Raw genomic sequence first — 67,131 nt, 5'->3', positions numbered from 1 at the left:
GAAGTTATCTGTCCAACATAACAGCTGTTTGAAAAGGCAAAATGTTCTTTTCTGCTGGAGTGAGGTTCTTCTCAATTTGTTAACTTGTTCCTATTAAGAAACTTGAACTAGGTGTGATGGCTCACATCTGTGATCCCAATGTTTAAGAAGCTGAAGTAGGAGGTGGTGATGGGTGTGAAGTTTGAAGTCATCCTGCACTAAGAGCTCTAGGCCAGCTTTGGCTATAGAGTGAATATGTCCAAAAGAAAAAACCAAAAACAGAATTGACAGTGGGCCATTGTTTGGGTTTTTTTTTTTTCTTTCTGACAGACTCAGTCTTAGAAACAAACAAAGAAGTAAGCAAACAAAGGAAAACCCACCATTAAAAAGCATTTTTGGATGGAAGGTCCTGGGAACAGACGTCACCGAGTGGAATCCTGGCTTCAGCCTCAGCTTGTCTCCCTGTCATGTCAGTTGTGGGAAATCAGTCTTGTTACCAAAATACTCTGTAAGTGGAAGGGCTTTTAAATCTGCTAAGTAATGGTGTCCAAGTAAATGATTAGCCAGGGGTGAGACCTACAGCCTTTCCTCAGCTGAAGATTTAACCTGGAATTCCATGTAGGGTCTACCAGTACAAATGCCCACAATGGCAAAAGTCTCATGTGAGGAACTGAGCAGAGCAGGGGGAACATGTTCTATGCTGTTCCTCTTTAGTAGTTCCTCTTCCTTTGGACAGCTGCAGGGTCAAACAACCAAACCTCTTCTTGTTTGACTCTTTGTCTAAAACCACTTAAAATTACTAGTTAGCATTTTGAGCTGTTTTTTGATTATGTTTTAAAAACCATTTCTTATTCATTTGTTTTGCTATGTAGCCCTAGCTTTCCCCCTGCCACACTCAGATTCCAGAGTGCTGAGATTTACAGGCATGTACCATCATGCCTGGCTTGAATGCTTGTTTTGTTTTTTCTTTCTTCTCCCCTAATGTTTTAATTAAATTAATTTAGCTGTTCATTCAGAAATGACAAAAGAGTGGTGAGGCCTCTCTTCAGTCGGACTTTCAGATAACCACACTGTAGTGCAGCCTTGGATTTGTTGGGCATGTGGCTCAGGGAATGTGTGTTGCAATCAGGTGCTGGGCTGATCGTGAGCACACTCTACAGTTACAGGCCCTTTGTAGCTCCATGTCGGCATACCGTGATCAATCCATTTATTATCATGATTATTAATAGGCCTTAATTATGGATTTCCTATTTTCCTCCCTATATGACAAGAGCCATTTCTTGTGCTCTGGTTACTAGCAGGGGGCCAGGTCCAAGGCATAGTTCTGAGTTCTTAGAGACACTTACTTGGATAGAGCCGGGATATAAAGCAGCACTGACTGCAAGAAAGAATTTCAGAAGCCGCTATGAGCAGAGTTAGAGTCTAGCTCAAAGAAATTTCAGCACAGATTTAAATTTAGTAGACAGAGATGTGCAGGAGGATACCTAATAGCAAGCATCTATATGGGATTCTCAATTGAGTAATATTTAAATGGCTTTACCGTAGTCACAATATGACTTTGGTGGCTTCTGAAGGTGGGCTGGTTTCTCAGGGACTTCTATGGGATCCTAAGTCAGCTCCTGATTTTGTACGTAGGGCAGTACATTGGGTGGGATTACAGTTGATAAGGTAAAACCATAGGGTGCAAAGATTACATAAGTGGGTTTTTATTTTATTTTATTTTACTGTAAATGAAGTTTATAATCTTGTTTTTTGGCTTTGCAGGAAGTTGTAGGTTCATACATGGGAAAGGCTCAAGACCTGTTGGAAGGTCATATGTATTCAGGTCTTATGTAGAGTTTATCGCTTATTTGAAACATCTCTATATAAAGGGAATATTGTCTCTACCTAGGCCACCTTCATAGCAAATACTGCTAACTGGGCTTCAATTATTGGCTTTTTAGCTGTCAACCAGACAGCAGGCGAGGGCCTCCTTTGCCTTGCGTATCCCTTTAACTTCCCATCTTTCTGTTTCTTTCCTGACCAGGTTTATATAGCAGTGTCCCATCAGCTTCTTTGCTGTGGTCATTTTTCTTTAAAAATATGAGGAGCTAATTTGATAACTTCAATTAAGGCTCTGTTATTAACCTCGCCCACCATATAAAGTAAACCATTGCTTTTCATTCCCGCTGTGAGCCCTTTCCACAGTCAGTCCTACATATCGTTCTAGAGATCTCTGTTGTCCAGCTCCCACATGAGAACAGACTGCCCCTTATTTGTTATTCCCTAAGCTGGACCGGCAGGCGCTAGGCTTATTGTAGTTGATGACGAATTCACTGTAGGGGGAATGAGCCAACACTAGACCATTTAGAAAAGAGTCCAGTTCACTAATTTCTTCTTCCCATGTTTCCTGCCTGTGGAGAGGCTGTATCTCGTGGACTTCCAGGTATTCAGAATGCTTATCTGCCAAATGGTGCTAATAACTTCTGAACGAGTTGGAAAAACATGGACATAGCTGAAGATGATTAGTTTTCTAGGTCAAGAGAAATTTCAATAGCGTCTAAAGGCAGCATTCTTGTTTAGGACTGCCATCTAGTGTCTACTACAGCAAACAGTATGACATTTGAATGACTGATTCCGAATACAAACTCCACGCTTAATGTATTTGCGGGGGTGGAAGGCGGAACCCGTCTTTCTAAAACTAAATATATCTATAAGTAGTTAATTGCTAGGGATGTGGTTTTTTTAAATTTATATATAGGAATTAAAAGTCAATCTGATTCAATTGACTTTTTCCCCCTTTAAGAAAGGATCTATTTCATTATATAGTCCAAGCTGCTTCCAACTCTTAGGAATCCTCCTGCCTTATTTTCCAGAGTCCTGGGACTATAGCCATGAACCATCACACCCGACTTGCTCGCTCTATCTATCTATCTATCTATCTATCTTTTGAGAAACATCTCAGTGTGTAGTCTTGCCTGGCCTGGACTCACTTTTGTAGACCAGGTTGGCCTGGAACTCACAGATATCTGCCTGCCTTTGCCTCCTGAGTGCTGGCATTAAGGGAGTGTGTCACTAATCACGGCTTCAGTTGAAAAGTTAATACCTATTTGAATGTGACTGTGGTGCTGGAGGCTTAAGAAATGCTAGACCTGCTGCACTGTCTTAGAGAAGTCCGTCTCAGTCTTCTTTCCTGAGGTGCTAAGGCTGTTGTTGTCATGGTAGCACTAGGTAGGATATTGTTAGCTGGGATAACCATGGTGCTGGAAAGGTCTGTTCTGAATGGTGTTCTGTTGGCTGTTTGTGACGTGAGTGGCTTAATGGCATTCATATCAACCCTGACAGGGTTGGGGACTAGTTTATACACAGATGTTTATGTACAATATTTTAAAAATAATTTTTATATTTCTCAGCATGCACATTTGAAATACGCCAAACATTATACATATACCAGAGCTATGTGCAATGATTCACAAATCCCATAACAACCTATAAAACATATGGTATTATTATTGCCTTTTTCAGATAGAACTGAAGCAAAGGCAGGTTAATCAACTCATCTGAGGTTAAACATTCAGAAAAGACAAAGCTGAATTGAATTCAGATAATCCTGCTATCCAACATAGATAGGCTTTTGACTAATTTACAATGTTGTTTAGTGAAATTATAAAGAAAACACAGCTGCTACTATTAACCATGAAAAGTATATTTCATGGATTGATTGCTACAAATCTTAGATCAGCTAGCTTAATAAGAATTTGGTCACATCAGAAGTTCTGTCTAATGTTAACAGATTGCGATAAATTTAGGAATATATGCAGAGTGACGAAACATCATGGTTCTTCTTCCAAGTTAACCAGGCAAGTTAACCTCCTGTCGTCAAAAGCATGATCTGCCTAGAATGGAGGAATCAGAGACAGAGGGATTGTGTGAGGGTCTTCACAAGCTTGCAGAGTGCACAAATAGCAGGGTAACTGTGGGAGCAGACCCTTACGTGGAGGGTGATAGTTTTGCATTATTTATTCATCTATTGGTCCCCCAATGCATACCCACATTTGTTTACACCTGTGCAAGCACACACAGGCATATACACCTCATTCCTTCCCATGTTTGATGACCTTGTGCCATCTCTTCTTAGTAGGATAACACCTGGCTTCTGGGACCTTTGAAACGCATCTAAGAAGAGAACCAGTAATCAGAAAGAACGAGACAGCTTGTTGGACTTGATCCGCTCTCATCCGTTTCTCCAAATCCAGGAGAGGACTACCTTTCTCAGAATCATGCCCACAACAGAGGGTTCTTATATCTTTTGGGTCTAGTGGGAATAACTGTTAAATGCGGAGTTTCTGAATGAGCCTACTCCAAAGCTAGAAGGGGAACACTTCATTACTTAAGCCTCACTGTTTTCTAAGTGGAAATTGTTGCTCAAGAATTGAGCAGGGTCCCTGGCATATGAATGGAGGAAGTGGAATTAAAAACAAACCTGGTTGCTTCAAAACTGTTTCTCTCTATCCCCGATATCACTAGTAAGTTGTAAAGTCCACCCACAAGCAACCTTACACATTTTGGGTCAGCCTAGTATGACCTTCTGAATTGGCTAAAGCAGGAAGAACTTCCAGCAGATGTTGTGTGGTTTCTTTACCTACCCAGTAGAAAATATGTAGTGAAGAATACATAGCATACGTGTGAATAACATATAGTGATAAATGCATTTAATGAACTTTATATCTTAAAGGATTATCAAATAAATCATGGTTACCAACTATTGAATTACTTAATTTAATACCCAGCTTCAATTACTAAAATGGTGCCTACTACAGGTTTAATATGTTAAAAGATTTTCAGAGGACTTGCTAAATTATTCAAGTAGAAAAGGGCTTGAAATTTAAGAACTTGAGGACCACTAGGTTAAGCTATTCTCCTTGTTTGTTTTCTTTTTGAGACAAGTTTCACAAAGTGTAAGCTGGTCTTGAACTCCTGACCCTCCAGCCTCCCTAACACCAGTCCTGGACTGACAGCCTCCTTGCTGGGCATAAGCAGTTCTATGTTACAGTTTCATAACTGAATTGCCAACTACTTAAGAAAAAGGTTTAGCCCACACATTATCCTCCTAAAAATCTTTCTTTTTCTTTTGGACCTGCACTTGTCTGTGTATGTCCTACAGGTGCCTGTCCTTGAGAGTAGACACTTTCCTTGCTTGATCTTTATCTTCACAGCAGTTGTTCTGCGCATAAATGAGCACGCAGTGTCCAGTGCAGTTTCCACAGCATGTTGGCAGTGCAGGATAACAAAACAATGTCTTCGTATATTTAGCACAATCTGTACATCATATTTCCTATTAAAAAAAACAACCACTGTGTGAGAATGCATTGGCCCTGATCAAGGTGATTATCTAATTTATGTCGGCCTCTTATATAGATAAGCTTAAACAGGAGAAGTATAAAAAAATGTATATTGTCATGATTGACAAATCTGTTTCTTTGGAAGGTGAACTTGGGGTTTTGAAACTGTTTTAAAGTCTTTTGAAAAAAGTTGGAAGGAGGAGGAGATGGAGGAAGAGAAGGAGAAGGTTTATCCCAGGGTTCTGTCAACAATTTCAAAGTGTCAGGGGAAAGTTTAGCAGTGTGTCTCTCTTTTTGCAATTCTCGACTTGGATTAAGTTCCTCCCGTTTGTTTTACTACTATGGTGTATTTCGCTTTTGCATTTGATGGCGCACCAGGGAATAAAAGATCAGTAATTTAGCTCTTGGCCCTTCAGATGCTCAAGTATTTTGAGAAAATATTGGAGCTAATGTTTGATCTTGTAACTGTTAGACAACTGCATAGAGAAATTGAGAAAAACCAGAAGCACTGAGAATGTTAACTGCAGAAATTATGAGACTGAGGTGAGAAAACACACTACAAGGCTCTAAATCTGACATCACTTACACATTTCTTCTTATGCTGCAACAATTGTCTCACAGTGCACCAGTTAGCATTTATCATTCTGAAGCGTGCATTGCTAATAAGATGCCTGTGGCTTTTAGCATCATCCCTTGGTGCTGATGTATTAGGAAAAAGCAGGTTCCAATCACTCAAAGTTGGGATCTATACTAGTATCTGTTGGGGGATATACGTTGGTTAACTAATAGTGGTTAACTAGTTACCTATAAAAGCTGCTCCAAGCCCACTCTGCCATGTTGGAGGGAGGAACTGGAAAAGAAAAGGTGTCAGCCCCCATTCCTTATACTTGTCCTAACTACTCTCACCCTCCCATGAGTGTATCTTGCTGCTAAGCTTTCTCTGTTTCCAGCTCCTTACAGATTAGACAGTACATTATCTATATATTTAACTCTGCCCAGCATGGGAACACAGCCTGAACAGTATGACAAGGCAAAAACTTAGCTACCTGTAATCTTCATCATACATACAATGTACAAGATTTCATGACAATCACCACAATGTTTCATCAGTGACCTCATTTCATGGGAAGGTCATATCCTCAATCTGAACTTTGCCTGGAGCTCATATTAATAAAGTTTTCTTGCCCACAAGCTATTCGACTTATTTCAAAATCTAAGACTCCATGGGACACTTATTAAGTCTCAGGTTGCTTTGAAGTTGATGTTCCAAATCTTATATTTTCCATTGTAGAGGGTGACTTCTGAAGATTCTGATTGGATGACCTTAGGAGAGGCTGACTAATCAAGCACCAGCATATAATTTTTGAAAAGCTAAGAATGTGACTCACATGTAAATACATGTGGTAAGCTCGTATATCTGTTGAAGGATGATTGAACTCATCAGTGAGTAAGCACGCTGGATGACAAAGTTAGTTCAAAGAAGCCTATAGAAGATAAATAAGGTGTGTATTTACTCACGGAAGGAAAGAGTGCCCCATGAAGACTGAGAAGTCAGAGATACCATTTAGTATTGCCCAGTCCAAACATAACCTTCAGAGTTATCTTTTCTATTGCAAAAATTATTTTGCATTAACACCGGTCAAAACTTATTAATGAATTGCATTTAAAGAGCTATGATTTGATTGACTCAGCTTGAAGGGTCATAATAAGTAAATGAATCACAGACTCAGATTTAAATATAAGTGGCTAATTTACAGTGAAGGGAAGCAAGCGAGAGCGAGGGAGCTGGATTGCACACAGCTATTTTCCCAGGGGAGATGAACCCTTATCAGATGGATTAAGGCATTCACTCACTTATCCCCTCATTCCCCACACGATCAGAGCAAGTGACACCTTATTTCTGTTACCAAACCATATTAGTATGTTGAAGGTTGCATACTTGGAAGAAAGTCTCACAAGTCTCATTCCAAAGTGCATACATGATGGCAGCCCTACAGTGCTTCTACTGCTGGCAGTTCATCCATCCCTAATCTCATTAGGCTGTTAATTCCCAGAGGACACAAGCCTCCTAGATGCTGTTTCTAAATGCTAAGCAAATGTTATTAAGTGAGCCCACAGGATCACTCTCAGGCTTAGAAAACATGCTTTGTTTTGCAAACATCCCTGAATGCAATTTGTATAACCTTGCGACTTTACCACACTTTAATGCTAACAAGCTCACCACATACTTTCCTGTAGACATATACCCGAATAGAGATTTCTGATAGAATTAGGGGAATTTCCTTTGCTCCTAAATATAGAATTGGATTAATTATACAAGAGTTTGACTTGCATTTTCTCTAGCAAAAAAAAAAATACATTGTAATTAATTCACTTCACTAAGGGTGAAATATGAAACTGAAGATTTTAAACTAACGAAGCAAATTTAAATAGGATACAGATGGCCCTATTTAGAGGAGCTGAGACGAGGTGACGTAGAGCTGTCCTCTAAAGATGGCATGACAATTTGTACTTATCTTGTTGCTTATCTTTCTGTTAAAAATTCACTACATTTTTTCGATTTCACCAGATTTGTTAAAGTCAAACGTATCCCATACAGCCAGTAGCTTTATTTCCAACTGTACCTTACAATCTCCAAATACAGAAGGCCCTTCTCTAACAAGGCAATCTTTTTCTAAACTAGAATTTTTATGCTCTGAAATTCTGTGCTGCAGCAAAAGCATTTGCTCGTTGCTTTAAAAACAGATCTTTCAAAGTCTGGAACTGACACTTTTTTGGGAGGGGGTGAGCATGCAGGCTTATGGGGGTCCTTTCCCTTTTCATTATCTCTATTCTTCAGGGTTAGACCCCCTACCTTGCAAAACTCAGAGGGGAAACAAGAGCTTTAAAATACAGCCCTGTGTTTCCCCTTTGGAGAAGGGAAAAAGGTGCCCCGCCCCCACCAGTGAAAAGGATTTTACGGTATCTTTAAATCAGATATTTAAATCCTTAGCCCCCCACCACATGGTACACCCCCAAGGCCTATGAACCCCCTCGCAACCTGCCCAACTGCTTTAGACTGGAAATCCCAGTCCTAGCCCGCGGTTATGGTGGGTCCATACTCAGAAGTCACCAAAGACTTGTGTTACTTCCCTTGCGAAGAAACAGAATAATCGTGAAAATTTAGGCGGAAATCGTTTCGTTTTTGTTCCTAAATTAAGGGAAGCATGTGCCCTATAATCCCAGAGAAAAAGAACTTTCAGGGGCAAAGGAGCGACCAGGTAATTTAGAAGAAAAACAGAAAGTGGTCTCTGTTTGCCTGGGACTTCCTTTGGAGTTGGGGGAGTTAGGGACTCCTAGAAGCGTCGTCTTTGGGGATGAGGAAAAAATAAACAGATATTCCGAAGCCTGAGGCTTCTCGGATCCGTTACCGACCAAAGTCGAGAGATTTGGTGCAAGACATTTTAATATTTTCTTCTTTTTGTGAAGTGTAACAAACACAAGTTGAGCGCTGCGCGGCTGCTCTGAGCTTGCCAGCCAGGCAGGCCGCTGGAGCACCAATCAGCGCGCGCCTGCGCTCTATATATACGGCGGCCGGGCCCTTGCTACTCTATCGGCGTATTGCCACTAGTTCCTGAGTTTCGGATCGTCAACATGTCGGAGACCGCTCCTGCCGCCCCCGCTGCCGCTCCCCCTGCGGAGAAGGCGCCTGCCAAAAAGAAGGCTGCCAAGAAACCCGCAGGGGCTCGACGCAAGGCGTCCGGACCCCCGGTGTCCGAGCTCATCACCAAGGCCGTGGCCGCCTCCAAGGAGCGCAGCGGCGTGTCCCTGGCCGCGCTCAAGAAGGCGCTGGCGGCCGCCGGCTACGATGTGGAGAAGAACAACAGCCGCATCAAGCTGGGGCTCAAGAGCCTGGTGAGCAAGGGCACCCTGGTGCAGACCAAGGGCACCGGCGCCTCCGGCTCCTTCAAGCTCAACAAGAAGGCGGCTTCCGGCGAGTCCAAGCCCAAAGCCAAGAAGGCGGGCGCGGCCAAGGCTAAGAAGCCCGCGGGTGCAGCCAAGAAGCCCAAGAAGGCGACTGGTGCTGCCACACCCAAGAAGGCCGCCAAGAAGACCCCGAAGAAGGCCAAGAAGCCCGCGGCTGCTGCCGTGACCAAGAAAGTGGCCAAGAGTCCAAAGAAGGCTAAGGTTGCCAAGCCCAAGAAGGTCAAGAGTGCGTCCAAGGCTGTGAAACCGAAGGCTGCCAAGCCCAAGGTTGCTAAGCCCAAGAAGGTTGCAGCCAAGAAGAAGTAGGCTGTCTTCCTCCTAAACCCAAAAGGCTCTTTTCAGAGCCACCACTTCCACTTAAAGAGCTGTGACATTTGTGTAATAACTGCTTCCTTCCTCCTTGCGTCCCGCTGAAGCAGGTTGCGTGGGATGGATCAGTCAGCTCTCCGGGGTGGGGTTCCCTGTCTCACCTAGGGTGATGCTTGAGCTTGTCGGCTGAGAGGCCGAGAAGGGCTGGTGTGCGCCCCATGGCTGTCAACAGCAAAGAGCCATCCCTTGGCGCTAGCCAGCGTTGGGCTGTAGATTATTTGAAAGTTCCGCCCTGCTTGCGGGTTGGTTCTCTCCAGCTCAGGACTTTAGCCCTTAGTTTGATTGGGCGCCAGTCGGTGTTGCGTTCTCTAGAAGCTTTAGCTTCTTGCATGGAGAAACGCATCCCGGACCCTTTCCCTGAGCGGTTTATGGGCTCAGCGTTTCCTGGGAGTGTTTAGCGCCGACGAATGGACTTAGACATTTAAGCGATAGAGCTGCAGAAAGGACCCACTCGCTCAGTTATGCCGGACCTGGGACTGAGGTTTCTCGTACTTTCGGTTTGTTTGCTACAGCAAGGGAGTGGTGGGTCGAACTGCGTCACAACCTTGGTCAGCCTTTTTTTTTTTTCTAAAAAGGCAATAACTTGCCGGTTGTATGACTTGTTTTGCCTTGTTTTGACACAGGCTCTCCTTTTTAGATTGTTCTCGAACTGGCATTATACTTCAGTTGTAGATATTTGTCGACTAACGATCGACCTCGCATTACATACTGAGGTTTCTCGCTATGCTCTGTGCAGTCCAAAATATTTATTATAGAATAAATTACTGTCTGTTGACAATGTATTGGAATGCGTCCAATAAAAGCCTTTAGTTTTTATTATTGGGAATTCTTTCATGCCTGCCGCCTTTTTCCTAGATAGGGTGATTGAGATTCTCGTTTTTCATCAAATCGGAACAGATTTTTTTGCTGAAGCTTAGATCACTGCTGGTGTTTCCTACAAAAATGGGTAGCATGCCTTTTAGAGACCTACAACAGGCATTTCCACAATTGTGGATCCAGTGTTTATTTCAGTGTCCAAGTTTATTACCTGGGAAAGCCAGGAGATGAAGAAAGGAAAAGTCTAGTTTTCTCAGTGTTTTTGGGTCCTCAGTTTAAATAAACAGCTTTTTTAGTGCAAGGCATAGTAAACAGATCCTTCCTACCCCACACCCTCAGGACTGTCTGTGAACTCTCAATTCTTCCCAGCTTTTGTTTCATGTTTGCCATAAGCTAAATTCCTTGGCTTTTAGTCCCTCGTATCTCTAAGGTAGAATTATCGTCTTGATTCAATATGGAGGGTACTTAACACATAGCAAGGATTCAAATATTGTTTGCTAAATCGGTATGTTATAATGACTTCAATAGGGGATGAGAATTAATTCCTTCCCCCAGTCCCGTCCCCCCCCCCCCCCCCAGCGATAGTTATTTAGTTGTTCAGGGCACTGAACAAGCTAATACCACTGAAATGTGTCCCCTTGTTTCTATTTTGTGAAATAGGTCTCATCCTGTCTTTAGCCCAGACTGGCCTTAAACTTGTGGCCTTCCTACCTCAAGCTTCCTGTAGTTGGGATTAAGGTCTTTGCCACCATGCCCAGTTATTTTCTTTTCCTTTGTCCCTCCCTTCTGTCCTTTCTTTCCTCCTCCTCCTCCTTCTCCTCCTCCTCCTTTCTTTTTAGTGTTTAATATGTTTTTTGAGATGTTATCTAGTATTCCCTCACTCAGAAAAAAGCTTCTTGGCATTTTGATTGAGATTGTGTTTTAAAAAATGTGGAGCTAGCATAGTTTCTTATGCAACAACAAAACCGTGTTTTTTCTTTCTGTTTAGGTATTTATCTCCCTAGACGTCTTTAAATTTTCTCCAAATGTCTTGATGGTCTTCTTACTTTTAATCCTATAGGCATCTTTACAGCTGTTGGCAATAGTACTTTATGAGATTTGATTCCTTAATGGACATCCCAGGAAGTGGACATTAAAACTACTAAGTTATTGAAGCAAATGAATTAACAATTTTAGGACAGGTCTGTCCATTGATACATAAGGTGAGCACAGATGTAACCCATACAAAACTTTAAAATCTAAAAGCACTATTTATAAGGGGAAAAAAAACCACAACAAGTAAAATCCATTTTAAATCCACTACATCCAAAGTGTCATTTAATGTAAAGTGAATATAAAATAGGCAATATGCTATGTTTTCTGGGTTTTGCATTGCATGTTTGTGATAAATGTATTTTTTATGAAGACTGGATGTCTGAGTGTTCCTGATTTCATTGGAGCCAGTTGAGATAATCAGAAATTTTCTATTCAAAATGGAATTGAGTTGGATGTGATGGCAAGGATAAACCCAACCACCTGGAGACTGAGGCAGCAGGATCTCTGTGAGTTTAGATTGCCTGGTCTAGTGAGTTCTAGTCCCGGCAGGTAGACATAGTTGAGACACTGAATCAAAAATAAATCAATAAAAAATTAAAAGATGGTGACTGCGGCTCCTCTTCTGAGCCATTAGAAAGGAGAAACCAAATCTGTTGAGCAGAATGGTAAAATAGAGCAAAATTACAGGGAAGGACTAGATAAAAGATGTGCAGGGCTATATCTTCTCGTCCCCGCATCTGAGTTTCCCAGTTCCTTCCTGAGCCCTGTGAACTCCTGTCCCTGGAAATGCCTCACTGACCTGAATCAAATCAAGTTGTTGCAATTGTGGATGCTTAAAGTAACCCAGGCATGGTGGCTCATCTGTAAAGTCAGCACCTAGGGAGCTGATGTAGGAGGAGCTGGAGTGGTCCACCAGACTGAGCTACTTGCCTGAAAATCTTGCCTGAAAGAAAAACAAAAAAACTGCTGGGTGTGGTGGCCACACCTTTAATTTCAGCACTTGGGAGGCAGAAATAGGTGGATCTCAATGAGTTCAAGGTCAGCCTGCTGCCCTTGTGAATTCCACGTAGGCCAGGGCTATGTGGAGAGATTCTGTCAAAACCAAAGCAAACCAAATCAAGAAACCTACATACAAACAACCACAACAAAAATCAAAATAACTAAACACCCAACCAACAAAAATGTTACTTCAAATAAAACCACAAATAGCGTTTAAAGTAAGACTGAGGATATGTCTGTAATGAGGTCTTGAGTTCCATCATCAGTAAATAAATAGTAATCATCATGTAACAATAAAGCTCAAAATAGTGATACAGTTCAAACTATCCACTACAGTGCACCTTTGAAAAATTTCAAATCTACACATTTATTTGATTTCTATACTTCAGGAGTTATATGTGAAGAATCATCTGAAGAAAAAGTAATTGCTTTTATAATTTTTATTCAATGCTTTTTTTGGATTTTTAAAACTGATCTGAATATAGGTAATGATGTATAAACGTATTTTGTAGTTTTTTTTCCATGTATACTTTCCTCTCCATTTTGGTACTGGAGGTGAAATCAAGGGCCTTGTGTCTGCCAAATGATCTCCCATTGAGCTATATACCCAGTCCTAAATCTGTACTTGTATAAGAAACACTTTCCTTTAATTATTTGAGGGCTAAAAGTGATAGCTCATCCATAGCCTCTAGAACATTACAATTCCCCCACCTTTTTATTTTTTAATTTTTTATTTTTTTTTTTATGGTCTTTACTTTTTTCCCTTTCCTTCAACACAAGTGCTTCAGTAGATGACTGCCTTACGTTTGACCAGCTCTTTATTTGAGCCTAAAAATAGTTTAAGAATTTTTTTCCTTGGTTTATGAGATTGTCACCAAGGACTCTCCCTTTACTTTTGAGTCTCTGGTGACTTCTGAACTGATAAGGCTCAGATGAACAGGAGAAAAAAATTCCTGATGTCATGCATATCCTTAAAGCACAGAGTTCACAGAAAAGGAATAAAACTCAAAGATGTAGTGAGAACTGAGAAACTTAGAATAAATTATGGTAGCCCAGGAAATTGGGGTTCAGGTTTCAGGAGATGACACAGGTGGTAAAGAGAACCATTCCTACCCTCTTAAGAGTTGTGTTCTCTGAGTAAAGCCCTCTTCACATCCAGAGTGATAGAAATTGCTCTCTGTTTCCAAGTAGAGATTCCTTCACCAGGCAACGTTATTTTAGTTTAGATAGGAAAACCGATTTTTCCTGCGTGTACTGATTTTCAGTTCAATATAATCCTCATGCCAACATTCTCTTTTCTTTCCAAGCTTATATCTATTCTTACTAATTTTAAAATTTCCAACAATTAGATATACTATTACTTTTCCCTAGGCCTAAAGCTAACAGGTAATTGAGCTACATAAACTGGAAGGAAATGTGGACAAGAGCTTTGCGTTTGAAATCTCAGCTATAGAGGAACAGAAGTCATGCATGCAGGGTTACACTGTCAGAGCATTTGGAAGAACTCAGGAATTAGGGGCTGGTGGCAGCAACACTTACTGAGAGCTAGCATTACCTGAGCACTCATTTGTAGTAAGTTAAACACAGTAGGTGTTTATTATACACTTATTTCACAACACAGACTTGGCATAGCACATTTAGGTGGGTGTTATTATTACTCCCATTTTAGAGATTATGAATGGAGGTTTGGCAAAACTAAGGATTCAATTAGTTAGCTTCTGATCTATGAGTCAGTATCATTATCTTCTATATAGTAATAACTTCCACAAAACTATATGAAACATATATTTAGTTAAAAATTTCTAATCTTGCATTAAAGCCAAAAGAAACAACTGAAGCCTATTTTAATGCTGTCAACCTAGGATAAACAAATATTTTAATAAATAATTTGAAATATTTTGTCAACTTTTTTTCATATGAAGTCTTTGTAATCAGCAATACACTTTACACTTAAAGCACAATTTGAACTAGACTAGCTAAATTTCAAATACTTATCTGCTATACAGTTCTCATAGTAAATAGTATAGGGAAAATAATACTCTGGGGCAGTATCTATCCGTTTCCAGGGAAACTGACTCCACTGTGGTTCTGCATTTTAGAGAGCATCATTAATATTTTTGCATCTTACTGGCTCATCTATGTCTCTTCACACCAGCTCTGGTTAAATTCAGAATTGAATCCAGGCCAGTCTATCACAACTTCTTTTGTCTATCTAGAGGCAGCCTTATATCTGAGATGGAATCACCTTTGAAGAAGATAAAGTAGAAATTGTGTGTGATCATCCATTTTGATACAAGCCAATTTAACAGAAGATATTAATTGTATTTGTTTGCTGTGAGACTGGTTGGTAACATCTGCCAGTCGTTAACTTACTAAAATCCCTTAGTCTGAAGTAGGAGAAAATGATTTGATAGCTAGTAATAATTACAAGTAACATTTCAAGCTAAATTTCTATTTGTTTCTTTTGAGACAAGATGTCCCGTTGTTGCCCATGTTAACCCAGAATTCGCCCGTGACAGCCAGGCCTCAAATTCCTTATCATCTTGCTTCAACATCCTGATGACGCTAAGGACTTGATTCATTACTGGATGAATCTATAAAGTGTTCTAATGTTATAGCAGGGATTTCACTTGAGGTCAAGAGTATTCAGATTGCTCGTGTAATTACCGCTTTTATTGATCACATGCTTTCTCCCCACTCTCTCGGGGAATGGCCTCGCTCTAGAAAGCAAGAGTCTCAAAGCAGATGAGCTCTGCAAAGTAAAATGTAAACCAAGTATGGGATGCAGGTGGGGAGCCATGTATGATTTGAGAAAGCCAAAACTTAGAGACAAGTTTACCAGGAAGTTAATGAAAACCAAGCGTCTGACCTATCAATTCCAAGGCCGGGGATTTGGGTCCTAAATCTGTACTCATTCTGTTGTTTGGTATTACATTATGAATATAACTTTATTATGTATTGTCGTCATCTTGACTGGGTTTTTGTATACACAGTGTGTATACAAAATATCTTACCAGGAACCATAATGGTATGTGAATAAAATAGCTTTCTTAAATTATGCGTATTTCCCAAAATTAGAATATTACCAACATTCACAGGCTACATAGATTTAGATATTTAACATCTACATTTCCTAATTTGAGTAAAGACTTGATGCTTCTATAATGAAGGTGGAAGACTCAGCTGTGTTGTTTGGATGGCTTTAACACTAAACACAAAGCCTATCCCATAGTTACTTTGTAGTGCAGAGTATCGCAGTCTTTTGGACTACAAACATTTGAGAAACAGGACTAAAAATGAGAGGAGATAAAAACAGTAGTGACCATTGAACGCAACATAAAAGGCTACAGCACAATTAGATGAAAATTTGGGTGGCTCTTAAAAGAGCCTTTTTTTTTTTAAAGAAAACGAGTATGAGTATATTATGCCCTCTCCCCGCGGATGCGGCGGGCCAGCTGGATGTCCTTGGGCATGATGGTGACGCGCTTGGCGTGGATGGCGCACAGGTTGGTGTCCTCAAACAGACCCACCAGGTAGGCCTCGCTCGCTTCCTGCAGCGCCATGACGGCCGAGCTCTGGAAGCGCAGGTCGGTCTTGAAGTCCTGCGCGATCTCGCGCACCAGACGCTGGAACGGCAGCTTGCGGATCAGCAGCTCGGTCGACTTCTGGTAGCGCCGGATCTCGCGCAGCGCCACGGTGCCGGGCCGGTAGCGGTGGGGCTTCTTCACGCCGCCGGTGGCCGGGGCGCTCTTGCGGGCGGCCTTGGTAGCCAGCTGCTTGCGCGGGGCCTTGCCGCCGGTGGACTTGCGAGCGGTCTGCTTAGTACGGGCCATAGTTGCAATGAACACTACACAACTGTAGTGGAGGAAGGGAAATCTTGCCCTTAAATATACTTAGAAACGTTCTGATTGGCCTTGAAACTTTCGAAAGTCCCGCGCCACAAACTCATTGGCTGAGTAATAGTCGGAGTGCCCGGCAGCGTATCTGATTGGCTCCAAAGTTACAGAGAAACTCCTCGCCAAAAATGAAAAAGTAAAAATGAAAAAGTATGTGATTGGTTAAATTATTCTGACACTCTCATATTACTCATTTTTTTTAAAAAAATAGGTCTTTTTTTAAAAAACAAATTGTTCTGTGTATCCTTTGAAATCCAGCAAGCCCGAACGCCTTTACCATGCTCCATTTCCTGTTTCGTGGTCTTATTGTTTTATCACAGTACAATATTAGGGGTTGGTTAAGGAAAAATCACGCCAGTACTCAAAATTTATATTGCTCTTAAAAGAAACAAGTATCCCACAGCCTTAGTGTGGAGTGTTAGCGCATAGCTTTACCAACCTCCAAATTTCAGACAATACTTTGTTTTGTAATAAATTGTAGACTGTGAGGTTTGACTTTGGAGTGCAACATGCCTTTCCTACAGTCATGTATTAACGGTACCCTATTAATCACATTGTTTTGTGAAAAGTGCATAGCTCTCAAGTGAGTCTTTACATATGTTGCTGCTAACTCCTGACTTTTCGTGTTGGTTTTATTTTTCCCTTGGCTTTGTGGTGGCCCTGGATCCTCTTGGGCAGCAGCAGGGCAGAACTTTGCCCAGCGTGATGATGCGCTTATTCTCGTCGTCGCGGGCCGCGTTGCCAGCCACTTCCAGGATCTCGGCCGTCAGGTACTCCAACACGGCCGCCAGGTACACCGGGGCGCCGGCGTCCAAGCGTTACGAGTCGTTGCCCTTGCGGAGAAGCCCGCGCACGAGGAACACAGGGAAATGCAAATCAGCCGGGAAGAACGGGTGTTGGCCTTGGAGCAAGGCTCGCAGCCCTGCTTATATCAAGAATTCATTACAGAAGTTACGTAAACAGTGAAAAATCAGGATTTTAATTTAAGGAAATAGTCTTATAGATTATGCCAGGTAATAAGAGAGAGCAGTCCTATTGGTCAAGTTAACCTTTTCTGTCCAATAAAAAATAAGAATTTGGATCCTTCATTTGCATAAACCCGGCATATTTTTTTTAAAAAAAATCTTAAATTTTATCCAATCAGAGGTGAGTACTTTTACGGCTTCATTTGAATTTCAAGACTATAAATAAAACCATCCTGACCTAATTCTTTTTTTTCTATTCTAGGACCTCCTATTGGGTCTGTAAAGGATGCCTGAACCCTCCAAGTCAGCGCCAGCTCCTAAGAAGGGCTCCAAGAAAGCCATCACAAAGGCTCAAAAGAAGGATGGCAAGAAGCGCAAGCGCAGTCGCAAGGAGAGCTACTCGGTGTACGTGTACAAGGTGCTGAAGCAGGTCCACCCCGACACCGGCATCTCTTCCAAGGCCATGGGCATCATGAACTCGTTCGTCAACGACATCTTCGAGCGCATCGCGGGCGAGGCGTCGCGCCTGGCGCATTACAACAAGCGCTCGACCATCACGTCCCGGGAGATCCAGACGGCCGTGCGCCTGCTGCTGCCCGGGGAGCTGGCCAAGCACGCCGTGTCCGAGGGCACCAAGGCCGTCACCAAGTACACCAGCTCCAAGTGAGCGCACCGACCTCACCCTTAACCCAAAGGCTCTTTTCAGAGCCACCCACTCTGTCAAAACAAGAGTTGTAATTGGTGTCTTTGTACTTAAATTCCCTTTAGTGTAAAGCAAAGAAGTTGGGTATTTTCCCCAAATTTAGTGTACGAAGTTACTCTAGGAAAATACTGAGGTCATTTAGTGTGTTTACCTTAGATGTTCGTTTTCTATTTCTCCAGTTTCTGTTCTATTGTGAGTTTACCGTAAACAGCCGCTAAGTGCTTGCGTTGAGGAAGCGTTTTTAGGGTTTAAAGAGTAGGTTCCTAGTGTAATGTAAGATTTCACCCAATTGAGCCCTCCGAAATCTTGTTTTTTACATTCAGGGTTGGATATTGATGGTGGCTGGAACTCTCAGGAGTTAAACATATCAGTAACCACTTAGCTTTGTTGAGGACCATATTGACAACTGCACTCCCAAGACTTCCAGAGTAATTTCTAGAAACTGGTAAAGGCTTTGTTAAAGGATTTAGAAGTGTCCTGAGACCTTGGACTAGGGGAGGGAGGAAGACTGGACGGAGCCTGGTGAGGTAAAAGGCTTATCGAATAGAAAAATTAAGTATTTTTTCCACTGGCTTTGAGAATATGACAAATTTTGGAAAATAAGGTCTGTAAAGAAACAGGAGTCAAGCTGGATGGTAGTTGGTGCAAGCCTTAAATCCCAGCACTAACAAGGCAGAGACAAGTGGATCTCTGAGCTCAAGGCCAGCCTGGTCTACAGAGCTACAAAGACCTTCCACCCCACAAAGAAAAGAAAAAAGAAACCAATGGCAGAAAGCCCAGAGACTTCATTATCCAATGTGGCAAAATGCATAACCAAGAGGCAGGGAATGCTTAATTGCAGGATGGAGGGTGTAGGTTTCTCAGTTCTGCCTTCAGCATCTTTCAACAAAATTTTGAATTAAATTATGAAATTGAAATCACTATGAAGCTGAGGTTGACATGAAACTTTTGATCTTGCTTCTACCTTCCAAGTGCTTGGATTAGCTGGGATTATAGAAATGTGCCATTACTCCCTGTTCATATGAGTCTGAGGTTGAAATCCAGGACTTGATGCATGCTATGTGAGCATTCTTTTCACCCAGTTACAGACGAAAGCCATGATGGTGTTTTGCTGAGTTATATTTGCTAGTTTTTTGACTTACATTATGTGTGAATCAGGTTTTAAATTTTAAATTTCTGAAACCATGGCACCTACTTAAAATACCACTACCAAGAGTCTCAAATATAGACGTGGTAGGCAAACTGAGACTGCATCTTAAACCATAAAAATCAACATTTTGACACTTCTCTATGCACTTGATGGGGAATATTGGAGGTGGGATTTGTGGGTTCTGTGACGAACATAGGGTATTCCCTAGCTGCTCTCCAAAAGTTCTATAAAAATCATTTCCAGTTGGCAGCTGTTAACACCAACAGAATCTAACCTTTTTTTTTTTTTTTTTTTTTTTTTTTTTTGGTTTTTCGAGACAGGGTTTCTCATTCCTGGAACTGGATGTTATAAAAAATTCATTCTTATAACATTTCATTTAGTGTGACTGCATTATTTATATCTCCTTCATTTTTCTTTCTCATTGACTAAAATAACCCATGCCTCTCAAAATTCTGTGTCATCAAATAATTTTGAAAATACCAGGTTAGCCCATAGGGGATTTCTTAAACCACTCCCCACCTCAGTCATCTAAATACACAAGCTACAAAAGAAGCTCAATTTTGATGAGTCCCTCTGTAAACCTGAAGCAGGGAAATATTACCACAAGAAAGACTGCATGGTAAGACCAGACATTGGTATGTATTGTCCATTTAATACACTTGAATATATCCATATCGATCCTTTCAAAAGAGATGTGTTCTTTCTTACCTTACACTTCCATCGTCTACAGTGAAAACATCACAGAACCACCTAGATTACACTGGATTTTGGAGCAGGAATTTTTCTTTCCTGTGAAGCTGACAGACAGCTAATTTATATATGTTTTCTTCTGTTCATTCACTTGTAATTTCATCGGCTTTCTTTATCAGACCATAAGTCACAGGATGTTTCCCAACCCTTGCACTCTGAAGCAGGATAGACACAAGTAGAAGAAGGGAGGATAATGGGAATTTTGGAAAAGCTTAAAATGCATTGAGTTATAGTCAAGTGAAAACAGGAACACGAGAATAATGGAATTAGCTTGGCAGAAAGATGGACAAGACTTTTCTAGGGAGCAGAGGAGTTCTTGGTACCTCACAGCCTTGCATATTCTTTTGGATCAGTGACTATGTATGTTCTCTTTGCTCCCAGACTCCACGTGTCTATCATTTTAGCGATGAGTGACCCACTATAAGAAAACCTACATGATATACTTATATATCTATATATTTACGTGCCTAATTATCTACCAAACATCTATCTACTTAAGTACACACACACACACAGAGGCACACATATTTTTTTCCTTTTCTTTCTTTTTTTTTTTTTTTGAGATTTGTGGAGGTAAAACAAAGCCTGGCATAGAATCTCAAAATGTGTACTGAACCTGTTATGGGGCGCCCATCAGAGATGACCAGTAAGACACAATTTATATATAGACAATTGAATTATTTATTCCTCAGTCCAGAGCATTTAGAGTAAGAGGGTATTAAAGACAAACCCCACATACTGGGGTATCACTCTGCAAATCTAGAGAGAGGATTTCAGCAGCTCGTAGTTCAACAGAAGTTATCTGAGGCATCTTGAACTCTGGTTCCTAGAATGCAGCTGGGTAATTTTTAATGGGATCCTACCAGGAAATGAAATACAAATTGAACCTAAAATGGCCTTAGCATAAACACGAAATGCAGTAAGCTCTGCACCGTCTTGCCTTGTCACAAAAACCGTAATTCTTTGTGACTCAGAACAACTCAGAAACAACGCCTCCTGTGTATTTGAGAACTTTTAATACCAAAATCTAGAAAGAAAATGTCATTTAGTTATTTGCATTTAAGCAAAGGTTGGGAAAAAGTCAGATGAGCTCTTGGCTCTTAATGATGAGGACCAGAGTTCAACTGTTTGAACCCTCTTTTTTCCTTTTAAAGTAGAAATTGAAAGAAAGTAGAGTAGACAAAAGTGCCATATGCAAATTAGGAAGTCAAATTCTTAGTTTCTATTGGATATTATCTCTTAACCAATGAGAGCAAGGCAGTCAGAATCCTAACAGCTACTATAAATACTTCACATTTCCAGTTCGAGCGGTATACCGATATTTTCTTCTCTTACTAGTTCTTTCTATAGCTTAACTGTAGCTATGTCTGGACGTGGCAAGCAGGGCGGCAAAGCTCGCGCCAAGGCGAAGACCCGCTCCTCCCGGGCCGGCCTGCAGTTCCCCGTGGGCCGCGTGCACCGCCTCCTCCGCAAGGGCAACTACGCGGAACGGGTGGGCGCCGGCGCCCCGGTGTACCTGGCGGCCGTGCTGGAATACCTGACGGCCGAGATCCTGGAGCTGGCTGGCAACGCGGCCCGCGACAACAAGAAGACGCGCATCATCCCGCGCCACCTGCAGCTGGCCATCCGCAACGACGAGGAGCTCAACAAGCTTCTGGGCCGCGTGACGATCGCGCAGGGCGGCGTCCTGCCCAACATCCAGGCGGTGCTGCTGCCCAAGAAGACCGAAAGCCACCACAAGGCCAAGGGAAAATAAGTTCCTTACCTGTCTAGTCTTGGACTGTCTTGGTGGAAGTCACCTCAAAACAAAGGCTCTTTTCAGAGCCACCCACATTTTTCCAAAAACGAGCTGCCACCTCCGGTTGAGTTTTCTAGTACAGTGTGTGGTTATTGTTCAAGGCATATGATTACTACATGAAATTCCAATCCTTGCTTTGTAACAGTTTTCGCACTGTTGTCTTACTATAAGTACTTTTGGAGATAGTTTCTCCCAACGTGGTCGAGAACCAAAGTTGACAACCCGTTCGTATTCATCAACACTAAATAAACAGTAGCACCCGAGTATTTACTGATTATTACCCGGCTTTACAGTTTGCATTGCTCACAGTTCGTTTTTGCTGACACGACTTGCTTCCGTGAGATTCATCGGGCATTCAAGTATTTGCAAGTGATTAACAGTACTCAATACTAAATTACTACAGCACCTCTCGTCAATCCCACTAAACCTTATTAGATGAAATTCCTGGTTACCGAGTTGAATATTTTCAGCCTAATCCTACTGAATGTACAGATTATTTAGCAAAATTTCTAGGCATAGCAGTTATTGTGACGAAAGTGTAAAGGCGGAAGTAAAGATGGACAAGGGGCGGATGCGCCGTGTGACGGAAGGGGTGGAGAGAGGGCAGGTTCATTCAAAGACCCGAAAGCGTGTGTTTTAATCAGGATTTAGGAGCAGAGACCGGCCAATCCCGGAAAAGCGCGGGATCGTTTGAATGTTCTTGTGTCCAATAGCGGATAGCCTGATTGTATAAAAGATGGACAGCGTACGGGAAGTTATCATATTGTATTTCTACTCTCTTTTGCTTCAGTTATGGCTCGTACCAAGCAGACCGCTCGCAAGTCCACCGGCGGTAAAGCTCCGCGCAAGCAGCTGGCCACCAAGGCCGCCCGCAAGAGCGCCCCGGCCACCGGCGGCGTGAAGAAGCCCCACCGCTACCGGCCCGGCACCGTGGCGCTGCGCGAGATCCGGCGCTACCAGAAGTCGACCGAGCTGCTGATCCGCAAGCTGCCGTTCCAGCGTCTAGTGCGCGAGATCGCGCAGGACTTCAAGACCGACCTGCGCTTCCAGAGCTCGGCCGTCATGGCGCTGCAGGAAGCGAGCGAGGCCTACCTGGTGGGTCTGTTTGAGGACACCAACCTGTGCGCCATCCACGCCAAGCGCGTCACCATCATGCCCAAGGACATCCAGCTGGCCCGCCGCATCCGAGGGGAGAGGGCGTAAACTCTTGGCCAGTGCAAAATTGAACCCAAAGGCTCTTTTCAGAGCCACCCACGTTTTCTGTAAAACAGCTGTGATTCAAAACTAATACTTGTTTTTATGCACAACCTAGAATATTATCCTTTAACCGATTCTATTTAAATCTATTATATTACACTGCTTAAACTGGCTAAAGAAGTAGGCCAGTCTGTCTTAACCGTCTACTGTGAGTAGGTTCTTTGGTACTCTTGTACTGATGAAACCCTTTTTATTAAGCCACAGATGCTGCTCTTTCTAGACTTTTCCACTAGGTTTCTTACACCTAATAAAAATTTGCTAAGATCTAATTTGATTGGGTGATTTGCTTGAATGGACTTTCTACGACCTTAAAATATGAACCCACTGCTTTTGCATACTATTTTATATGTAAGTATTGACTGGGCCCTAGTGGCTCAGGCGTGAACTCCCTAATACCCCATAGGCTGAAGCGGCTGGATCACAAGTTTAAAGTTTGCTTGCCTTACAGGATGACCTCAAAGATAACCTTGGTAATTTATTAGGACCCTGTCTCAAAATCAGAACGTGCTGACGTAGAGGTCAAAGGGAGCCAACACTTTCCTAGCCAGTGTGAAGCCCTAGATTCAATTCCCAGTAAACAAGAAAGTAAAGGTGTATTCCAGGTGTTTGGTTTTTCTAGAGGCTTTTAAGACAGCTCTACCTGGCAACTGCCTGTCATCCACAGGTGTCTCAATGTGATGGGGTCCTTTGAAGGTCTATCATTTCAATATTTTGATTTTTAGCTGTACTGGCTTTGATGTCCCTGCTTAAGTTTATTTTTTATCTATTTTCTCCAACTATAAGAAACTAGTGTTTTCAGCGTAGGTCCTGACAGGCGAGCCCTTCCTGTTTTTCTGTAATAAGATAGTCTTACATTATCCTGACTCCACAGCCCCTCCTAAAACCAAGGGTAAAAAAAAAAAATGGATTCTGGATTCATTCTTCATTTACTTGAGGCTTTAATAGAATTTCACAATGAGAGCATGAGAGAGAGAGAGCGAGCGAGCAGGTTCCTTTAAAGGCTCCACACCAGGGCCCTGGCACTATAAACGCAGCCACTTGTATGGGAAGCTCAGGCAGACTCACATTCTGTCCTTGGTGTCTGTTGTGCCATCTGAAAGGATCTTTTTCCCCATCTGAAAATGAGATCAGCACCATCTATCCTCCACGATTGGGACGGGGTATATTTGAATGCCTGGTTTCAGTCTTTCTGAATTGTCTATTCTTTTTCTTTATAGTTTAAGTTTTTTAAAAAATCCCAAACTAGCTTCTTAAATTACTTTTTACTTGGCATAAAGTCTGCTCAGTTTATGAATAAAATAGTTACCATGTACTTAAAAATCAACAATGGAAGAAATTCAAGGTCTTTTAGGTTTGCTTTGTTTCTTTGTTTCAGCAAGGGGAATAAGTATTGCTAATAGCTCCCTATTCTCTGCCTAAAACAGGAGAAAAGAAATAGTGTTCAGCAGAAGGCTATGGATGAGATCATTGTGTACCAAACTGTCAGTCACTAAAGGCTAAGTGAATTTCAAATTGTGATTAAACATTGTTTAGCTTTCTGTAGCTTATTTACTCTCCCACAGTTGACTGTGCTCAACTTTGAATAAAAACGCTTTATTTTTGTCATTTCTTCTGGTCTTCATTTGTGTATTGTGACTTGTTGCCTTGTCCCATAAGTGATCTAAAATATATTTTTGTCAAATTCATTCTCAGGCTCAGATGGAGATCCTGACAGTAAAGCCTTATCTTTATCCATATAAAATTGAACAGTCAGCATGTATTAGATACACTAGACAGTGGTTGTTCTATGAACTTCAGAAAGCATCTGTTCTCCAGGTACCACAGAGTGGTATTAGGCACAGGATGAAATTACAGCTACTGTTCTTCTTGTTGCTGTTGTTGTTGTTTGAGACAGGGTTTCTCTGTAGCTTTGGAGCCTGTCCTGGAACTAGCTCTTGTAGACCATTGGCCTCGAACTCACAGAAATCTGCCTGCCTCTGCCTCCCGAGTGCTGGGATTAAAGACTTGTGTCACCACCGCCCGGCTAGTGTTCTTGAAGACAATGGTTTTTGTGAAAGTTCAAGCTCTTAAAGAAAAGGAAGATCTTATATTCAGGACACACTCTTTAGACTGAATAGTACAGTCATATACAGTGACACAAGCCTGTAACCCCGTTCTGGGAGGTTCAGCCAGAGACTTGCAAATCCATTCCTGGCTATATTGTGCTATGCAACATTTTCTGGAAAAAAGGAGGAGGGGGAGGAAGGAGACAGGGAAGGGAATGGGGGCGGGGAGAAAATAGAAAATGAAAAGACTAGAAGGACAGAAGTTAACAGTAGGCCATCCAGTCTTGACCAGAAGCAACTTCCCGAGTAAGAAATGTCTCAGAAAAATCAAGCATGCAGGAAAAAAGTGAGTAGAAATTCATGAACTTGAACCACACACTTGGAAAAGCTGGGATATGAATGCCAACACACCAGAGGAAAAAGGACAAAAAGAACTTTTCAAACAATTTTTAAAACTACATCCCTGAAATACAAACCAGGATCTGACATTGTCTTATACTTTACCATCCGCGGTGATTAAAAGCAGTGCCAGACACTACTGTGATGAAGCCCATCACACAGGGTTTGTTTCAGCTTCCACTTTCACATCACTGGTCATCACTGAAGTTAGGACAGGAATTTACTCAGTGCAGAAACCTGGAAACAGGAGCTGCTGCAGAGACCACAGAGGGGTAATACTTACTGACTTGCTTCCCATGGCTTACTTTCTTAGCGAACACAGGACCACCAGCCCAGAGATGGTACCTCCCACAATGAATCCCTAATTAAGAAAATGTCCTACAGGCTTCCCCAGCCTGACCTTATGGAGGCATTTTCTCAACTGAGGCTTCCTCTTCCATGATGACTCCAGCTTGTGTCAAGTTGGCATAAAAGTAACCGGCACAAATATTAACAAGTAAACATATTTAAACAGTACTTCTTTGAAACAATCACATTTTAACTAACATATTACCCAATCCAGTTCCCACAAAATACTGGTAGCATTGTTTGTTGTTTAGGTAAAAGAGAGAAAGGGAAAACTACCAGTGCACATATCTATCAATTCATCCCTTTGAATGAGGAATACACTATAGGTGTGGCGAATCACACCTCCGTCATTTTGAAGTCCTGCTTAGGACTACAAATTAAATTACGAGAATAGAAGCACCAAGCATTTAACAGTTTTACTACTCTTATTCAAAACAGTAGTCGGGCACTGGTGGAGCCTATCTTTAATTCCAGCATTTGGGAGGCAGAGGCAGGCGGATCAAAGATAACCTGGTATACAAAGTGAGTTCCACTACAATAAGGGCTACACAGAGAAACTCTGTCTCCAAAACCAAGCAAACAAGCAAGCAAACAAGCAAACAAGCAAAATCCAAAGCAGCAGAATCCACTACATACAGAATCAGGCAAAGGAACAAATGCAACGATTTGACAAAGCAGAGGGGCTTCAGCTAGGCTAAGGTATTTTAACAAGGTTTACTGGCACTGATTCTGCCTCAGTTCCTCCTAGTAATAAAAAGGTCTTATTTTGTTACTTTACTATCTTTCACATCAAAATTTTCACTTTCAAGAAACAATAATAATGTGTTCTTTTGCCACCAGGTGTGTGTGTGTGAGTGTAAAGCTTTGAGCATACATGATTTAGAGTAGTATATGTTTTAACACCTTCAAGTACTGGACCATAAATGCGTGATTCTTTGTTAGAAAATACATACAAAAATATAACTTAGATTAAACTAGTGGTATAGTGCAAGCTGGGCACAACCTTGGGGAAACCTTCTGCCTGAAGAAAGGCAGCATTCCTTGTGTTCCACTCCTTGATCTCCGCCCTGCCGGGGCGGAGCAAAAGGTGCCTTGGCAGCCTTTTGGTTTCCGCCCACTTGAGGTTCTCAACCAGGTCCGATAGGAGCCTATAATAAGCCACCTTCAGTTTTTGCCTTTCGCTTGTTCTTTGGGATTTCAAGCTACTAATCATGTCTGGTCGTGGCAAGGGCGGGAAAGGCCTGGGCAAAGGCGGCGCCAAGCGCCACCGCAAGGTCCTGCGCGACAACATCCAGGGCATCACCAAGCCCGCCATCCGCCGCCTGGCCCGGCGCGGAGGAGTCAAGCGCATCTCCGGCCTCATCTACGAGGAGACCCGCGGGGTGCTGAAGGTGTTCCTGGAGAACGTGATCCGCGACGCGGTCACCTACACGGAGCACGCCAAGCGCAAGACCGTCACGGCCATGGACGTGGTCTACGCGCTCAAGCGCCAGGGCCGCACCCTCTATGGCTTCGGAGGTTAAGCTGTTGCCTTTTCCTCCACTGTCGCAAAAGGCCCTTTTCAGGGCCACCCACTTGGTCCTTAAAAAGCTGTGCATTTCGTGTAGTATCGTGGTTGTCGAATGCGTAATTTATGCTTCCTTTTCCTTGTATATATGCAGGCTCAGGGTTCTCTAACTTGCATTAAACAGCGCTTTTGTACTAGCTGTGAGCCGTTATGCGGGAATCTTCACCCCTTGCCCCAGATATTTATGCTAAATGATACTAAGGTTTCTTTAAAGGATCCTGCACAACTACGTATTCAGTCCTCTACGAAATTCACATCGGCTATTTGGATGTTGTGGTCATGGGAAATCCTAACCTTGAAGGAGCTCTCGGGGATACAAAGAAGGTGGGCTTATAGCTTAGTCTCTTAAGCAGAAATAACTATGTCTTTATTAAGGAGACTTGTAATTCAGTTACGGAAAGTAAAGCAGGGTTAGTAAACTCTAAAAGGCTGTTTTCATTCTCAGAGTGGATTCAAGGTCATGTTGGACAGCCTTAAAAATCCTATATTGGGGATAAATAGGTTTTAAAGCCTTTCACCACCAGGGCCTAATTTCAATCACCTATTACCACTACCTGAAGAAAGAACCTTAGGGTGGTGCCCAAACTGAAATAGCATCCAGATTAGAATCCATTCAACTGGTGGGGAAATCACTTAAGAAACAGGACACAGAGAAGCCCTGTCTGGAAATAAAACCGAGAGGAAAGGAAAGAAAACCAACAGGCTCCAGTGATCCTGCAGGTCTTAAACAGAATTAAGAGTAAGATTTGGGGTGTAGAGGAAACCTTAGGTCCCATCAACATACAGTCTGGTGGTAGTTTTTGTTTCTCTGTTTGGGTTTTGTTTGTTTAGGGGTGTGTGTGTGTGTGTGTGTGTGTATGTGTGTATTGTAGAAAAATCAGTGGATTTGACTACTAGAAGATAGAAAGGAAATATTGGTACAAATAGTACTGACATTTATGTGATGTTTTCCTTGGCCACCCCTTCCAAGCAGTGCATTTAAATAAACATTGACATAAAATCTATGTAGTTTCTATGGGTAATGCAGAGATAATAGAAAATATAATGTATACATACAGGTTGCTTGTTTATGCCACTATGCCACCATATACAGGGCTGCAACATCTTCAAACAGTCTTTGAATGCCTGCCCCATGAGTTTTGACAGTAGACTAAATAGCAAAACTAAATGAGATTAATAATGTAAAACATAGTGTAATGCAACATTATCTGTAAAGTGAACAGGTAGAGACAGGGCGGTTTCAGCAGAAGAAACAACCTATATTCTATATCCACTGTCACCCAGCACTCCAGAAACAGATGGAGAAGGACCTCAGATCTGAGGCCAGACTGTGCTCTGTAGCACGTGGAGAGATTCAGAAATGAGAGAGATTGTATTACGTGTATTGTATATTCTGTCTTCGTTCTTACACCTTTTTATCATTCCTGGAGCTACATCTTTGTCAACTAATGTGTTCTGTAAAATACTTTATGTTTAATAGAACTCCATGCCCCAGCTGGGAAGCCAGGTTCATCCCGTAGCAGCGCCAAAATTGATAAGAGTGGCAGCTTATGGTCATTTCTCAACACACCAGCAGGATTATCATTTTTAAAGATATTAAATCTACTCTCTGCCCAGAATATTATGCTGAACTACCACAGTACTGGTCACAATGTATAGTTCTCAGGCCGGGCAGTGGTGGTGCACGCCTTTAATCCCAGCACTCGGAGGCAGAGGCAGGCGTCTGTGAGTTCGAGGCCAGCCTGGTCTAGAAGAGATAGTTCTAGGACAGGAACCAAAAACTTCAGAGAAACCCTCTCTCAAAAATAAATAAATAAATATAAAAATAAAAGATTTTCCAAACCTCAGGTTGTCAAAAAACAACAACATCAACAACAACAAAAAAAAAAAAAAACAAACAAAAAACCCACAGTTCTCACTTCAAATAGAGTACGAGATAGTTTACTTGGGAGCTCAATAGCAGTGACCATGGACCAGGAATAGAGGTTTAAGTTGCCCCCAATTCTATGTTCCCGTGTAGAAGCAGTTTCATGAAAGGTCATTAATTAAGGCACTTTTTTGAATATATTGGTGGAAACATTAGATAGGCAGTCACAGCAAGGAGCGAAATCTCTGCTACTGGCCTCATATGATGTCTGATGACTATACCCTTTTCATTGTTGGTACAAGCTAGACTTAATACATTTCCAGAAGTTTTTATCTGTTAAGTTATAGGATTAGGCGTACACAGCACAGAAATTGGCAATAACTATTCAGGGAGCTAAAGACTGACTCAAATAATTTGTAATTGAATTTTGAATACACAACATTCCGTCTGCTCAACGTCATTGAAGGTCAAATCACTGTCAGGCTTTGAGGATACAACGTCTTTCCAGGAATTGTCATTCACACAGTCCCTAATTCAATACCTAACTCTTTAAGAGTGACCATATGGGAGTTTTATTTAATGTAATATGTATAACAATATTCTTAGTATGTGTATGTAGGTAGGTGTGTAAGTATGTCCTCCTTCTCTAGGACATAATGCCTTGACAGTGAGGACTTCATTGTGTCCTCATGACTATAGCATCTAGAACAACACTGCTATCTCATAATTTGTCTATAGACTGTAATTTATGCTTTCTTTTGTCATTTATTTTAAAGTTATTTTTATTTTATTGTATAGAGGTTTTGTCTGCATTATGTCCGGGTGCCCAGAGTACAGAAGAGAATATTGGATTTCCTGTGATTGCAGTTAGAGGATATTGTTGCAGCACAATTAATAAAAACCCAAAACAGATACCGGGGTACAACCTAAAGATCAGAAAAGAAACACAGCCAACCATGGGCTCTTATCTCTACCTCAGTCCGAAATGGTGATCCAATGGCATTCCTGCCTCCTTGAATCAATCCTCAGAATGAGACTGTGAGAGTTGTCTCCTCCCATCTGTATTCCTCTCTAGTGCTGGGATTAAAGGCGTGCACCAATACTGCCCGGTTTCTATGGCAAACAAGTGTGGCTACACTACTGGGATTAAAGGTGTGTGCCACCTCTGCCTGGTCTGTAAGGCTGACCAGGGCGGCTGTTTTACTCTCTGATCTTCAGGTAACCTTTATTTATTAAACTACAAATGAAATTTCACTGGATTTCCCCTTTTTGTCTAAAATAAAAGGGGCTATAGCTAATATAAGAAAAATATATAAGTACAATGACTATATATAATATATATAGGCAATAAATACATCAACAATGTCTAGTCCATTTGCATTTGACAAATTCAGAGAAAATACTCCATAGCTATCCTATCTTAGTGACTCCGAAGTCTTGTACCTAATTTACTTTTTATCATAACTTGCTTTCTGTGTCAGATAAATAAGGAAAACTGTAACTATCCAGTCTTCAACTCCTTCTGATATCCAAGAAGGAAATAATAATAACTGATAAGAAGAAAGTGTGAGCAAGCGACTTCCAAACATATGTGAGAGATGACAGAAATAGCTGGCTGCCTGGACAGTCACCCACAGTTCCTCTACAACGTTGGGGCATCTATCTTCGGCCTACAGGCGACTCTTCTGGGAAGCAGGATGTTTTGAAGGGCTGTCCCTTCTTGTCCTGACATTGGGCAGTCACTTTCTTTTGTGTTCTGCTTGCCCAATTAGGACGTCATACAATCAGCAGTCGAGGCAGGGGCATTTTCTTGCCCAGTGGTTTACCTTTGCCACAAAGAAAGTAAGCTCCATGTGGAGCTGCTTCGATGCCCATTATCTTCTCTGAAGCAGATTGGTTGGTGCTGCCAGCAGCAAGCATGTCTCATTGTGATGGAAAAAAAAAAAAGAGCCAATGTTATTAGAACATCTTAAATGCCATATTCTGTAGACCTCTGAAGTGTTTGAAGATGGCCTGTCTAAAATATATGTTTGACCTTGAAAACATTCCTAATGTGCCTACAAGTTCAATTGTAATAGGTGACTAATTACTAACCTGAATTTCCTTATTATCCTAAACAGTTGGTAATAATAACTTTCAAAGACTAGACATTTGCAATACATTGTTAAAAGAGCTGTATACAATACCTTGAACAAGATTAGAAATGTATATACAGTATGTTTTAACAAAATTAATCTCCAATTTGTATCAATATACAAAATTTGTATGCAATATACAAGAGTCCAATCTAATGTGAAACATTTAAAACTAGTAGTTGCTTTTTAAAAGTAGATTCAATAATCTACCTTTTTATCCTATTCAATCTATGCCCCCCTTTTTTTCTTTTCTTTTCAAAAAAAGAACTTAGAATCTAATTTCCTTTATTTACCTTTTTTTCCTGGCCATTACCAATAACTTGTAGCCACCCTCCCCTCCAAACAATGACAAATATCCATAATCCATTGAATGACCCAAAACCAACCACCCCCACCCTCTTGGGAACATGGGCATCGTATTCTTAAATTTACTTCCTGCTGTCTGTGGGCGAGGGTATCTTTAGGGGATCCTGAAAAGAAACATGTGGGTTAATTGTCAAGTCCTGGGAGGTGTAGCTGTACCATTTTTTTTTTTTTTTTTTTGGCCTGTCTATGAGAAATAGGGAAGTGCAAAGCTTGTTTCAAATCCCAGCTAGAGCAATCTATGAGGCTGGATCATCTCAGTTAACCACCTCGAAATTATTCTAAGCTGTTTGTAGTCCAAAACTATCAGTTGAATGGCATCATATGATGTAGCGGCGTAAACGAATGCAGACAGATTGTAAAAATATATATAGTTTTAATGTAGAAATAGACTTACAGAACCACCGTTCCCGCGGAGACCAGGAAAGCAGAAGAGAGAGCTCGGAGCTTGCTCCCCAAATTTATAGGTAGACATTAGCCCGAGGCGAACACGCCCCTTAAGGGGCGGGACTTATCCCTACAATATGAACCAGGTGGAATCGTTGTGGGGTCCCATCTTCTTCCTAGAGACTTCAGAAATCATTGTAGGAAAATTTATCATTGTGGAAATTTATCATTGTGGAAAACTTATCACTGTGGAAAACTTAAACATTATTCATATCAAAAGGGAAAGTTTGAATTTCGATAGACATATATTCAAAGAAAGGTACCATAGAGAAAAAAATAGGTATGGCAAGAAGTAGAATTTTTGAAAGTAAAAGTTTGATAACCTTAGTCCCAGTCAGCTTTGATTTTTAAGTGAGTCGGGATAACCATTATATTGAGAAGTAAGGAGGTATGTATGCTTAGGTAGTGAGATTTTACCCTGCAGAGAATATCGGTACCATAAGTCAGATGCTTCTTTGCTTGGTGATTCTTTCTGCATAGCTTTCTTTTCTTCTTTAGGCATTTAGATGTCTAGGATCTCTTGACTTTTTGAAGATGGGTCTCTTCTATTTCCTGAAAAGACAAGAACAGAACCCTGCCCCAACCCTTGTGAGATTTCCTTACAACTTGTAGGATTGTCACCTTGTGAATGAGCTAATATCATTTCTCTTTATCAAGGTTTCTCCTTTTCAAACTGAATCTTGATTAATTTTGATGATATCCATGAAATATTTCATTTATATTTCAATAAAGTAAAGGTTGCCTGAAGATCAGAGAGTAAAACAGCCGCCCTGGTCAGCCTTACAGACCAGGCAGAGGTGGCACACACCTTTAATCCCAGTAGTGTGGCCAGACTCGTTTGCCATAGAAACCGGGCAGTAGTGGTGCACGCCTTTAATCCCAGCACTAGAGAGGAATACAGATGGGAGGAGACAGCTCTCACAGTCTCATTCTGAGGATTCCTGGAGGCAGGATCGCCATTTCAGACTGGCTGTTTTTCTTTTCTGATCTTCAGGTTGAACCCCAATATCTGTCTCTGGGTTTTTATTAATCATGCTACAGAGTGTAAGACACTATATGGGAGTTGGGAATCGAATGTAGTTCCCTGGAAGAGCAGCAAACGATCCATCTTAACCACCGATGCATCTCTCTTAACCATCTTTCCAGTACTTTTTGTCATTTAAAAATTACATTTTAAATATTTCATTTTATAATCATGTGTGCCTGCACACACACACATGCATGTGCATGCGTTGGCTGGTGTGCACATATCAAAGCACAATTGTGGATGTCAAGAGGATAATTTAGAATTGGGCCTACCACATAGGTCCAGGAGTTTGAAACCAGGTCTTCAGGCTTGGCAGCAACTTTACCTGATGAATCACATCATTGACTTCTTTTGTATTGATATATATCAGGTTAGCCTGGAACTTGTAGCCCAGCCCACCTTAAATCTATGAGAGGTTTCTGGCCTCAGTAGAGGTAGATTACTCCAAGGAGAATATATGCCTATTGGGAACGCTTTGGAAAAAGGTCAGGCCTGCCTTATATGATCTCTCATATAGAGAGCTGCATCTACAGACTACACTTATTGATTGCTCATGACAATTCAGTCACTGGCCTCAAGGAGCAGCTGGCACATATAATATCAAACAGCTCCTGGGAAATTCAGATAGAAGGAATAAAGTGGTCAACCACTCTCAAAACGCATTATTGTTCCTGCCTGGCCTATGCCTGAAAGCTCCCAGAATACCTACGGATTCTCAGTTTAAAATGAGGCTATGCTGAATATTTCACGGTTGGGTAACAAGAATGGCAAATCAGGGAAAGTCAGACATAGCTAACAGTGACAGGCTGAAGTTCAAATCTGCCCCTTTTAAAAGTGATGCCTAAAATAAAAACCAATAGAAAGAGAAATAAAGAAAAACAAGAAATGAGACAAAAAACTGCTGCCAATCTGCTGAGGAGGTAACCAACAGCAATTCTACCATTTGGGAGGCTAGGCCAGCCCAGGAAGAGAAACAAAGTACTGTGAATTCACATCCCATTCAGTTGGGTTGAGACTTATACCCCTTGAACCCCAAATTGTAGCAGGTACTTCCCAAACTGCCTCTAAAAAATAGCCGAAATACAGGAAACCTTAAAAACACACCTGTCTTTACCAAAACTAAGACCTGAAATGAGAACTACTGTACTTACCCTACTTGACCCAGTTTCCAGTTAAACTAAAAATAATGTAATCGTGTTTCCATCACTCAGTCTAGCTTTTCTCAAGTTGTTTGGCTGCCCAGGCTTGATTGGGCCATACTTAAAGAAAATGGTACAACTTAAACAGTTTGGAGGTCTCACCGTGCAATTCACTGAACGTATGTAGACAAAGACAAATAAACCAAAGCGTACTTACAGCCGGTTCTCTGCGATCCGTACAATGCACATGGCATGGCTCAGCATTACAACGCCTTTTCAGAGTAGATGGGCGGCCCTGAGAAGGGCCTTTGGTTATAAGAATGAATAAAACACCAAGCTTTTCGAGGACCAAGTCGGTGGCCCTGAAAAGGGCCTTTTGCACAGTAGAGGTAAAGGCAGCAACAGCTTAACCTCCGAAGCCGTAGAGGGTGCGGCCCTGGCGCTTGAGCGCGTAGACCACGTCCATGGCCGTGACGGTCTTGCGCTTGGCGTGCTCCGTGTAGGTGACCGCGTCGCGGATCACGTTCTCCAGGAACACCTTCAGCACCCCGCGGGTCTCCTCGTAGATGAGGCCGGAGATGCGCTTGACTCCTCCGCGCCGGGCAAGGCGGCGGATGGCAGGCTTGGTGATGCCCTGGATGTTGTCGCGCAGGACCTTGCGGTGGCGCTTGGCGCCGCCTTTGCCCAGGCCTTTCCCGCCCTTGCCGCGACCAGACATAGTGACAAACGAAGAGAGAGAAAGAAATGCGTGATACCTGAGAGCGAGTCCTTATATAGCTGCTTCGCCTTAGTTCCCACCCCGACAGAACGAAAGCTCCCGCCGGCGGGAAAGTGACGTCACAAATCTAGCCTTTGAACCCCGCCCAACAGAGCCGAAAGCCCGCCAAACCGGTGGCGGGAAAAGTGACGCCACAAATCCCGCCTTCATGTCTTAGCGATTCCAAATGAGAGACCGCCGGCGGGAAAAGTGTGGTACAGACACCGCCTTTAACCATTGCCCAACAGCGGTAAAAGCCCGCCAAGCCGGTGGCGGGAAAGTGACGCTACAAAACCCACCTTTATGCCTTTCCCGTACAAAATGAAAGCCCGCCACTGCCCTTGAACATTGCCTCAAATTCTAAGTGGTATCATAACATCAAAGCAAAACTTATTTTAAAATACACGGTTCGTAGAACTTACTAATTATCAGAATTGAGCATTGAGGGGTAGAACCTAGAGTTGGCACACCTTTTATTCCAGTTTTTCAGGTGGCAGGACCTAAACAGATTGGTTAGTAAAATTCAATTCGCAAATGCTACGGCTAAGAACGTTTTAAGGTATTTCAGATTTGAATGAGGAAACTGACTCGGCAGTTTTAGATGTTTTTGACCTATCAGGACGGTCATAGGAAAGTAAATTATCTCACAGCCATTTTACTTGAAATTGTGGGTGGCTCTGAAAAGAGCCTTTGGTTGAGATTAAGACGTTAACAATTATGCCCTCTCCCCGCGGATGCGGCGGGCCAGCTGGATGTCCTTGGGCATGATGGTGACGCGCTTGGCGTGGATGGCGCACAGGTTGGTGTCCTCAAACAGACCCACCAGGTAGGCCTCGCAGGCCTCCTGCAGCGCCATGACGGCAGAGCTCTGGAAGCGCAGGTCGGTCTTGAAGTCCTGCGCGATCTCGCGCACCAGACGCTGGAACGGCAGCTTGCGGATCAGCAGCTCGGTCGACTTCTGGTAGCGCCGGATCTCGCGCAGCGCCACGGTGCCGGGCCGGTAGCGGTGGGGCTTCTTCACGCCGCCGGTGGCCGGGGCGCTCTTGCGGGCGGCCTTGGTGGCCAGCTGCTTGCGCGGGGCCTTGCCGCCGGTGGACTTGCGAGCGGTCTGCTTTGTACGAGCCATAGCTGCAAATAGACACAATGGCCAAAGACTTGACACACGGCAATGACGAGCTCAGAACTACTATTTATAGTATACAAAGCATACTGATTGGATGAAAATACTGTTCATCGGTGACGTTTAAGACTCTGATTGGTTTACTTTTAAAAACTGCAATTGCTCAGTTTCCCTGACAAAGGTTTGCCGCTGCCCTTTTCTTGTATGTGTGCGTTTTTTAAGGGAAATGAAGTAAAATTTCGGTGACTGTTAACTTCTCCACCACCTCTGTTGACCAATACATGGCCGTTTGATCTTGCTGGCCTTAAAGAATCGAGAATAAACTTGATTTGTTGAAATGTTCAATTACAGATTCTTAGGCGCTGGGTGATGGTCGTCCAGTCTACCTCTTGATTGGTTTACTACGTCTTCCTTACTAGCCAGTAAAAAGTCAGATCTTGAATACTTCATTTGCGTGCGGCATCTCTGTCTCGTCAGAAGCTACAGTATAAACAACGGAGTGGAAGGTAGAAATAAGAATACAAAAATCTGACGCAGGTTATTCTGCGTACTTTTACCTTTATATAGTTGAGTTTGTTGAAAAGTTTTGCATTCTTGTATTTAAAACCAACTCTTGGCCACAAATCACTCCATGCAGGTGAACATTTTTTAATAAACAGTAGTAGAACTGGTCATATAGTAGGCTAAGATTATTTAGTATTTTATATAAGTGTATAATCCTTCCCAAAGCTATTTCGACTTGCATGTGCCGGGATGAGAAGTCATGTCATGGCTTTGCTCTCGAGCTTTCTCAGATTTGTAGGGGACAGTCCAACCTTACTACTGTTGATTGGAAATGTGAAATCCCTACAGCAAGCTAAAGCTTCTTAAAGCCCTAAAATACTTTCTTAAAGTATAAAAACTAACGTCACATAGTTCTTACCTACAGTTTATCAAGATCTGCAGCCTGATTTTCTGATACTCTACCACGGAAGCCAACCCTGAGTTCTGGAAGCGATCTGACACCTCAACTGTCCAACAGTTTGGGTGTTGACTGGCTAATTTGCAGACGCCCTTCACCGTTTGAGCTACCTTTTGATAGACATCTACCGTCTGGAGGTGCCCCTATTGTGCTTGAATTCCCGACTCAAGCAGCCTTCTAGAGAGGTTTGGGGGCAACTCTAGGTGCAGTGATCTTGCAGGTGCGTCGGGGCCCGAGGGGCGGGGCTTCCATGGGTCAAGGGGCGGGCGCTAGCGTGCACCAATCACAGCGCGGCCCTGCTCTATAAATACGCCGAGCGGGGGCTTCGTCTTTCTACTTCTTTTCTTCGTTTTGGCAGTAGTTGTGCTATCATCTGCAGCTATCATGTCCGAGACTCCGCCTGTTGCTCAGACAGCCGCCGCCGCTGCTCCCGAGAAGCCTGCGGCTGCAAAGAAGACCAAGAAGCCCGCCAAGGCTGCAGCACCTAAGAAGAAGCCCGCTGGCCCCTCGGTGTCCGAGCTCATCGTGCAGGCGGTCTCCACCTCCAAGGAGCGCAGTGGCGTGTCTCTGGCCGCGCTCAAGAAGGCGCTGGCGGCCGCCGGCTACGATGTGGAGAAGAACAACAGCCGCATCAAGCTGGGGCTCAAGAGCCTGGTGAACAAGGGCACCCTGGTGCAGACCAAGGGCACCGGCGCTGCTGGGTCCTTCAAGATCAACAAGAAGGCGGAGGCCAAGTCTACCACCACCAAGGTGTCCGTGAAGTCGAAGGCGTCGGCGGCGTCTAAGAAACCCAAGAAGACTGCCGGGGCCGCAGCCAAGAAAACTGTGAAGACCCCGAAGAAGCCCAAGAAGCCTGCCGTCTCCAAGAAGCCTTCCAAGAGCCCAAAGAAGCCGAAGGTGGTGAAGGCCAAGAAAGTGGCCAAGAGCCCTGCCAAGGCGAAGGCCGTGAAACCCAAGGCTGCCAAGGCGAAGGTGACGAAGCCGAAGACCGCAGCAGCTAAGCCCAAGAAGGCTGCACCTAAGAAAAAGTGAACAGTTCGGTTGGAGGCTTCTTCAGTAACCCAACGGCTCTTTTCAGAGCCACCTACATAACTTAAAAGAGCTTGGCACTCACTTTCTGGTACAATCTAGGTTTAGAGTTGTACACCTGGTCGCCTGAGGCAGCTGAGGGCTTATCCCTACAGAATAGGTAGATCGGAGTTTGTTTGCCCTACCTGACCTGACTTAAACCCAGGGAGGATAACCTGACGTTCCCCTTTCCAGGTAAGTCTTGGCCCTTCATGAGACGCAGCAGTGCTCTAAGGTGCGTGGTGTGAGGTGTGCTGAGGACATGGCATGGTCAGAAGAATTTTGTATGTAAGCCAGTGGGGTGTGTGCTATGAAGGGAGCAATACTTAGGCTGTATATTTCGAGGCATGTATAGCCCTGGCTGCACTGTAACACATTACAGCCACCCAAGTGCCAGGATTAAACGCTTGCGTCATCACCTCCTGGTGTACTAAAGCCCTTAGAGTTGGTCCATCTCGCAAGAACTGGAAGCTGTTACAGGCACCACTTTTGGAGATTTTGATATACCCGCTGGTGCTCTTGAATTGATTCTCCTCACTCCCGAGTACTAGGGCTACTCCCAACCCATCTCCCCCTACTCAAATCTTTTACCTACTCAATCCTGTGAGTTCAGTTTTTTAAAGAATTATTGGTGTCTGGAGGTTGGGGAACAATTTAAAATTGGTCCTCTTTCTCCATTTGGGTCCAGGGGATTAGCTCAAGTGATCAGGCTTGGGGCAAGTGCCTTTTACTTACCCTGAGCCATCTTTCTGGCCCTGAATTTAGTTGGGTTTTTTGTTTCTTTTAATACATTTAGTCATAAACAATAATGATTGATTCATCATTCACTTAAGGGTCAATTTACTTCAAAGTGATATATGCACATTTAGACATCTTGTTTTCCTTTAACAAAACTTTAGAAAACCAGTTAGTCAAGACACAGGACTCTTAAAATCTCAAACACTTGGGAAGTTGAAGCTAAAGAATACTGAATTAAGACCAGCCTAGGCAGCACAGTCAGAGGCTGTTCTAACACAAGTTCAGGGAAGATTTGGTTGGGTTTTGTTTGTTTTCAACCAAAAATAAGTTGTTGTTTATATTTAATAAAAAGTCTCACACCAAGTATTGTACACTAACCATTTGCTAATCTGTTGGTTAGCACTAAACTGATCATGATGCAACAAACAGGACTTCATACTGCTAAATATAAAGTATGTTTGACATTTTTAGTAAATGACTTATTCTAAGGACAGCTCAACTTCCAGGAGTGTGTCAGTTTCCGCTTCCCCTTCTCAGTGTGCGCTCATTAACTTCTACAGTGTTTAAAGGATGTAGAATAATTTCCATTATTTTAATTCAAAATTTCTTGCCTATTAGTATCTATTTTCTTTGTTGGCTACTTTAGTACTCCTGGGAATTGCTTGTTTCTATTTCATGCTCATTGTTTCAGAGTGCTCTGTTTTCTTGTTCCATTATGAGTTTGTTTTAGACGCATATTTATTTTTATGCGCTGCACATAATGTGTGCAATCAGAGTACACATGATTAGGAGCCACCATGTGGATGTGGGGAACAAACCACCAAGGGTTTGTTCTCTGCAAAAACAAGTATTCTTAAGCCACTGAGCAATCTCTCCCCTTGCCTCTATTATATTTTTTTAACATAGTAAAGAAATAAATTTTTTTTACCATCAACATTGCAGTGTTTTAACTTTGATCTTTTATTCTCTTTATTTTCTGTGTGGCATATTTATTTTCATCTGTGATATATTAAAGTTTTGAATATTATAAATAAATGTTTTGATATGTTAAACATGCATATGTCTTTAATGGGTTTTGGTTTCAAGTCGATTCAGAAATTACACCCGAGTGCCTGAATTATTTGTGTGGTCTCTTAGATTTGGAGAGTGTTGCTTTTTAAAACATTTTAGGCTCAGCTAGACCTGATGTACTAGTGTCCTTGAGAGGCTGAGGCAAGGTGATCCCAAGTTCATGTACTGCTTGGACTACAGAGTGAGGTTTTTGAGACCATCATAAGCAAATTAGCAAGACCCTGACCCAAAATAAAATGTTGAAAGGGGTGAGGGCTGGGAGAAAAAAAAAAAAAAGGCTTAGCAGGTAGCCCAGTGGTAGAACATTTAGTACTGCCAGAAGAAAAGAAAAATTAGTTTCTTATCCACAAAGACTATATTTAATGTTGTTTTAGTCAGCTGTTCCAAAAGCATTTCTTAGACAATCCATTCATTTCCTTCACTGGGCTAACATTCAGTCTTATTTCTAAACTTATTATGTAAGAGTATCTAGGGTCTATTTTTTGCATCTACTGTTCTCCATATAAACTAGGTACCTTTTAAATTTTTTTATTTCTATTTATAGGCATAGTTCTACTGTGACTGGAACATTTCTCATGGCCTTTTGTTACCTCTTACTGTGGAAGCATATTGGTAATAAATAAATCCACCTTTTAAAAATTCCTCAGTATGACTTTCATACATTTGGTGGGGGTGGGAGCTCGAGACAGGGTTTCGCTGTGTAACAACCCTGGCCTCCCGAGGGTGGGGACTAAAGGCAGCGGCGGCACCACCGCCCCGCTGAATTCCATGCATTTTTTGTGCTGCTTTTGTTACAAAACTCCAAAGTATTGATTTTAGCATTTTAATTTCTGGTTTTAGTTTATATTGCATTGGATGTTTGTTAGCATATTTCTTATTAATTTTTTAGTGTATTTTAAGTAGTTCCCTTTCATTCTCATTTGACTTAAATTGTTTAGTAGTTGGTAGCTTTTCTTTATATAGTGATATGATTTTAATATTTTTAGCACTTTCTTAACATGGTGTGACTGAAAGACTTAAACGTAGAAGTATGAAACTTGTTTCTCGAAGACGGATGTTTCTGAGAGAGAAGCAGGGGGAAGTGATGGAGTTGAGCGGGGGCAAATCAGTTCTGAGAGTCTGCAGCCTGCAAAATTACCAAGTAGAAGACAGACTCAGCAGCTGACTCAGAAGCTGCCGGTAGACTAATGGGAGTCAGTTCCTTAGCTCTGCTGTGCTGAAACATTTCATGGCCTTGATAACAGTTTGTGGGAGGATGAAGTGATAAATTTGAGTCTTTGTGTTTTTAAAACTAGGAGATTGGGTCAGGCCACCAAGAGAGTGACTGTGGTTGTGTGTGTGTATACATACATATACATATATATATATATATATATGTGTGTGTGTGTGTGTGTGTATGTGTGTATATATGTATGTATATGCATAGTTACATAGTTGCATAGTTACATCTGTTTTATTTCTTCCTGAACACTGAGCTTTGACAATCTACTTACTCCTCCAGAGACTGTAACCTGGGCTATAACAAAAGCATATCTTACTTCAAACAAGAGTATATTCTCTGTGTTAAAGGCCACATCCTAACATTTGGTGGTTTGAAAGAACCAGTTGGAAATTTTTCAGGCATTTTTTGAGCCCATTGTTAAGCTCAGGGGTTACGAAAAGCATGTGAGTTACAATTAAATAACGTATGTTTAGAGTCAGGTACCACACTCTTCCAGCTCTGTAATAAGCATCCACACCTCTTGTACCTTGAGTGGTGCTGCGTGTGTCTTCAGTCACGCTGTTAGTTCACTATCTGGTGGGAGTAGCTCAGCCATAAAAATGGGTGGCATTACAAGGGCTTTTTTTTTTTTTGAGCATGTATGCCGAGGAGATTGATTTTCGATTTTCTAAGAGTTGGCTTGGAGGAGTAGCTACTGGGTTTTCTGTAAAAGCTGATTCTAATGGGTATAGAAGATGCTGATTGCCATTACTGGATCCCACTGTCGGTGCTAGGAGAAACTCTTTCTATGATGGTCTCAACAAACTGGGAAATAAATAGAAAGCGAGGTCTTTCTTATCCTTGCAGCCTTCATCTTCCCGTGGTGTAGGACCTGAGGGAGGTTGTTAGAGGGGAGATCTGGAGCTGGGGCTAAGTCTTCACAAGTAGCACATGGCAGCTTAGGTCCTCACTGCTCCTGATCTTGTCCTGCCCACTACTCACTGGTGTAGCTCTCAGCCCTGCCACACCTTTGTAGGTGGTCCCTTCAATACAAGTGTTTGATAGTCTTTTGATCTAAATTTTTCATATGGGAATCCTAATATCAGATCCTTTCATTTTCTATCACAAAAAGAGTAAAAGATAATAAATATGTGTCAGTCATGATGTTGGTATCCTACTGTATTTATTGGGGAGCAGAGTGGTAGATAAAAGTAGGGTCTAGAGGAGGTTGGGAGAAACTCAACGCTTACAGGGAGCAGCATGTAGTTGTCGTATAGAATTTCAGGGGCCTATTGCTGTGATGAAACACCGTGACCAAAAGCAGCTTGGGAAGGAAAGAGTTCATTTCCATGTAACAGTTCATCATCAGAATTCAGCCAGGGTAGGAATTCAAACTGGGCAGGAACCTAGAGGCAGGAATTGATGCAGAGGCCATGGAGGGGTGCTGCTTACTTGCTTGCTCTCTATGGCTTGCTCAGCCTGCTTTCTTATGGAACCTAGAACCACCAGCCCAGAGGTGACGACACCCACCATGAGCTGCGCATGCCCCATCAATCACTAATTAAGAAAATGCCCTACAGGCTTCCATGCTTATGCCCTGATCTTCTGGAGATTCCCTCATCTAAGATGACCATAGCTTCTGTCAAGTTGATGTAAACCAAGCCAGCACGTGTAGAACTGTGCCCAAAGGAGACAGAGACTCTGCTTTCTAGTCTTCATTCTCAATGCCTACACTTAAACTTCATTCACAGTGTTTAATAAGGCAGAGCCCTCAGATGTAGAAAGAAGCATTTGTGATCTCTGTTAGTGTTGATGATGAATCCTTAAGTCTTTGCTATAAGCACCCCTCCTAGCATCCATTTCCTATGAGAAATCAATGGTGCTGGTGCTGGAGCCATCTGACACTCCCTGGTGCTGGTGGTTACAGGGCTGCTGTGACTGACAGCTGGAGCGGACTGGGACGGCTGGACATCATTTATTTAACACGGAAAGGAAATGATGATAAAAGATGCTGGCACGTTTAAGGCCTGAGGGAAAAGTAGTTAGCTAGAGTGAAATGCAGAGTATAAAATGGAAAAATAAAAAATCTAACAGCACGACTCAAAGGGAAGTCTGAAAGAATCAACATGAAAAGGCAAAGGTTAGGGGCTGGAGAGATGGCTCAGCGGTTAAGAGCACTGACTGCTCTTCCAGAGGACCCGGGTTCGATTCCCAGCACCCACATGGCAGCTCACAACTGTCTGAAAATGTAGTTCCACGAGATCTGACACCTTCACACCAACGAACATAATAAAGTTAAATAAATAAATAATAAAATGTTTAAAAAAAAAAAGAAAAGGCAAAGGTTAGTGCCTGCCACCACAGCTGGGGAAAGAGAGTTGCCATAGGAACCATACAGGAGGAAAATAATTCAAACAAAGAAATTACTTGCTTTTAAAACCAACTTTGAGATGTTAAACAACCCTATTCTATTCCCCTCCTTCTCGTGCCCCTGCTGTACAAGAGACTAAACTTAGTGCCTTATCCACACTTAGTAAAGTGCTCTTTACTAAGCCACATCCCCAGGGCAGACAAGGAACTGCAATGTCTCTGGAAGGCAAGGCTAAGCAGGCACTGGGAGGTAACAAGTACCCTCAAGGGCTGTGGCTAGAACTTGAAAAACTCCCCTCAGAACGAACATTTCTGATAATATAATACAGGGAGCAGGGGAAGTCGAGGCTGACTTACAACCACTGTGAGCCACAGTGGCCCAATAGCATCGTTGTAATCCACACACACGCCCCCCAAACCTAGCAGTCCCTGTTCTCTACATAGATACCCAAACATGGCTCCAAACAGAAAGGTGAAGAGGACACCTGAAACAACGGCACACTCCTCTAAAGACAGCTTGCATCCCGGCTAGATGCTGCTCTGTGGTACAACCATAAACTTTGCCGGCCTCCTTACAGGGTACCAGGGTGAGCCAGGCAACTCATAGCTCATTAAACATTAATGCACCATTATTCACTCACAGAAACAGAGAATATCCTTTAGTAGTTAAGCAATAAAAGGATTTCAGAGCCAGGGAAAAACCTTAGAGACCACAGTTTTTAATGTTCTAGCCAATAATCAAACTCAACCACAAAGTATATGCTTCTCTCTGTCTCACTCCAGGACTCATGTCTTCCTGTCAGCCCTTTGAGAGCCTCACTGGGAGTCTGGGTAACACCTGCCAACTCAGGCCCACATTTCCCTATGCCTTTGCTCTCCCAGTGTGGCCTTTTGTTCCAGCAAACCGCAGGCTCAGAGGGAAGGGCGGCATTTCTGCTGTACCATCTCACCACTGCAGAGATGCTGTGGTAGGGCTCCTGGCTCAGAGGACACCGAGTCTCTATCCAGTTCCCGTACCTCAGCGAGCGGCTCCGCTGCCTGAGGTTCCATGGGCTTAGGCAAAGCAGCCCCTCCTTGCGCCTTCATTTCTTCGAGATGTTTGTTCAAAGAAATAAGTTTCGCTTTTGACTGAAGTGTTATTTTTTTTAATTTTGTTATCAGCAGCTTCACGCTCCTCCTACCGTAGAGCAATGAAGACAATAAACTTTATCTAGCACACAACTTACTCGCGGCAGGCAGCACGGTACAGCACTTAGGAATAAGAAGCAGGGCTAACGCTCTAAGCGGATGACCTGTCTTTATCAAATGCTCAGCAAACGAGTGAACAACAACACCTGCAGAGCTTCATCCTTCTGCTGGAGCTGAATGTCCTTCTGTCTAATAATATCTTTTAGCTCCACCACTAACGTCTCTGCATCAGCCAGGCGTTCCAGAACATCACCTTGCATGTTATTATTCAATTGCATGCCAGATTCCTGGTGTAATTCCTGGGATTTAGACAGACAGTAATAAAAATAACGCACAGGGGAAAGGCACCAACTCCCTGCAGGGACTGCTCCATCCTCACCTCAATCACTGGCCATCTCCTCTCTTTTGAAACTGAGCCCTGACTAATCCCACAGCAGTTATCCTTGCCATTACAATATAGTGTTTTGTCTAACTTAGAGGATTTGTTTTAAAACTTGATTTATTTCTATCTTATATATGAGTACTGTGTATGTACACCTGCAGGCCAGAAGAGGGCACCAGATCCTATTACATATGATTATGAGCTATCAGGTGGTTGCTGGAAATTTAAAACTCAGGGCCCTTGGAAGAGCAGCTAGTGCTCTTACCTGCTGAGCCATCTCCCCAGCCCCAGAACTTTTATTATCCTAATTTTATCCAAAAGAAAAATAAAGGGAGGCAAGGATTACATAGTATTAAGTGGAGGAACCCCAAATTTAAAATTAGAGCTGAGCCGAGGGCTGGAGCTGTGGCTTAGCTGGTAGAGTGAAGGCCGCGCGTGCACAAGTCCTGGCTTCAGTTCCCAGTTCTGCAACAACTGTCATGGATGATAGTGCACACCTAGGACCCAACACTCAGAAGGCAGAGGCTGAGAGATCAGGAGTCCAAGGTCACCTTTGGCTACCTACAAAGCAAGTTGGAGACCAGCCTGGGATACTTGAGACCCAGTCTCAAACAAAATAAATTAAATTAAAATAAGTTATTTGAAAATTAAAACAAAACAAAAGTCCCTTAACTATTTGGCTTGCCGTTTATCTTTGAAAAAGTTAATGGACTTCTTTTGAATCCTTAAGGGTTGGAAAATACAATGCAAACTACAAGAAAGGCAGACAAATTTACAGAAATAAACAGAGATTTTTCAAACAAAAACGGTGCTCTGGTCCCATTTACTCTTTACACTTTTCCTGTGGGACAGGAGCTGTGTGTCCTTAAGGAGGAAGAAGGGGAGGAAAGGTATTCTTCTCAGAAGAACACACAACGGAGGTCTTGTTACTCTGGATCTGGACAAAGTTACTCACAGCTTCTAAGGGAGCTGTCAAGTTCTGGTCAGCATTATATCCTGATAATTCATGTAAAAAAATTTGCTAGTCCTGATAATCAGCTCAGCATCTCTACGAGTGAAACAGAGAAGAAAATGCAATGATCAATAAAAACAGATACAGGCTGCTAGAGGGTAAGTAAAGCAGACAGGTGCTGCAGCTAGACATTAGTACCCTTATCATCTATGTGAGAGAAGGGACTATCCGTGGATTCAGTGTGCAGCCAGCTGTGTGCATGGTGTAGCCACACTCTGTTCGCTCGGGTGCCATATTGTAAGCACTCCCACTAGGAAGGAACTGACGCTGACCAGGTAAGGCGACCTCAGAGCACAATGTGATGAAGCCGCTGCGTGCTGAGCCGGAGAGCTGTAACTAGCTCCAGATTGTCATCCTCTTCCCATCAGCCTCTGGGATTTTTTAATCAGTCCATCTTATTTTTAATGATAATATGAAGGTCTAGTGCTCCAGGTGGGCACGGGCACACATGCTGCACCCCATGTGCTGTATTTTTACATTTCTCTAAAGAAATTCTGGCTTGAAAACAATTGAGGAATTCTAGGTTGCTTTACCTGGTCAGCGTCAGTTCCTTCGCCTTAAGATGAAGACTAAGAAAGGTCAGTTTAAGACAACTATGCAGTTCCCTGGCTCTGAAGCGGGTTCTGTAACTGCAACTAAAGCATGCATCTGGGAGGGCAGGAAAGCTGAATGGAGCAAGATGGTGATCCCTCTCTGTGAGGCCTATCGCAAAATACAAATGGCAAATACACCCGTAAGGATCAGCAAACAGAAAACATTGTGCTAATAAATTCACACGAGGAAAGTGGGACTGCTATCATTTTACAAAGCACCAGAATCACCAACAGAAAACTAAAACAGAGCTCCATGTGAAGGCCAAGCTTCTATAAAACAGCAAATAAAAACAGGCTCACCAGGCTCACCACACACTCCCTACCACAAGACCTGACACTTACAGGAAGCAGCACTATGATTTCAAATAAAAAGCCTAGGGCTTGAGAGATGGCTCGGTGGTTAAGATCACTGCTGCTCTTCCAGAGAACCTGGGCTTGATTCCTGGCACCCACAACCATCTGTAACTCCAGTTCCAGGGGATCTGGCACCTTCTTTTAGAGCCTAGGGACACCAGGCACACACAAAGTACAAAGATACACATGTGGGCAAAAAGTCATACAAATAAAACAAAGTAGAAGCAAAAATAAAAATAACTTATTTTCTCAAAGCCTTCACTGTCTATTGACAATTATTATTTTAAAAATATGAGCCAGGAAGTGCTGGCACACGCCTTTAATCCCACCACTTGGGAGTCAGAGACAGGCAGATCTCTATGAGTTCAAGATCAGCCTGGTCTACAAGAGCTAGTTCCAGGATAGCTAGGGTTACACAGAAAAACCCTGTTTTGAAAAATCAAAATAAAATAAAATAAAAAACCACAAAGTATTTGGTACACAGTGTTTCACTAGGAGATATGAAAATAAGGAAATAGATGGCATGTCCTTAACCACAGAGAACATAGTACAACATGCACAAGAGTATGAGCCAAATAACCATACAGCAGAAGTGTGTCCTGTGTGCACTCCTGCATCACTAATAATCACACAGCAGAAGTGTGTCCTGTGTGCACTCCTGCATCACTAATAATCACACAGCAGAAGTGTGTCCTGTGTGTGCACACTCCTGCATCACTAATAACCACACAGCAGAAGTGTGTCCTGTGTGTGCATTCCTGCATCACTAATAATCATACAGAAGTGTATCCTGTGTGTGCACACTCCTGCATCACTGATAACCACACAGCAGAAGTGTGTCCTGTGTGTGCACTCCTGCATCACTATAATCATACAGCAGAAGTGTGTCCTGTGTGTGCACACTCCTGCATCACTAATAACCATACAGCAGAAGTGTATCCTGTGTGTGCACACTCCTGCATCACTAATAACCATACAGCAGAAGTGTGTCCTGTGTGCACACTCCTGCATCACTAATAACCATACAGCAGAAGTGTATCCTGTGTGTGCACACTCCTGCATCACTAATAACCATACAGCAGAAGTGTGTCCTGTGTGCACACTCCTGCATCACTAATAACCATACAGCAGAAGTGTGTCCTGTGTGCACACTCCTGCATCACTAATAATCATACAGCAGAAGTGTGTCCTGTGTGTGCACTCCTGCATCACTAATAACCATACAGCAGAAGTGTATCCTGTGTGTGCACACTCCTGCATCACTAATAACCATACAGCAGAAGTGTATCCTGTGTGTGCACTCCTGCATCACTAATAACCACACAGCAGAAGTGTGTCCTGTGTGTGCACACTCCTGCATCACTAATAACCATACAGCAGAAGTGTGTCCTGTGTGCACACTCCTGCATCACTAATAACCATACAGCAGAAGTGTATCCTGTGTGTGCACTCCTGCATCACTAATAACCATACAGCAGAAGGGTATCCTGTGTGTGCACACTCCTACAACACTTGCTTTGGAATTTGAATCACATGCCCACAGAACATCACTCAGCCGCTCCTCAAGTTTATATCATGCATATTTGATTGTATCTCAGTGGTCTTGATTTCTTAATTTACAAGCATTTGTGCATGAGGTGAAATTTCACCACAATGAATTTCCTGTTAGCATAGGAATACTGACCAAGCTTTACTTTTGAGCCCTTCATGTTTCAGACATTAAGACTAGAGACGCTGTATAATATTAAGTGGCAAAAAGATGTATTATGACTCACTCTTGAGAGGAAGTATGTATTACATTTGTGCTTTAGCCGTCAGAATGTCTTTTAGGAGCAAATTATTTACCTTGCTGATTTCTGGAGTGGGGAAAGGTGACAGAGATAAGAGGGTAGAACTGGGCTTTACATTATTATACGCTTTGGTTTTGAATTTCCTTTGATCAAAAGCACATATAGTTGATCCTAAAATAACTAAAATGAGAAGGACTATTATGGGGTGAGGGAGAGGTGTACCTTAGCAACAGAGCGGTTGCCTAGCAAGCGTTTGACTCTGGGTTTGATACCCAGCCCTTAAAGGGGGAGGGGGCCTTAGGCAGCCCAGTCTGTGTTCCACAGGGTTGTTAATAACAGATGGTATATAATAATCAGAAGTCTCACAGATAACTTATTCCTAATAAGTAACCAAGAAAAGTTAATGATATTTTATAAACAACGGTAGTATCAACATCTCTTTAATCTAAATGGGCGGCAGGGAAAGAGAGGTGAACTTTAAAAGTCAGTGAGAAAGTTAAGAGGGAAACCTTCTAAAGATTATTATTTTTCGGACGGGCTGGCTATATTACAGCAGAATGAAAAGTCCACACCCCAAAAGCGTGGGAACCCTCAGAAATGCAGACAATGGTGTTGGGAAACCAAGGAAGCCTCTTCTAGGTGATCTTCAAATTCTGTTGAGTTGGGCCATATTTTTTATTTCTTAATTCCCTTAATTTGTATTTTATATTTTTATAAACATATGTGACATATTTACAGAGGTATTCACACTATCTAAAGTAAACATAAGATATACTCAATAAACATAAAATAAATATACTTAGGAGAAATAGGCTCAAAGTGTTTTACCTATAGCATATGCAATTAAAATTGTTCAGGAACAGCGTAGTCAAATGTAACTGGAGCTAAGAAGGAAGCATCAAACGGTCTTTCCAGGATCAAGGAAGTAAAAGCAGTGTTATGAAGACACAGGGCTTCAAGCCGGGGTCGCCTGGAGGCAAGAGTTCTACCATTTGGGTATACTTTTAGCCCCTGAAACTTTTGAGTTATTTTCCATTTTCCCCCTACCTATTTCAAACTGTCTCATTTTTTTCTACCAAAATTTCCGGAACCTGACCCTTCACAACCATTCCGACCATCCAACCCTTATTAACTCATGTTCTGGAAAGGACTCTACACTGTTAGAAACTCTTCTGCTGTCACCGTGCTCAAATCTGGAAAGTTGTCCTTTATGTGCTTGGAGAACTTCCAACTAGATCCCAAAGAGTACGTGTTTATTATCCATGATTTTAAATATCTGTCCCACCCTCGAAACGGTCCTCCACAGACCAACTGCAGCGCTTTAAATAAGCCAGGCAAATACTTTCTCTAGTCGCCTAGGGCTCCACCCTCCTGTTGGCATTCCTGAGACACACCCCCACACAGCCAACCCCAGGGTTTTTCCTCCAGAACTCCCTTTTCCTGCGAACACCTCTGACTTCTGGATCAACTCTCCCTCCTCATCTTCCCAGCTTATTAGCACCAGCAGGATCACGGGTGGGCCTCCGACTGCGGCAACAGCGTTGCCCTTTGCCGAGACTGAGTCCCGCTGCCACCGCGGGGCACAAAGTTTGTACGGGGCCCGAGCTCAGGGCTGGGGCAGGCTCCCTCCCCGCGTCCTCCGCTGCGTGCCCAGGCTGGCTGTCACGGGCCGTTCGGACACAGGGCGGTGCACGCAGGACTGCCCGGCTCGCCCGCCTCCGGGGCTCCCCGGGGGAGAAACGACCCTGCCGGCTGCCCGGGTGTCTGTGCTCCCGGGCCGCATACGGCGGCGGGCACCGGGCGGCCACCTAAGCTGCGCAAGTGACTGCGGCGGAGCCCCGAGGGGCGGGGCGGCCGGCTGAGCGCCCCTGCCCGGTGTCCCAGGCCAGCGGTGCGCGGCGGAGCTGGCGGCGGAGCTCCCGGCGGCGAAGCCTGCCCACCACACTCACCTGTAGGTGGGCGCCACTCGGGAATCCCAAACTCAGCGCCTCCGCCGCCGCGCCCCTGAAACACGACCACTCTCCGTGGGACGGAAGACCCGATTGAGACAAGGCCTCTCCGACCTGCGAACGTGCCGTTACCATGGCGACCAGGCACGCCTTGTTTGTAACCTATCGTGTCACAATGGTAGACACCAATCGATGCCCTAAAACCTTCCACTTCCTCAAAGACGGAACCAAGGGATCCTAAGGAGGAGAGGCATGGCGGGTGATTATGTATGTGTTGGGGTGTGACCCGAAAGATCCAAGAAGGCCGAGTGAGGCCAAGAGGGTGGGTATTCTGCCAAGATCAGGTGTTTGCTATGTAGATTGGGAGTTCCGGTTTACCCTAATTTCTTACGTACTGCTGTTCCTGCTAGAGACTATGGCCCAGTTTTTTGAGGAGATTTTGGACTAGGGGCACCAGCTGCTGCTAATAATTTTGGGATTTGTGTGAGAACCAACCCGGAGTAGAGCCTGAAACTTTAGTATGGCTTTTTAACTTTGTGATGAAAAAATGAGAACCAGAGACAGGGCTAGGCAAAGACAAGAGCAATTTAGCAACCGTCGGACTGTAACCTGACGCCACAATTCATCCTTGGCTGATATCGCTCAGGATGTGAGTGTAAGAGACAGTGAAGATCTGGAAAGTGGTGCTTCAGCTGGGATAAGCAGACAGAATTAAGGGCTCAGGCTCTGGGAAGAGTCAGTGAGGAGCTCCGACAGGAGACAGAGAGCACTCATGAAGTGCTCCTTCACCCTAAAAGGCCGGCCGGCGGCGGAGGGTGCAGACACCTAGACAACTCCTAATGATTTCAGACATTCTTCATAAGAATGTTACTATGAATTTATGGAATCGCACCATACACCAGCACTCAGCTAGCCCACTATATTTGCGATCTCAACCTAAGGATCACACAATCCCGAGGCTCAAATAGTAGCTCGGTAAGGCATCTCTTAGCTGCTTATTTAAAGTTGTACATTTACTATATATATTTGCCACCTAACATAACTATCTTATTGTCTTATCACAGTTTGTTATAAGAAATCCTGGGGGTTTTGTCTCTTTTGATCTCAGTTGCATCTCCAGGTCCCAGAATAGTATACAGGAAATATTAAATGTCCCTTGAAGCAATAATATGTGTGACTATCTTTAATTTAAATGCAATATAATAAACTTCAAAACCTTGGCTTATACAAGGTGTTTTGGGGAGGGACAGAGCCAGGATAAAAGGTGTATTTTATCTTTTTGTATACATACCTATATTTAGCCTTAGATCTTTCAGTTTTAAGATTCTCCTTACAGAAGTTATAAAATGATCTAGTAGGCATGGCCTCACCTTCTCTTGGGTGGGTCCAGACTGGTCATTCCCAGAGAACTGCAGTGAATACAAAGGGAGTGGAATGGGGAAATGTGGAGAGGTTAAAGCTGAACTGAGGTCCTTAAAACTCCTTCAGACATCATTGAAGGATGTAAATGGTTTCAGATGCAACCCAGCTGCAGCACACTGACTCAGAGACTGACAGGGATGGCAAACAGTAATTTAGGAATTATCCAGGTGTGTGACACCTGGCTTTTTAATCCCAACACTTGGGAGACAGGCAGGCAGATTTCTGAGTCTGAAACCAGTTTGATTTGCAAACGGAATTCCAGGCCAGTCTGCTGAGTGAGTCAGGCTGTGTCTCCATTGTCTCTCCCAAAAGCAAACAATTAGGAATTGGCACCAAATGGGAGTGAATACCAGTGGGGTTTCAGCACCATGTGTGGATTGACTGAGACATTTGACAAAGGTGATATGAACCGATAGGCCAGGAACATGTTGCCTATATAATCTGGTGTGCCATTTTATGCAAAGACATTTGAATATTCTTCTGAAACCAAAGACATTTGTATCACTCGGGTGTCTCTCGGAGAGTGCACATTTTGGGTCCATGAGATGGTTGCCTAGGAAAAGCTCTTGCCATGCAAATATGATGATCCAAGTTTGATCCCTGGAATCTATGTACAGGCAAAAAGAAAGAAACAAAAGTTGTCCTCTGAACTCCACATGTGCTGTGGAAGTCATATGCACACATCATACACAATGATAATCATTATTATAAAAAAGAATGGCCATTTCCCTTATTCAAAGCATAATGAAGAAAAGTTGAGGGCAAAAAGAAAAGTCCTATCCTGCAGCACACATGTAATATTGGAGAAGGAAGGCTGAGGAGGGAGGGGATTAAAGTGCTCCCTGCTTGCTCTAATAGCCCTGGGAAGAAGGAAAGTTCCCATGGACTAAGTCCAGAGGGAAAGAGTAATCTCCATTCCTTTCTCTTCCATGATTTACGTCACCTTTAAATCAATAATCCACATATAATTGGAAAAGCCCACCATTCTCTTAAAAAATGAAAGGAATGAACATTCAACACAAATTTGAGATGACAGTTTTCTTGATTTGAGATGAACTTTCTTCTCACTAAAATTTTAAGGATGTGGTTGCTTGGGAATTACAGTGAGACAAGAAAGAAAGAAAGAAAGAAAGAAAGAAAGAAAGAAAGAAAGAAAGAAAGAAAGAAACTTCTAAAATAGTCAGTAGAAAGAGGGGAACTGGGAAGGGCTAGAATCTTTTGAGACCTCAAAGCCCATCCTCAGTGGCACAGGTCCTCCAAGTAGGTCACCCCGTATAATCCTTACTAAAGAGTCCACCAACTGGGGACCAAGCACTCTATCATACGGATTGATGGGGGCTGTTATCACTCAAAACACCACAGTGGTTGAGCAGTATGTAGTCTGCTGGAAATAATTTCAGGGACTGTAGTGGTCTGAAAGAACATGGCTCCCAGAGTGGCACTATTAGAAAGTGAGGCCTTGTTGGAGGAAGTGTGTCACTGTGGAGGTGGGTGTTGAGGTTTCCTATTCTCAGGATACTGTCCGGTGACTCCTGCTGCCTGCAAGCTGTAGGACTTTAAGCTATTTCTCCAGCATCATGTCTGCCTGCATGTTGTCATGATCCCCACCATGATGACAATGGACTGAACCTCAGAACCTGTAGACGAGCTATCCCAATGAAATGTTTTTATTTTTAAGAGTTGCCATGGTCATGGAGTCTGTCCACAGCAATAAAAACTCAAACTAAGACAAGGACTCTTCTCAGACAATGAATGAACATGTGAGATACAAGACAAAAATGAAGTGCTACTGATCTCAGTGAATAAGCTTCCTGCTCCATTCTGTTCCTCAGTGCTTGCTACATCCTATAGCTCCTTGTCCCTCATTACAGAATCCACAATCTTTTGTCAATAAAAGTTTGGGAAAGTTGTTTGTTTGTTTCTCTTTTCTGTTGGTGATTATTTTGCTTGTGTTTTCTGCTTATTTGTGTTTTATTTGTTTTGAAATAGTGTTTATATAAAATATGAACAGAAAGGGGAAGGGCTCTTTTATGCAATATGATCAGTGTCAGAAATTCTAAAAGTTCTGAATTCAGGAAGGTTCGGAGCAGAACAGAACGAGAGTGACTCCAAACAGTTCTAATCTCTGGCATCTCTGAATGAGCCAAGATGCCGGGGTTGATGGTATCGTTGCCACTGCTTATTAGGCATGTACCACGTCCAAGACAAACATGAACTCATTTAACTCTGCTCATTGTTGTCCACAATAGCATGATGTTATTTTTACATAGTTTGCATAGCTGGGGTTTAAATGTTCAAATCATGCCCAGATTTGAACAGATTGTTTTCTTTGTAAAGTATTGTCTTTCTAGATCCCAAAATTCTGATTGTGTTTGCGTTACAGTCAGTGTGACTCTGGAACCCGACACAGCCCATCCTGACCCAGCACTAAAGGTCAAAGACAGATGACTTACAGACAATCCCACAAGAATCTTGAGGCTTCTACCAAGAGATTTTCTGTTTTGCCCTGTGTCCTGGGCTGTAAGGAATTTATTTTAGGAAGATATTACTTTGAAGTGTCTGTTGAGAATGCAACCTCTTGGGATGTGGGAATCTGTGTAGAGGATGTGTTAAGGGGCTTTGACATGAAGAAGGAGCCTGAGTTCGGATTCTGGACCATCAGGATGTGTGAAGAGGATGGGCTTGCAGCCCTCACTTGCACCCCTACTCCCCTTCACCTGCGTGAGAAGCCACAGCTCATGGGAGTTTTTCTAGACTATGAGGCTGGAGTTGTATCCTTTTACAATGCAACCAGTGGTTCCCATGTCTTCACCTTCCCCAAGGCTTCCTTCTGGGATACTCTGAAGCCCTTTTTCCAAGTTTATGAAAATACTGCTTTGTTTCTGCCTGCCAGAATTAATCAAGGGAAGAGGTAAAGTCCCCATGGTGTAAGTAGCCCAGAAAATGCATAAATCCCATAAGGCAAAAACGTGGATGTTTTTCTTCATTGCTGTTCCAATGCTTTTAATGAGCTTTCAATAAATGTGCTCTGATTTGATTGATGGAAAGGATAAAAATACCATACATGGCCAGTTTCAGTGAGATGAAAGCAAAATAATAGTGATGGTTATATCTTTTCTTCTCCTTCCCTTTTGTACATCGGTTCTCAACCTTCCCAATGCTGCAGCCCTTTAATACGGTTCCTCATGTTGTAGTGACACCCAATTATAAATTTTTTGTTGCGACTTCATATCTGTGATTTTGCTATGGTTATGAATCACAATGTAAATATTTTTGGAGACAGTGGCTTGCAAAAGGAGTATTGACACACATTTTGAGAACGACTGCCTTTTATGGGTCAGAAGTTGGAGTCTTACATTGTTGTTTTCAATATGCATCGAACTCTTGTGTGAGAGATGAACTAATGGCAGTGTCTTTTTTATCAATAAAAGAACAAAAACTGAAAATAACATCAACTTAATCCTTGTTCTTGATGTTGCTATTGTTTTGTTTTTTTCCCTGACAGAACACAAGACTCAAGTTGTGTGGAAGACCATTTGGTATACCCTAGCTAGACAAACACATTAGAAAGAAGTAGAATACAGCATATTAAAATAACTCCTTCAAAATGTGTTGAACTATGAGTGATTCTAAGCCTACTGCACGCGCGTGCGTGTGCACGCACACACACACACACACACACACACACACATTGTGGTGGTTGGTATCCATGTTTCATTCCTCCTGTGGAAAAAAACATTTTTATAACATTTTTTCTACAATAAGCAATATATTTTGCATGAGTTTTTGAGAATATATTTTTCTGTTTCCTAGAAAATTCCATAACCATATTTCTCTCTCTTTTTTTCCATCCTTCCTTCACAGTACTCCTTGTGTAGCTTCACCTTGCTGTTAGCTAACATGTTGACCAGTAGATGGCAGGCTTGCATTTTTGGTGACTCTGGTCATGCAACTTTTCCTTTAATAAAATATACTTCTTGGACCAAGATCAAATAAATGTAAAATTCATCTTGTTCTTGGTGATTATTTTAGATAATTTAAGCCAACAATATTTTTGTGTTTTTCATTGTTGTTGCTTTTCATTTTTGTTCAAGACAGGGTCTCATGGTGTAGTCTAGAACTATAAATAGACCAGGTCAACTGTGAACTCACAGAACTCGAGTGGCCTGACTCTGCCTCCTGGGTGCTAGGAGTAAAGGCATGTATGATACACTTGGCAATAATATTAATTTATATTCAAATCAAAAATTTTTTTTCTTTTACCTAAGGTCTGACTGTATCCCAGGCTGTCCTGGAGTTCACTGCAAACTGATGGAAGGCCTCCAGCCTCAGCCTCCCAAGTACTGAGTGCTGAGATTGCAGGTATGAGCTACCACACACAGCTATGATTTTATTGACTGGTTAATAGACTTTAGTTTGTAGAGACAAGCTCTCATGTAGTTCATGCTGATGACAAACTCACTGTGTAGCAGATGATGGCTTTTGATTCTTTTGCATCTGGCTCTTGAGTGCTAGAAAGAAAGGAGGCACCACCACATCCAATTTATGAGGATGTGGGGGCTTCACACACACTAGGCAGGCATTCCACCAACTAAGTTATAATATATTCCTAGGCCCCTTGGTGGTTTTAAATGTTACCTGAAAAGAGCCTTGGATCTTATTAACTATTCAGTTCTATCAATTTCTTTTAATTCAGCAAATAATCAACCTCATTAGATTCATGTTTCATCATCCCATGTGATTCCTTGTCAAATCAGCTCTCAGCGTTTTGTGGTGTGATTCAGATTTCTTCTGTGCGGATCATTCAGTGACCTTCAGGGCTCTTAGTGACATTCCACCACAGTTCATTTATCAATGACTGCAGTGAACTATTTAGGGTAAGAGTGGGGATCCAGACAGCTCACCATTCCCTAATGGGCACAGAAGTACAGAGGGGTTCAGTGTGTGTGTGTGACTGACTGACTGTACTTTCCTTCCTTCCTTCCTTCCTTCCTTCCTTCCTTCCTTCCTTCCTTCCTTCCTTTCACTGTAATTCCCAAGCAATCACAACCTTAAATTTTTAGTGAGAAGAAAGTTCATCTCAAATCAGGGAAACTGTCGTCTCAAATTTGTGTTGAATGTTCATTCCTTTCGTTTTTTAAGAGAATGGTGGGCTTTTCCAATTATATATGGATTATTGGTTTAAAAGTGACATAAATCATGGAAGAGAAAGGAGTGGACATTTCTCTTTTCCTCTGGGCTTAGTCTATGGGAACTTTCTTCCTTCCCTGGGCTGCTTAGAGCAATCAGGGAACAGAGGGAATGCTCACCTGGGGGAACTATTTCCCCTCCCTGTGTGCACTCCACTTAGATGGCAGGAGGGGCTGGAGAAGGGGCCCAGTCGCTCCTCATCACACGGAACCAATGCTGAGTGTGAATAGGAGTCAAGCCACAAACCAAGCAAGGGCTCCTGCTCCTGAAAGGGTACAAGTGGAGGGATTTGTTTGTTTGTTGTTTTGTTGTTGTTTTTGTTGTTGTTGTAGGTGGTGGTGGTGGTGGTGGTGGTGATGGTGGAGGTGGTGGTGGGTTGTGTGTGTGTGTGTGTGTGTGTGTGTGTGTGTGTGTGTTTGTGTGGTTTCTCTGGGCCCCCTGGCAGAGTCAAAAGGTTCCCAATGGGAGGGGGCACAAGTCTTAAGTGAGGTGGAGAAAGTGGGTTGGTGTTTATCTTTCTTCTCTGGTAGCATGCAGAGTACCTTTTAGTACTCTGAACACTAGTCAGTAGGGGGCGAAGGCTCTAGGTAGGCACCAGCTCGATTTCTCCGTGTTCAACAAGACACATATGTGTGGTCTTCCACACTAGGGCCTTGCCATAAGCCTTGGTAATAGCCTGAGATGTTTGTATGAGTCTATGAAATCCTTTTAAGTGTCAAAAAACTCAATTAAATGTAACCTATTCCTGGCACTGGAAGTTTCTCTTGGTGGCAAATGATGACCACTTAGGCTTTGTCTCCCCCATTTGCTGACTCCACTTAGAGTTCTTAAGAAATGTACATAACGTAAGAAGCTTCTACAGTACTAGGTTTCCACACGATCCCTCAAATGGCCTTTAGTGTTCTTTGTCCCTCCCCATATTCCCTCCCTTGCCCCCTCTCCTCCTCCCTTGTCTGATTAGTCCTTCTATTCCAGTCTCCCTTCCTTCTCTCCATAACTATATATTCTATTTCCCATTCTTGGGAAGGTCCCTCCCTCCCTCCTCCCTGGTTCCTTACTATGTACCTAACCTGTGTGATTATATGGATTCTATCATGCCTATCAAGCTCTTAAAAGCTAACATTCACATATAAGTGAATACATACAGTATTTGTCTTTGAAGTCTGATACCTCACTCAGGATGCTTTTTTTTCTAGCTCCATCCATGTAATTTCCATGCATATTTCAATATTTCAATTTTTAAATTGATGAATAATAGTCTATTGTGTAAATGTACCACATTCTCACTACCCATTTGTCTATTGATGAATTATTATTTTTTTGTTTTTGTTTTTTAAGACAGGGTTTCTCTGTAGCTTTGGAGCCAGTCCTGAAGCTAGCTCTTGTAGACCAGGTTGGCCTCGAACTCACAAAGATCTGCCAGCCTCTGTCTCCCGAGTGCTGGGATTAAAGGCATGCATCACCACTGCCTTGCATTTATTGATGAACAGTTAAGATGTTTCCAATTCCTGGGTATTAAGAATAGAGCAACAGTGATCATGGATGAACAAGCATCTCTGCTGCAGGGTATACAGTACTTTGGGTTTATGCCCAGACTGAGATTCCTGAAGATCCTCTAATTGATTTCCATAATGGCTGTACAAGTTTATACCCCTACCAGCTACATAAGAGATGAGTGTTCCCCTTCTCCCACATCCTTGTCAGCACAAGCTGTCATTTGTTTAATTGATCTTGGCTGTTGTGCCTGGTATAAGATGAAATCTCAAAGAAGTTTTGATTTGCATTTCCCTGATTATGAAAGATACTGATTTTGTTTTCAACCATTTGTGACACAGAATTTTAAACTGGAGCTGTATCTTAATAGCTCCAACCAAAAGGAATAACACAATAGAAACTTGAAGTAAAACTGATGCTGTAAAGGCTTTACAAACAAACTCTCTTAGGACATACTAAATTACATAAGTAGAACTTAGCTAATGAATGCTGCCTCTGATATACTGGGAGATAAGCAGTGCACAGGTCTGCTAGAAACTACAGAAAAGAAAATCTTGTGTCACAACTGAAGTTCAGGGTTGTTGTTAGGGTATTTGAGAAAACGTGATGCTTGTTCATCAAGATTGACCCCCACTTAGGCTCCATTCATTCCCTTAACAAAAGGCAAAAAGCCTGACTTAGAACCAGCCATGAGGCCCATCCCCATATCAAAGAACATGCCTCTAATGGGCATCTCCAGAGGGGCCATGAAGGGTGACAATCATCATTAAATTAAGTTCTGGTCTGCTACTAAGTTCCCTGTGCTCCTGTCAGGAGAATCAATTTAGCCAGGTGGGCAAGAAGTATCTGGGCAGCAACTGTACAGAAAACAAACAACAATGGCATATATCAGAATCACACAGTCTCTTCTTATCTCAAGGACAAAGAAACTAGACGTGAGGTGGTTACCTGGGTCTACATGGTGGTGTTACACGTAGACAGTTACATGTTTTGCTGTGCAGATATATGTACAGCACATTGTTGATACATATTTGTGTCATATACACTCCAAATATTTATGTTATATGTAATATAATATAAATGTTATCTTTATATGTTGTAAAAATGGAAAAGTATATTTATACATTGAACAATGAAATTATTACAGAATATATCAATATAGTGTAAAAAATAATAATTCTGGCAGTATCTTTGTTGTGTAAACATCCTACCTGTCCAAATCAACAAACTTGTAGCCTCCCATCTCTGTTTAAATTGTTCCAAGTGTAACCTGGGACTGGGACCTCATGGAGGTTTAAGGATAACAGTGTATGTGGACTGTGCAGGCCCAAAGCCCGTAGAAGTTGGTAAAATTTTGTTTGAGGCTGATTCCCTTTTGTGTGTCAGCCAGAGCCAGTTGCATGCATTCTTAAGGAGCCTTTTCCTTTGTCAATCTGTGAGTGGGGGGAGTTCTCACGGGGAAGGCATGTTAACTCTGGAACAGTGTCCGGCAGATACCACTGAGCACACCCGCAGACTGAAGCAGAAAGACAACCGAGACATCAGCAGGGAGAGTCATAGAATTTAGCCCAACGCTGGCTCCTGAGCAAAGAGTAACAACAGCCAAGTAAGGATGAGGACAAAGCCACGGAAAACGTTACCAAGGCTCCACACAAGGCTTTTCTTTCTGTGAGTGAGGAAAGGCATCTGTTACTTGCTTACCCGCTATCGGAAGGGGGAAATAAATTGAGATTACTATAGACTAAGATCTCTAAGGTCACCAAAAATGACCTCAGATTCACAGTTATTCCAGGGGGGGCTTCATTTAGCAAGAAAGCACTAATCATTTCTAGAAGTTTAGGACATGAGAACTTTGGCTGTACCCTCCATCCCTGTGATCTGGCCTGCAGCACACTGGACAAGCTGTGAGTGATTGTATCTCATCACTGCAGGCAGGAATGTCTGCTCGGCTTTGCCCGGTCTCCCATCTCAAGCTCTTCCCTCAACATCATCAGTCCCAAATGTCAGGAAGAGACAAGAGAAAGGCAAGCCAGGGTGAGGTCCACTAAGGAAAAAGCAGCTCTCTGACTTGAATGCCATGGCCGTGAGAGATAGTTAAAAGTTGTCATGGAGAAATAACACAAGAAAAAGTTTTTCGTTCAGACAGTGTAAGGATCAATGGAGAGACAGCACAAGCCAGTGAAATGGAGCAAAAGAGAAACCAGAGTCACCTGGGTCTCCTGCCCAGGATATTCGGTACACTCATGGCTACACTCATGACTTAAGAAATCAATGTGCTTGGTTCCACAAAAGTTTTGGCTACTAGTCTTTCAACTATTGCTCTTCTCTGCATGAGGACCCACCCATCAGCGCCATTCAGAGCTCTCTGTCTATTGCCTCTGACTCTCAGATTCATTTTGCCGCTTGTCTCTGCTTGCATGCTGAGTATGTTCTTCCAATTACTCCTCCACTGTCCTAAAATGATGCTCTTTCCCACAGAGTCATCTCATCAGCCCTCAGAACTTAGAATCACCTTCTGCTGCTTAGTCTTCTAACCGAAGGAGAAAGTTACTTTACTAGTTCCCAAGGTAACCAGTAATCTGCCTAATGTAATCATATACAAATGGACACAGAGAGAGAGAGAGGGAGGGGGGGAGGGAGGGAGGGAAGGAGGGAGGGAGGGAGGGAAGGAGGGAGGGAGGGAAAGAGTCTTTGGGGGAAACATTTAGAAAAATTTTAGACCTTTTATACGCATTTATTATATTTATTTACTACATTGCTTTACTTATTTAAAATACATTGTATTAGCAGGGCATAGTTGGCACATGCTTGTAATTCTAGCACTCCAGATACTGAGGCAAGAGGATCACTACTTTAAAAACAGGTTGGTGCACAAAACAAAAAAGACCCAAAAAAGAATATATTATATTTATGTATGTAAAAGCATCAAATCCACATGATAGATGGGACCCATCCCTCCTTTGCTGGGGTGAGGCTGTCCCGTGTCTCCCTTACGTGTGTCGCTCTGTCTTCTTTGGGGACTTTAGGCTAACTCTATCATGCCCTTTTGTTTTCCTTTCTTTTAATCCAGTAGCCACAGAATTGCTTTTTCAGTGGTTTATTTATTTAGAGAGGGTTAATATTTCATGATATTAAGGGCTTTCCATCTAAGAACACAGTATTCGGTTCTTGTCTTAGTTACTTTTCTATGCTCTGCTAAAACACATGCCCAAGGCAAATGGAGAAGAAATGGTTTATTTGTGTTTACAGTTCAGTAGGGTTAGGGTCTCTAGTAGGGGACAACATGGCAGCTGGCAGCAGAGATGGTCACTAGAGCTGGGGGCTGAGAGCTCAAGTCTCAAACTCCAGCACCGGAACTGGCATAGGATCTGATACTCAAACCTGGCCCCCAGTACCATGCTTTCTCCTTTAAGGTCATACTTTCTAAGCCTCCCCACTGGGGATCAGGCATTCAAATCTCTGACATCTATCATTCAGTCGGCCACAGTTCTATTTAGACAGATTTTGCCTTACGTCCTTTAATAATTTATTGTTGTTGTTGACTCATACTGTTTAAGTAATTACTGTTCAAGTAAGTCATTACTTGTTCACGTAACTGTTGCGAATTTTACAGTTTTTGTCACAGGAAACATTACAGCATTTTTCTATTTGTCTTCTGGAAAATCTATTTCTACTATTGGGAACAAACAATCAATTTACTGAAAAGAATGATCAAGTTTCAAGTCAGCTTACCAAATTCCCTTGATGGTTTTGCAGCTTACTCCTCGGTCATGAGGAACCATACCAACCTTCCATGACTTTGCCCAGGGTGGTCCTTCCCCCATGGTATTCATTCAGCCTATGAAACCAGCCACAGCCCCACCTCCTCCGAGAAGCCTTCCTCGGACACTTCTGTGTTGGCAGGGGTCCTTGTTTGCTCTTTCCTACTATCTTGTGCAAGATTCTGTGGCTTGCGTTCATTGCCCTTCATCATAGGTGTCTGTCTGTGTACAGCTCCACTCAGTGGACTTTGGGCTCTGTAGCTCATGGGCATTAAACAAATTGATATTCTCAGAAAGTGAGCGTCATGTCTAGAACATACCAAATGTAAAAAGAATTGAGAAGCATTTTAGTTAAACTGCTTTAACTGGGGACAATTGTCAACAACAATCTAGCGACACATACGTGTTTAAGACTTGACCAATTCTGTTCTATCATTCTTGTTGTTTATGAATGTAATACATTCATAAATTACAAATACAGATGTAATATAGTCAAGGTTTTTCTAGTATTGGGTACTAAATTGGGGGCATCCTGCACTCCACTACTGATCTATATCCCTAGATTTCACTATGTAGCTCTGAACTCATAAGCCTTCTGCCTTAGTCTCCTAAAATCTAAATTGTCTAAATGTGAACCACACTGAGTTTGTCATGTGAAAATCACAATGTAAGTAAGGAGTTTGAGCCAGCTCAAAAGACCTTGATTCTTTTTCACTGTGAATGTAACTCAAGAAGTCATTCGTCCCATAAGCTACTGTTTACTGAGCGCAGTGCTTTATTCTCTTCAGGCTGCTGCAGCACACCTCTGGAGCGAGTGCCGCCCTGCAGACACTCACAGGGCCGAGAGAAACACATTTTGGAAGTAGGGGCTTCTAGAACTGAGGAGATAAGCATAGATTACTTTAAGTACCCCAAGTTTGTAAGTGATCTATAAATACAGTACTAATAGGCAATTATGGCAGCTGGGGAGATGGTGTTGTGTAGCAATATCCTGCCAGATGAACATCCATCTTGAGGGAAGCTCCTTAAGATCACAGGGAAGTGAAACATTCCATACTGTAGGGGGCCTCCTTAAATTCAGGAAGTAAACAACTCAAAGACTTCAGGAAGTCCCTGAAACTTACCAGATACATTAGGTCCCACTCTCATATTATGTGTGTATGTATCTATGTATGTATGTATATGTATATACATGTACACACACATACACACACACATATTCAGACAAGATAAGAAGATAAGCCTGGAAGAAGCTCTGGCCAGCTGAGACACCTGTGCAGTGAACTCCAAGTTTCTAGTTTCTGTGAGCTGTCAGCCATGCTGGTGTCAGCCTCTGATGGTGCAGCTCTTAAAAGCAACCCCTTCACCTCTACTCCTGTAAGTAACCCCAATAAAGCTCAGTCGTTTGCCAAGTTGGACTTCGGTGGGCTCCTTTCTTCGGTTTGTTATTTGTTCCCTATCTCAGTGAGCAGATCTTTTTCCGTGTCTCCCTCAGGAAGAAGTGTCACACAATAGATGGCTCAGCAGTTAAAAGCACACACTACTCTTCTGGAGGACCTGAATTTGTTTTCCAGAACCCTCATGGGGGCGTGGATCGGTCACAGGTACCTGTAACTTCAGCTCCAGGGGTTTTCAGGTCTTCTTACATACTCAGACACACGCTATACATGCACACAAGTACACACACATACATCAATAAAAATAAGAAGGTTAATATAGTTTAAAATTTTTTAAAAATAATTTTAAAAAAATCAATAGAGACCACTCAGACTGGCTAAGGGGCTCTTTTGGGGAGCTATGATGATAAGACTGGGGTCAGAAGCTCAGCGAGGGTGACGAAAGGTAGAGAGGGCAGGTTCTCACCTTGTTTTAGGATGTCCAAGAGGCAAACTAGAAAGACCTGCTGCCATCCACATCCAAGAACCTAAAAGGCACAAAACAAACCCAGGAGTCAGGAGCCAAGAAAAAGCACCTCAGGGGGACACAGAGAAAAAGGAGGGCAGAAACAGGGACATTCTCAGAGCCACAGTTCACACTGATTCCCTGTGGGCGCCAGAGGCAGGAGGACAGTCCAGCTGATACCTTGGCAGGAACATCTCACTAAGGCCATCTACCTGTTAACAGAGATTTCATCTCGTTTGTCCAAGAACTCGGCATTATGAACATTTCAAGCCTAGTTTCTTAATGCAAAAGCCAGTTCCAACAGGTGGAGTGCTTTGTCTGTGGACACAGGAACCACTCCTGCTTCCCACCCCGCCACTCAGTTAAACGGCTTGTTGACTGAATGACTGTGCGCACTTCAAAGCAGAAAAACATAGTGACATCTTTGAAGTATTCACTAGATCAGTGAGAACTTGAAAGTGAAGTTAAAAATTAAGCGGCCAAACCAATTGCAGACTCCCTGTCCTGAGGGTATGGGGTCAAACCTGGCGGTGTCCCATTCCCACGTGACTCACTATGGTTCGTGAAGGGAAGGAGAAAAGGAACGCCCTCTTTTCCCAAGTTAGTTTTCTAGTCTAGGGCTTCAAATACTAGTTTAATGGTGAAGGTAAGTGTGTTTCTTCTTTTAAACAGTATGCTAACTACTAAACTGGGAGAGATGCATTCATTAATTTTACCAGCACTCAAAAACACACCAACGGCAGCCTGAGGATCTCCATTTGGAAATGGTGTCCGGTTCCAAAGTGAAGAAGAGGCTTTCTTCCAAAATAACCATCCAACCCAGACCCTAAGGCTGGAGAGGCCATTGATGCTGAGGTGGTCAGTGGTCACTAACCAGAGGAACACGTGAGTATTGGCTGGGGTATGTGGATGAGTTAGTTCACTTGGCTTTGGCTGTAGAATGAAAACAAAAAATGAACTGGCGAGGTTTAGATTTGGGACTGTGTTCAGTCTCTTCCGGGTTCAATATACTTAATCTTGGCTTTCCAGAAAATGAGACTGACAAAAATCTGACTGACAAGAACAATGGCAATGGGTTTCTCATCCTACTGCACGCACTGGCTTTGTGGGAGCCTAGGCAGTTTGGATGCTCACCTTCCTAGACCTGGATGGAGGTGGGGGTTCCTTGGACTTCCCACCGGACAGGGAACCCTGATTGCTTTTCGGGCTGAGGGGGGGGACTTAATTGGGGGAGGGGGAGGGAAATGGGAGGCGGTGGTGGGGAAGAGACAGAAATCTTTAATAAATAAATAAATTAAAAAATTAAAAAAAAAAAACAAAAAAAAATCTGAATAAGATGAAGATCCAGACACCTTGAATGCTTCTAGAAGGCATGCTGTCTCGTACAATCAAGAGGTCCCCAGAGAGACTGTGGTGGGTGCCTACTGTTCATGGGTGGGAACGATATCAGAAACGATTCAGTGAGGATCCCTCTCTCATCCTACCCAGAGGGAATCCTGATTCGGAAGCGCAGCTCCAAACTGGGAAGAGGGACCAAGTTGTGAGCCCTTGTGGACAGCGCTACAATTGAAGTGTGCTTGGTTTTTTGGCGTAACACTGACTTCTAGAATTTTTCACTTTGGTCCTGGGACATTTTTTTTTTCTTTTTGCCATGATTTAACTTTGGAATGCATTGTCTGAGTAATGTAATAACACATGGGATGGCTCATTTTGTTTCAGTCCCTCCGAAAAGTAGAGAGCAGACGAGGACTTCATTTTGCCTAACGCTCTGAGGATTGTTTTCCTCATGTTCTTTGAGGTTTGTGGCAAGATCTTCATCCATGTTGTAGATTCCAAGGCAGAAGAACTCACATTTTAAAAAAGTTTAAAACCAACCAAACGTTTTATCAAAATGCTTTTATTTGCTATATGCCTGTATTTGTTTGTGGGTCTAGATGGTCTAACACGGTCTGAGAGGGGACATAGAGGCTATTACTAATGTTGTTAATACTAGTGACATTTGACAATGTAGAACTCCTTGCAGTGAGTGATCCAGGCACACCTCATATTTTGTTTTCACGCAAACAGTCCCATGAAGGAATACTGTCCCCTCCTTCCCTCTGAAACAAGGCTCTGAGTTTATGAAACTTGCTATGGTTTGCGCAGAGTGGGAACTCGGGCTCTGAACTGCTGGCTCCTGATATTTGAACAATATGCAACATTTGCTCTGAGTAAACCAGGAGACGGGGCTAACAGAGTTATGTAAGGCAAGCAGATTGTTAGGGAAAATCAAAGAGTATTAGAAACACCACTGCAACAAAATGATGAGTTCTAGACTAAGAGGACTAGGATGAAGCCCTTATGCAACCACAATGTCTATAGCCCTATTCCCCCTGAAATAAAACCCTATATGCATAATCATAATGTCTATATTTTCCTTTGCCCCTAAATACAACCCATACTGTCATAAACCTTTTTAAACACAAAT

General features: G+C 42.7%; 8 protein-coding genes across 14 annotated transcripts in view; 7 read left to right on the top strand and 1 right to left on the bottom strand.

Annotated features, from left to right (window-relative positions):
- The first annotated feature begins 8,899 nt into the window (after nucleotides 1–8,899).
- Nucleotides 8,900–10,451, top strand: H1-2 (H1.2 linker histone, cluster member). The gene has a single exon (XM_041632935.1). It carries the CDS (start codon nucleotides 8,934–8,936, stop codon nucleotides 9,570–9,572), a length of 639 nt encoding a protein of 212 aa, XP_041488869.1. The 5' UTR covers nucleotides 8,900–8,933; the 3' UTR covers nucleotides 9,573–10,451.
- A 7,148-nt stretch (nucleotides 10,452–17,599) lies between these two features.
- LOC121434129 (histone H2B type 1-B) lies at nucleotides 17,600–18,054 on the top strand. Its single transcript, XM_041632946.1, has one exon. The coding sequence runs from the start codon at nucleotides 17,633–17,635 to the stop codon at nucleotides 18,011–18,013; it is 381 nt and encodes a 126-aa protein (XP_041488880.1). The 5' UTR covers nucleotides 17,600–17,632; the 3' UTR covers nucleotides 18,014–18,054.
- A 3,222-nt stretch (nucleotides 18,055–21,276) lies between these two features.
- Nucleotides 21,277–22,045, top strand: LOC121434127 (histone H2A type 1-E). Its single transcript, XM_041632944.1, has one exon. The coding sequence runs from the start codon at nucleotides 21,313–21,315 to the stop codon at nucleotides 21,703–21,705; it is 393 nt and encodes a 130-aa protein (XP_041488878.1). The 5' UTR covers nucleotides 21,277–21,312; the 3' UTR covers nucleotides 21,706–22,045.
- Nucleotides 22,046–22,536: 491 nt separating this feature from the next.
- Nucleotides 22,537–23,262, top strand: LOC121434136 (histone H3). Its single transcript, XM_041632953.1, has one exon. It carries the CDS (start codon nucleotides 22,540–22,542, stop codon nucleotides 22,948–22,950), a length of 411 nt encoding a protein of 136 aa, XP_041488887.1. The 5' UTR covers nucleotides 22,537–22,539; the 3' UTR covers nucleotides 22,951–23,262.
- A 3,735-nt stretch (nucleotides 23,263–26,997) lies between these two features.
- Nucleotides 26,998–27,370, top strand: LOC121434134 (histone H4). Its single transcript, XM_041632950.1, has one exon. The coding sequence runs from the start codon at nucleotides 27,008–27,010 to the stop codon at nucleotides 27,317–27,319; it is 312 nt and encodes a 103-aa protein (XP_041488884.1). The 5' UTR covers nucleotides 26,998–27,007; the 3' UTR covers nucleotides 27,320–27,370.
- An 8,396-nt stretch (nucleotides 27,371–35,766) lies between these two features.
- On the bottom strand, nucleotides 35,767–36,243 carry LOC121434122 (histone H3.1). Its single transcript, XM_041632937.1, has one exon. The coding sequence runs from the start codon at nucleotides 36,222–36,224 to the stop codon at nucleotides 35,814–35,816; it is 411 nt and encodes a 136-aa protein (XP_041488871.1). The 5' UTR covers nucleotides 36,225–36,243; the 3' UTR covers nucleotides 35,767–35,813.
- Nucleotides 36,244–37,541: 1,298 nt separating this feature from the next.
- H1-1 (H1.1 linker histone, cluster member) lies at nucleotides 37,542–38,258 on the top strand. Its single transcript, XM_041632934.1, has one exon. It carries the CDS (start codon nucleotides 37,564–37,566, stop codon nucleotides 38,209–38,211), a length of 648 nt encoding a protein of 215 aa, XP_041488868.1. The 5' UTR covers nucleotides 37,542–37,563; the 3' UTR covers nucleotides 38,212–38,258.
- A 26,985-nt stretch (nucleotides 38,259–65,243) lies between these two features.
- Slc17a2 (solute carrier family 17 member 2) overlaps nucleotides 65,244–67,131 on the top strand; it is a 20,431-nt gene continuing 18,543 nt past the window's right edge. For 4 of the 7 annotated variants that reach the window (XM_041632824.1, XM_041632819.1, XM_041632821.1 and 1 more), the window contains exon 1: nucleotides 65,244–65,549. Coding sequence is in view for 4 of the 7 variants with exons in the window: in XM_041632819.1 (XP_041488753.1) it covers nucleotides 65,512–65,549 (38 nt within the window). In the remaining 3 variants the exon portion in view is untranslated. Of the gene's footprint in view, nucleotides 65,550–66,436; nucleotides 66,463–67,131 lie in introns of those variants that run through there. The other 3 variants (XM_041632825.1, XM_041632823.1, XM_041632820.1) reach the window with 2 other exon arrangements.

The sequence above is a fragment of the Microtus oregoni genome, unplaced genomic scaffold (assembly GCF_018167655.1).
Source record: "Microtus oregoni isolate MIOR12 unplaced genomic scaffold, Mior012 000042F_ref0000377, whole genome shotgun sequence".
NCBI classification, from domain to species: Eukaryota; Metazoa; Chordata; class Mammalia; order Rodentia; family Cricetidae; genus Microtus; species Microtus oregoni.
This window is presented reverse-complemented; position numbering and strand designations above follow the sequence as displayed.

What these genes read in the sequence shown, in the direction of transcription:
- H1-2 (XM_041632935.1), top strand. Translation starts at nt 8,934, where the DNA reads ATGTCGGAGACCGCTCCTGCCGCCCCCGCTGCCGCTCCCCCTGCGGAG.
- LOC121434129 (XM_041632946.1), top strand. Translation starts at nt 17,633, where the DNA reads ATGCCTGAACCCTCCAAGTCAGCGCCAGCTCCTAAGAAGGGCTCCAAG.
- LOC121434127 (XM_041632944.1), top strand. Translation starts at nt 21,313, where the DNA reads ATGTCTGGACGTGGCAAGCAGGGCGGCAAAGCTCGCGCCAAGGCGAAG.
- LOC121434136 (XM_041632953.1), top strand. Translation starts at nt 22,540, where the DNA reads ATGGCTCGTACCAAGCAGACCGCTCGCAAGTCCACCGGCGGTAAAGCT.
- LOC121434134 (XM_041632950.1), top strand. Translation starts at nt 27,008, where the DNA reads ATGTCTGGTCGTGGCAAGGGCGGGAAAGGCCTGGGCAAAGGCGGCGCC.
- LOC121434122 (XM_041632937.1), bottom strand. Translation starts at nt 36,224, where the DNA reads ATGGCTCGTACAAAGCAGACCGCTCGCAAGTCCACCGGCGGCAAGGCC.
- H1-1 (XM_041632934.1), top strand. Translation starts at nt 37,564, where the DNA reads ATGTCCGAGACTCCGCCTGTTGCTCAGACAGCCGCCGCCGCTGCTCCC.